The 72,089-nt window shown below is 36.9% G+C and overlaps 1 long non-coding RNA gene across 1 annotated transcript; it reads left to right on the top strand.

Moving 5' to 3' along the window:
• Window positions 1-17,846: 17,846 nt before the first annotated feature.
• On the top strand, window positions 17,847-60,960 carry LOC132658349 (uncharacterized). Its single transcript, XR_009597834.1, has 2 exons — window positions 17,847-17,945; window positions 60,677-60,960. It is a non-coding gene; the product is annotated as an uncharacterized LOC132658349 (long non-coding RNA).
• The last annotated feature ends 11,129 nt before the right edge of the window (window positions 60,961-72,089 follow it).

Below are 72,089 nucleotides of genomic sequence, written 5' to 3'. Positions count from 1 at the left end.
TCTAATTCTGGCTTTCCTAGGAGAAGTTTTTTTTCAATAATATAATGTATCTTTGTTATATTTTTATAAAATGTTGGTAAGATTAAATATTTTTGATGTGTCCCTTTATTTAGAAGTTGTTAGTTTTTCATACATGTTTGGTGGGATTCACCATATATTTATCATAATCACATTATATTTAATAATTCAAAGTACTTAGAATATAAAAATGTATATTCCAACATTATACCTTTTAAACATGAATCGAGAAGTTCCAAAATAGCATAAACACATACATATAGTTTTGTGACACAGATACATATATACAAACCTACCTACCTAAATACACATTTATACACATACACTTACATATAATTTGTATTCAGTGCATGTTTATATGGTTGGATGTAATTCATAATGGCACGTAAATTTGACTTTCTTACTGGATGTTCTTAAGGTCGATGTGCTATATATTCTTGGCAGAATACTCTGGTAAAGCTTTAGTTTCATCAGAATTTTATCTACATCAGCAAAAATGATGAAAAGTTTTTATCTTGAGGACCAATCAACACTGATTAATTAGTAACATCTGTCTGGATTGTTATGTTGAGAAAGATCTAATATTATATTCAGGTTTAATAAGAAAGATTCTTAACAATGGAGAAAAGAAGCCTATATGGTATTCTTTGTCTATTTCTCTACTCATTACTGAACCTGAAGGACCATCTCAGGAAACCAACAATGTTATTCACGGCTAGGTACAAATAAAAAATGATTTCCCCCATCTTCTGTACACTCATAGGATTTTACAAGCATTGTATACTCATAGATATTATCACATCTTTTCATTATTTTAAAAGTCAATCTTTTCTATTAGAATTCAAGCTTCTCTATGGCATTATTTCTACATAGTGCTGCTGTGTCGCTTCAGTCGTGTCCAACTCTGTGCGACACCATATACGGCAGCCCACCAGGCTACCCCGTCCCTGGGATTCTCCAGGCAAGAACACTGGAGTGGGTTGCCATTTCCTTCTCCATTCTACACAGTATACTCAATAAACGTTCATTTCATGACTAAAAAGATGAAAAGGTGGTGTAATTCAGAGGTTTGAACATTAATATTTTACTTGTGGAAGCAACCCCAAAGCAACTATTGATGATATAATTCAGTCCTAGGGCTAAATACATGATCCATGTGTTAAATCAAATTGTCATGATATATATTTCCTACCCTAATGGACTGTATAATTTAATTCATCAGAAAAGATCTCTTGTCTGCTGAAGGCAGCTTTTTCATTTAACCTTATCACATGGTTTGGAAAGAACCTTCTTCGTTTCCTGAATGAGTTCAGCTTGATTTCTCCTGAATGCAGCCAAATTTGAGCCAAATTTGACAAAGATGTAGAAAGGGAGAGAAGAATACAACCAAGATCTTCTACAGAATAATTATTACTTCAGAGAAGAGCTATTGAGTATTAGACACTATTGGAAAATAGCCTTGCAATGCCACTTAAAATGAAAAATGACACAGTACCCTAAAACCAATATATTTCCCAAATTTCAAAATTACCAATTTTAACATAAGATATGCCAAGTATACTTCATTGACAGCTTTCTAAAGCAAAATTTTATATATTTTCTCATCCACCTTCTCATTTATTTGTACAACATATTATGATTTTTTTTTTATGGGTCATCAACTCTTCAAGACACTGAGGATTCAAAGAATAGCAGTACAGAAAATCTTGGATGAAGGTCATTGACTGACTTTGTTAGATTGTTATGGAGACTGTGGCAAGTATGGGTTTACACTGTTGAAGTGCAGCATTGGCTTCATATAATGAAATTATCTGACATCACAGGAACTTGAAATCATCTGATATACAGATTCAAGCTCCAGCCATCTAAGACTGATTTGGACCGCCAAGCATCCAACTGGGCACCTGTGAATGTTCCATTGGTGATCTTTTATCTTCAGAGTGCCCCCAAATCCACCCTCTGAACATGTTAGGCTGCCAGTTTCTGAACATATATCTCATGAAGAAGACGAGCTTAGTTGCACCTGCACAGAAGGACTGTTACTTCATTTTTTTTTTCTCATCTCCAATTAGCCTTCCCCACATTTTCCACACCTCAGGCAACTGTGTTTCTTTAGCTCATAAATATCACAAGTCCTCAGACTTCAGGGAGATGGATTTGAGACTTTTTCTCTTATCTCATCTCTTGACTGCTTTGTGGATAAATCTTTTCTGTGTTGCAAACACTGGAATCTCAGCAGTTGGTTTGCTGTATGTCAAACAAGCAAACCTGAATCAGTATCAATATCAGGTATGTATCTTATCCTTATGTTAACTACATCTTGACCCAAACTAAACATATTTAAAGTGCTCAGTAGCCACCTTTGGCTAGTGGTTACTGCACTGGATAGAACAGTTCTAGAGCCCCAATTGGTAATCTTTTTTTATGTTTTATTTTTCCTATTAGAAATTCATGGTAATCTTGCAAAACAGGGATCATATCTTAATAAATGTGTTATTTATTTTAATTTTTTATTACCTCACCATCTGACATGTGGGATCTTAGTTCTCTAACCAGGGATCAAACCTGCATCCCCTGCATTGGAAGCACAGAGTCTTAACTGCTGGACTGCCAGGAAAGTCCATAAATGTGTTGTTTGTATTTGAAACTTTTATCACAGAAACTGGCAACTATTATGAAGCAGGTAAAACTAGATTGAGGAAGAGGAGTCAATGTGAGGTTGCTGAGAGCTGATGGACCAATGGAAGGTGAGAAAGTAGTAAAAGCATTTGCAAGCTAATCTAGACTAGCTGTTGTTTCTGCTCAGTTGGGTCCAAAACTTTGCGAACCCATGGACTGTAACTCCTCTGTCCATGCCAGGCATATCCCATGCCAGGCTCCTCTGTCCATGGGATTTCCCAGGCAAGAGTACTGGAGTGGGTTGCCATTTTCTTCTTGGGGGGATCTTCCCAACCCAGGGATTGAACCCACATCTCTTGCATTGGCCGGCGGATTCTTTATCACTGTACCACCTGAGAAGTCCAGAATAGCTGTTACTATAATAAAATCATTTTGAGTTTATTTTTGTGTGCAGTGTTAGGAAGTGATCTAGTTTCATTCTTTTACAAGTGGTTGACCAGTTTTCCCAGCACCACTTGTTAAAGAGATTGTCTTTACTCCATTGTATATTCTTGCCTCCTTTGTCAAAGATAAGGTGTCCATATGTGTGTGGGTTTATCTCTGGGCTTTCTATTTTGTTCCATTGATCTATATGTCTGTCTTTGTGCCAGTACCATACTGTCTTGATGACTGTGGCTTTGTAGTAGAGCCTGAAGTCAGGCAGGTTGATTCCTCCAGTTCCATTCTTCTTTCTCAAGATTGCTTTGGCTATTCGAAGTTTTTTGTATTTCCATACAAATCTTGAAATTATTTGTTCTAGTTCTGTGAAAAATGTGGCTGATAGCTTGATAGGGATTGAATTGAATTTGTAAATTGCTTTGGGTAGTATACTCATTTTCACTATATTGATTCTTCCGATCCATGAACATGGTATATTTCTCCATCTATTAGTGTCCTCTTTGATTTCTTTCATCAGTGTTTTATAGTTTTCTATATATAGGTCTTTAGTTTCTTTAGGTAGATATATTCCTAAGTATTTTATTCTTTTCGTTGCAATAGTGAATGGAATTGTTTCCTTAATTTCTTTTTCTACTTTCTCATTATTCGTGTATAGGAATGCAAGGGATTTCTGTGTGTTGATTTTATATCCTGCAACTTTACTATATTCATTGATTAGCTCTAGCAATTTTCTGGTGGAGTCTTTAGGGTTTTCCATGTAGAGGATCATGTCATCTGCAAACAGTGAGAGTTTTACTTCTTCTTTTCCAATTTGGATTCCTTTTATTTCTTTTTCTGCTCTGATTGCTGTGGCCAAAACTTCCAGAACTATGTTGAATAGTAGCGGTGAAAGTGGACAGCAAACTAGTACAGCCACTATGGAGAACAGTGTGGAGATTCCTTAAAAAATTGCAAATAGAACTACCTTATGACCCAGCAATCCCACTTCTGGGCATACACACCAAGGAAATCAGAATTGAAATAGACACATGTACCCCAATGTTCATTGCAGCACTGTTTATAATAGCCAGGACACGGAAACAACCTAGATGTCCATCAGCAGATGAATGGATAAGAAAGCTGTGGTACATATACACAATGGAGTATTACTCAGACGTTAAAAAGAATTCATTTGAATCAGTTCTGATGAGATGGATGAAACTGGAGCTGATTATACAGAGTGAAGTAAGCCAGAAAGAAAAACACCAATACAGTATACTAACACATATATATGGAATTTAGGAAGATGGCAATGACGACCCTGTATGCAAGACAGAGAAAGAGACACAGATGTGTATAACGGACTTTTGGACTCAGAGGGAGAGGGAGAGGGCGGGATGATTTGGGAGAATGACATTCTAACATGTATACTATCATGTGAATTGAATCGCCAGTCTATGTCTGATGCAGGATACAGCATGCTTGGGGCTGGTGCATGGGGATGACCCAGAGAGATGTTATGGGGAGGGGAGGTGGGAGGGGGGTTCATGTTTGGGAATGCATGTAAGAATTAAAGATTTTAAAATTTAAAAAATAAAAAACTAAAAATAAATAAATAAATAAATAAATAAAATAAAATCATAATTATGGGTTTACCTTCCTTTTTGTATAGGATGCTTTGTTAGATCGCTGCTGTAACATATTACCACAGTTTAGTGGCTTACAACAATAAAGATGTAAATCTTAAAGTTCTGGAGCTTGGAAATCTGAAATGAGCTTTAAGGGGCCAAATGCATGTTGTTGCTTAGATCGTGCTCTGTAGGAGATTTCTGGAGATTACGAGTGAAATGACATAAAGCATACAAGACATACAAGAGACAGAAAAGACAGACAGGACACCACTCTGGCCAGAGGAACAACTGGGCAAACTAATTGCCGTTTATTATTATAAAGCCCTCCTTAGGCAGAATTCCAGACTTTAAGAATAAGCCTTTTCAGTACAGTGCAGGTGCATACATGTTATCGTATAGCAAAGGGAAATGAAATCTCTGTCTACTGAAGAGTCTGCCCAAAGCCCTCATCTTCTTCTTATTTCAAGAAGGGAATGCTCCCTCATTTGCAAGGGACCATTAAACTCAAGGCTGTGTCCAGACTCTTTGGCAGAATGCCTCGTATGCAAGGACACTCAGCCTGAGCAAAGAGACCCGTTTGCAGGCACATCTCTGCTACCCTATTAACCCTTCAATGCTCCCTCTGGAAGCTTGAGAAAATAATTAGTTTCTTTGCCTTTTCTAGCTTCTAGAACTGTATTCCTTGCATTCTTTTCCTCTTGGCTCCATTTTCCTTCCTCAAAGTCAGCATCTTAGTATTTTCCAATGTTTTTCTGTTTCCTTAATTATGTCAACCTCTAGTAATTCAGCTGGTAAGAATCCACCTGCAATTCAGGAGACCTGGTTCAATTTCTGGTTTGAAAAGATCCGCTGGAGAAGGGATAGGCTACCTACTGCAGTATTCTGGATTCCCCTGGTGGCTCAGATGGTAAAGAATCCACCTGCAATGTGAGAGACGTGGGTTCGATCAGTGGGTTACGAAGATAACTGGAGAACGGAATGGCTACCCCCTCCAGTATTCTTTCCTGGAGAATTCCATGGACAGAGGAGCCTGGCAGGCTACAATCCTTGGGGTTGCAAAGAGTCAGACATGACTGAGCGACTTTCACTGTTTCCCTGAGCCTGCCTCCTCTTAGGAGGATCTTTGTAATTTTATCAAGTTCACCTGGATAACACCCTTAAAATAGTCATATATGCAAAGGCTCTTTCGTTATAAAAAGGACATTTACAGGGATTAGAATGTGAACATCTTTGGGGGCCACTATTCAGCCAATCACATATACCTATTGATTTAAACATTTATTTACTGAAAAAGCATATATAAAAAATTTTTTAATATTATGTGTCCTTAGTCATTCAGTCATGCCTGACTCTTTGCAACCCCATGGACTGAGCCCACCAGGCTTCTCTGACCATGGGGATTATCCAGGCAAGAACACTGAAGTGGATTGCCATGCCCTCCTCCAGGGAATCTAAAAACATAAATATTAATAAACCATTGATTCATGAATATTAGTATTAATATTCATAATGTTCATTAGTATTAAATTAACTAGCACTATAAGTCTGTAAGGATTATATGTGGTTCTCTTTTTTCTAGGTTACACAGTTTTATCTTTTCTAAATATTTTCCAGATATACATGTAAAATATACATATATTTTTAGTTAGCTAAATTGAGTATGATTTGAAAGAAGGAAAAAATAACACACCCTTGGAATTGTATATGTGAGAGACTGCTAGTCCTTTATATTAGCATTGAGTTAATGTGTTTATATCATAAGGCTTGATAGTATTTTAATTAGAACTATACAGATCATAAATTTTAATCATTAGTGTAATTTAATTTAATACCAAAAGATATGTGAGTCGCATATAAATTGTATTCCTGCTCTTTCTTTTTTCCAACTGCTATCTCAGGTAAGGGAAAAATTGTCATATTATTTTTCCTACAAAGCCCTGCTTAATTTTTGCCACCTTCTTCTCACTCCTTCAGTAAGTGGAGATTTAAAAGGATAAAGCACAATGCCACAGTATTGTCAATAAATATTCTGCCTGTCATCAAGAATTTTATAAATCAGCAGTAGATAGTGGTTAATAAAAACTGATAAGATAGAAATGCTTCAAACAATTGTTTATTGTCATAACCCCACTATGCATTTCTTCAGTGCTGTTTAATAAATAATCATGATCAAATTTTATCCAGTAACATTTTTCAAAAGAACAGAGTGGACTTGTCCTTATTTATACAAACATTGCACCTAGGATTTAAATGCTATTTCATTGTTAAAAATTACATTTTAGGTTATTATATTGATATGAATTATGAAACCAAGCACTTCTATAAATGCAATAAGTTGGGCTGTGAGTGGAAAAAGTACTTTACAATAATGTAGCAACATCATCATTTTCACCTAAATCTTTTATAATAACATAATACTACTGCTAAACCACTAGAATCATTACTTTAAGTGACTCCTCTTAAATCTATAAACAAGTATTAAGGAAAATATTTTAAGATTTTAATATTTAGGTAAAAATAAAGGTAAATAGACTTGATATCATTTCTTCCTTATAGTATTGATTTACAATTCGTATTTATCTACTACAATTTACCTAAAACATAATGCCTAGAAAACATTCTTTGGCTAACATCTATTATTAATCAGTTTGGCTATTGTGACAAAATCCTAACTGTGCTTTCATCATCTAGAAACTGTTGTAACATTTCACGAGACTACCATTAAATCAATTCCCCTGGTAATAATTTTACTTTTTATAAAAGTACAAACTAATATTATTATACTGGACTTTCTTCAGATTTGCTAGGAATAGAAAATTCTTCTTGCCAATAAGTTGAAAGAAATCATCATCATTTGCAAACAGTCTTGAGAAAGAAGAATGGAACTGGAGGAATCAATCTGCCTGACTTCAGTCTCTACTACAAAACCACAGTCATCAAGACAGTATGGTACTGGCACAAAGACAGAAATATAGATCAATGGAACAAAATAGAAAGCCCAGAGATAAATCTACACATCTATGGACACTTTATTTTTGACAAAGGAGGCAAAAATATACAATAGAGAAAAGACAATCTCTTTAACAAGTGGTCCTGGGAAAACTGGTCACCCACTTGTAAAAGAATGAAATTAGATCACTTTCTAACACCATACACAAAAACAAACTCAAAGTGGATTAAAGATTTAAATGTAAGACCAGAAACTATAAAACTCCTAGAAGAGAACATAGGCAAAACACTCTCTGACATACATCACAGCAGGATCCTCTATGACCCACCTCTCAGAATACTGGAAATAAAGGCAAAAATAAACAAATGGGACCTAATTAAAATTAAAAGCTTCTGCACAAAAAAGGAACCTATAAGCAACGTGATAAGACAGCCTTCAGAATGGGAGAAAAAAATAGCAAATGAAGCAACGGACAAAGAATTAATCTCAAAAATATACAAGCAACTCCTGCAGCTCAATTCCAGAAAAATAAAAGACCCAATCAAAAAGTGGGCCAAATAACTAAACAGAAATTTCTCCAAAGAAGACATACAGATGGCCAACCAAACACATGAAAAGATGCTCAACATCACTCATTATCAGAGAAATGCAAATCAAAACCACAATGAGGTACCATTTCACTCCAGTCAGAATGGCTGCTATCCAAGAGTCTACAAGCAATAAATGCTGGAGAGGGTGCGGAGAAAAGGGAACCCTCCTACACTGTTGGTGGGAATGCAAACTAGTACAGCCACTATGGAGAACAGTGTGGAGATTCCTTAAAAAACTGGAAATAGAACTGCCTTATGACCCAGCAATCCCACTACTGGGCATACACACTGAGGAAACCAGAATTGAAAAAGACACGTGTACCCCAGTGTTCATTGCAGCACTGTTTATAATAGCCAGGACATGGAAGCAACCTAGATGTCCAAGGGTAGGGTAGCATTGAAACATGTAAATTATCATATGTGAAATGAATCACCAGTCCAGGTTCGATGGATGATACAGGGTGCTCTGGGCTGGTGTACTGGAATGACCCAGAGGGATGGTATGGGTAGGGTGGTGGGAGGGGTGTTCAGGATGGGGAACAACTGTACACCCATGGCAGATCCATGTCAATGTATGACAAAACCAATTCAACATTGTAAAGTAAAAGTAACAGAGAAAAAAAGAAAAAAAGTAAAATAAAAAACTTAAACTAAATAGGTAACTGAAAAGACCTGCTGTATAGCACAGGGAACTCTGCCCAGTGTTATGTGGCACCCTGGATGGGAGGGAAGTTTGGGGGAGAATGGATACCATGTATGTGTGACTGAGTCCCTTCACTGTTCACCTGAAACTATCACAATATTGTTTGTTAATCAACTAAACCCCAATACAAAATAGAAAATAAAAAAAAAAAAAAGAAAGAAAGAAAGACAATACAGCACAATGTTTAAGAGTTTCCCTGATAGCTCAGTTGGTAAAGAATCTGCCTGCAAGGCAGTGTACCTGGTTTGATTCCTGGGTTGGGAAGATCCGCTGGAGAAGGAATAGGCTACCCACTCCAGTATTCTTGGGCTTCCCTTGTGGCTCAGCTTGTAAAGAATCAGCCTGCAATGCAGGAGACCTGGGTGCAATCCCTGGGTTAGGAAGATCCCCCAGAAAAGGGAAAGGCTACCCACTCCAGTATTCTGGCCTGGAGAATTCCTTGGACTGTATGGTCTATGGGGTCACGAAGAGTTGGACACAACTGAGCAACTTCCACTCACTCTCACTAGCTTGAAAACCTGGTTCCACTTACATGACCTTGGACAGATCCATCAGTTTCCTCACATAAACTGAGAATGAAAATAGTCCTTACCTTATAGTGTTTTTGTGAGGAACAAATGAATTCATAAATGTATAAGCCTTACATGACTTCAGTAAGTATGTGCTCAGTTGTGTCCAACTCTTTGCGACCTCATGGACAGTTGCCTGCCAGTCTCCTCTGTCTATGAGATTTCCCAGGCAAGAGTACTGGAATGGGTTGCCATTTTCTTCTCCAGGGGTTCTTCCCAATCCAGGAATGGAACCCAGGTCTCCCTCATTGCAGGTAGATTCTTTACATCTGAGCCACCAGTGCTCAATAAATGTTAGTTGATGTTAGGTCTTCTGTACGAAAAGACAATGATAGCAATTATGATAAATCACTATATAACTGATGAAAGAAAACAAAAGAAAATAAGTTTAATGGTCATATTTTAAGAAGCTTTGAATTATTCTGTAATTCCAGAATTTGTACAAGTGAAGATTATAAATAATACCTACTATGTGCTGCTGCTGCTAAGTCGCTTCAGCCGTGTCTGTCTCTGTGCGACCCCATAGACAGCAGCCCACTAGGCCCCCCCATCCCTGGGATTCTTCAGGCAAGAACACTGGAGTGGGTTGCCATTTCCTTCTCCAATGCATGAAAGTGAAAAGTGAAAGTGAAGTCTCTCAGTCGTGTCCGACTCTTAGCAACCTCATGGACTGCAGCCTACCAGACTCCTCCATCCATGGGATTTTCCAGGCAAGAGCACTGGAGTGGGGTGCCATCGCCTTCTCCTATACTATGTGCTAAATGCCCAATATACATAATAATGGTTTCTATCATTAATGAAACTATTAATTGAATTTTTGAGACTGATAAAATCTTGATCTGAAACTGATAAAGGCAGTGCAAATATGAAAGACACAGGTCAAATTGCCTAGGAAACTAAGCAAAATTTCCAATTAAACTACAAACTACAATGCTTCCAATGCTGTATTTAAATGATAAATCATTACTAAAAAGTGTTTTCCCAGGAATAAGTAGTTTATCATCAGAAAAATCTATCCGTGTAAGATGCCACAAAGATAAATAAAAAAGAAAGCATTTTGATGCAAACATTTGATGTGTATTCATTCATGTCTGACTCTTTGCAATCTTATGGATTGCAACCCCCCAGGCTCCTCTGTCCATTGAATTTTCCCAGCAAAATACTGGAGTAGGTTGCCATTTCCTTCTCCAAGGTATTTCCTGACTCAGAGATTGAACCTGTGTCTCCTGGGTCTCCTGAATCACAGGTAGATTCTTTACTTCTGAGCCACCAAGGAAGGCAAACATTTGATGCATTCAATAACTATTAATTGTGTAAGGTCTTAGGGAAAGAGGAATAAAAGCAACTTTTTCATGTAATAAAAGATATTTATGTAAAACTTGTAAAATATTTATTTGTACATAATGGAAAAGGTTTGAACTATTCCACTTATAACTGGGAAAATTTAACATTTGCACTATAATATTTAGGGATAGCATTCAAAATATTCAAAAACTTGTCCAGAATCAATACCAAACAATGAGATCTGATGTAGTCAAATTTCACTGGAACTCACCAGCAGATTTCCAGCTTTGCTGCAAATAAAATATAGGGAAACAACAATGGGAATCCCTAGTGACTCAGTGGTAAAGAATTTGCCTGCCATTGCAAGAAAGTCAGGAGACTTGCTGTGGGCTCAGTCGTGTCCGGCTCTGTGACACAATGGACTGTAGCCTGTCAGGTTCCTTTGTCCATGGAATTTTCCAGGCAAAAATACTGGAGTGGATTGCCATTTTCTACTCCAGGGGATCTTCCTGACCCAGGGACCAAACCCACATCTCTTGCATCTCCTTCATCAGCAGGCAGATTCTTTACAACTGTGCCACCTGGGAAGCCTGCTTTTCTAGTAGATAATTTAATTCTTAAAACAAGAAATAATTAGGAATGAAAAAGTAAAAAGAAATACAGTTAACTAGAAAACATGTCATATACTACACACTGTAAGATTTGATACATTTTATCAAACAGGCATGGGAAACTTAATAGTTATATTAATACATGCACCATAAGGTTTGCATGAAATTAGTATCTTTATTTTTTCTTTTTTAATTTTAATTGGAGGCTAATTACTTTACAATATTTTGGTGTTTTTTGCCATACATTCACATGACTCAGCCATGGGTGTACATGTGTTCCCAATCCTGACCCTCCCTATCCCATCCCTCAGGGTCATCCCCGTGTACCAGCCCTGAGCACCCTGCCTCATGCATCAAACCTGGACTGGTGATTATGAAATTAGTATCTTTAAAATGAGGTTATTGGGTATTAAAAATAAATCAAACAAATAAAAATATATTTTTGTTTCTTAATTGTCATTCTCTCATAAAAGTGTAAGGACCTATATTACACACAAAAGAGTATATTTTCTATTAAAATTGATTCAACTTTAATATATACATTTAAGCCATGGCTTTACAAAAAGATAGGTATGTAATCTGTAGGCCTAAGAACAAACATATATATATATATATATATATATATATATACACACACACATACATATGTGTATGTGTATAATTGTCATAGAACCATAGGTTTTTTGCCTTGAAACTGATGAAGCACTGGCCTCAAATTTTAAAAATAGGATATTCAATATTCAAGGGATGAGAACATGAAAGAGTCATTACTCCATAGGCCATGGGAAAGCTCAGTGGGTGGCTTAGACAGCTGATGATTTCCAAGGGAACAAAGAGAATATGCTAGTTTTTCTAGAAAGCTGAATCTGAGTCATGAAGTGCTGTAATTATTGGTTTAAAAATCAATTCTTTTCATCTTAGGAAGCCAGTATGTTCTATCCAAAATTAGATTTGCATGAAATGGTATCTGTGAGCTAGTTAACTTTTTGTTTTCTTTTTACTGAATTTCCCTTTAGTAGTTGAATGTGTACCGAATGCAGGCCAGTTGGTAGCAACTGAAATGGTTAATGTTTGATGGCAATATTCAGTAATAAATGGAAACATTTGAAAGTCAGTGATAACAGTTTCATGAGATATCAGAATATGAAAACCAACCATCATTTAACCTTGTTCATCTATATTTTAAGTTTTTTGAATGCCCTGAATTAGATACTATATTTCTGGTACATCTAAATCTTTTAGTCTATGTTTGTTTTGTTTGAAGTCACTCAGTCGTGTCCAACTCTTTGCGACCCTGTGGACTGTAGCCGCCAGGTTCCTCTGTCCATGGGATTCTCCAGGCAAGAATACTGGAGTGGGTTGCCATTTCCTTCTCCAGGGGATCTTCCCAATCCAGGGATCAAACCCGGGTCTCCTGCTTTGCAGGCAGACGCTTTATCCTCTGAGCCAGTAGGGAAGACATTGTATTAATTTGTATTACTAAAATATATAAAAAGCATTAAAATTAATACCAGGGATATGATGGCTATAGCTAAAAGCTAAAATATGACTAAAAATGTGAATGCGCATTTATTTTATTGTACATACACAACTAAAAAGGAAGAAAATAAATTGCTTTTAGATTTTGTGTCTTAAGTATTTGAACACTTTGACATATTTTACAACTGGTTGTAAAATGGAGAAACATTACAAAATAAAAACATCTCTCACTTAGGAGAATGCATTTCACGGCACAGACTGAAAAGAAATTTCTTCTTTCTGTATACCCTTGGATAGCACTATCTGGATCTCTCTCCCAGATTGATATCAAGTCAACAATAATTATTATTCTAAAACAAACTCTGAGAGCAGCAAGCCTGGCTCAGGCAGCTTGTTCAGTTCAGTCGCTCAGTATTATCCAACTTTTTATGACCATGTAGACTACAGAATGCCAGGCGTCCCTGTCCATCACCAACTCCCAGAGTCTGCTCAAACTCATGTCCATGGAATCAGTGATGCCATCCAACCATCTCATCCTCTGTTGTTCTCTTCTCCTCTTGCCTTCAGTCGTGCCCAGCATCAGGATCCTTTCCAATGAGTCAGTTCTTCCCATTAGGTGGACAAAATATTGGAGTTTCAGCTTCAGCACTAGTCCTTTCAATGAGCATTCAGGACTGGCTTACTTTAGGATGGACTGGTTGGATCTCCTTGCAGTCCAAGGGACTCTAAAGAGTTTTCTCTAATACTACAGCTCAGAAATATTAATTCTTCAGCACTGAGCTTTCTTTATAGCCCCACTCTCACATCAATACTTGACTACTGGAAAAAAAGAAAAAACATAGCTTTGACTAGATTGACCTTTGTCGGCAAAGTAATGCCTCTGCTTTTGAATATGATGTCTAGGTTGGTCATAGCTTTTCTTCCAAGGAGCAAGTGTCTTTTAATTTTATGGCTGCAGTTATTATCTGCAGTGATCTTGGAGCCCCTAGAAATAAAGTCTGTCACTGTTTCCATTGTTTCCCCATCTATTTGCCATGGAGTGGTGAGACCAGGTGCCATGATCTTAGTTTTATGAATGTTGAGCTTTAAGCCAACTTTTTCACTCTCCTCTTTCACTTTCAACAAGAGACTCTAGCTCTTCTTTGCTTTCTTCCATAAGGGTGGTGTCATCTGTGTATTTGAGGTTATTGATATTTCTCCCAGAGGTCTTAATTCCAGCTGTGCTTCATTCAATCTGGCATTTCATGTGAAGTACTCTGCATATAAGTTAAATAAGCAGGGTGACAATATATAGCCTGACGTACTCCTTTCCCAATTTGGCCCCAGTTTGTTGTTCCATGTCCAGTTCTAACTGTTGCTTCCTATCCTCCAAACAGATTTCTCAGGAGGCAGGTAAGGTGGTCTGGTATTCCCATCACTTGAAGAATTTTCCAGTTTGTTGTGATCCACACTGTCAAAGGCTTTGATATAGTCAATAAAGCAGAAGTAGATGTTTTTCTGGAACTCTCTTGCTTTCTCAATAATCCAATGGATGTTGGCAATTTGATCTCTGGTTCCTCTGCCTTTTTTAAATCCAGCTTGAACAAGTGGAAGCTCACAGTTCACGTACTGTTGAACCCTGGCTTGGAGTATTTTGAGCATTATTTTGCTAGCATGTGAGATGACTGCAAGTGTGCAGTAGTTTGAGCATTCTTTGGCATTGCCTTTCTTTGGGATTGGAATGATAACTGACCTTTTCCAGCCCTGTGGCCACTGCTGAGTTTTCCAAATTTGCTGGCATATTGAGTGCAGCACTTTCAAAGCATTCTCTTTCAGAAATAGATGAAATAGCTCAACTGGAATTCTATCCCCTCCACTAGCTTTGTTTGTAGTGATGCTTCCTAAGCCCACTTAACTTCACATTACAGGATGTGTGGCTCTAGGTGAGTGATCATACCTGCATGGTTATCTGGGTCATGAAGATTTTTGGTTGTCATCCTTCTGTATATTCTTGCCACCTCTTCTTAATATCTTCTGCCTCTGTTAGGTCCATACAATTCCTATCCTTTATTGTGCCCATCTTTGCATGAAATGTTCCTTTGGTATCTCTAAGTTTCTTGAAAAGATGTCTTCAAGAAATCCTGAAGCTTGCGCTCCAGCCAAAAATTGAGGCATAACTGCCATCTCTGTGATCCTCCTGGCTTTCAGAAATGTGAGGGAGAGTGTAAGAAGAGGTATTTACAAACTCTTGACTATACCACAAAGGATGACAACTCTGTAAACCATCCGAGGACCATAGAGATGCCAGGGAGTGCTGATGTGCAGAAGATGTCCTTACCATTATGCATCTAGTTACTGGAAAATTTGAGAAGAACAAATTGAAATTCATAAAAATCAGTATTTATCACAAGAGTTTGTTCAGTATCTTATTTTGTGTTACCTGGTCTTGAATCTATGATTTAACTATGAATAGTTTATTTCAAACATGTTTCCAGTAAAATTCTATTGGGGAGTACAAAAGTGAGGCAGAAAAAGGAAATTACTTATTTCTTAGGTCTATTATGACAAATTGCTACAAATTTGGTTCCTTAGAATAACAGATATTCACCCTTTCTCACTCAGCTTGTTGTCAGGGCCATACTCACCCTAAAGGCTTTAGGGTTAAGTCATCTCTTGCCTTTTCCAGGCTTTGATGGCTCCTGGCATCCTTTAGTTTGTAGCAACAAACATTCAGTCTCTACCACCCTCTTCTCAGGGCTTTCTTCACTCTGTGTCTGTAATTTTTGCTTCTTGTAAGAACACTGTCATTGGACTTAAGGCCCACTCTAATCCAGTGTGATTTTAAAATATTTGACTATGTCCACAAATAGTATAATCTGCGATAATTTCTAAGTAAAGTCATATTCTGCATTTCCAAGATTTGGTGGGACACTATTCAAAAGGAAGTCAACTAAGTGCACAATATTAAGCAAGATCTCCTAGTAAGTAGGTGGAACTCAGTGGCAAATTCTGGAAACCCATGGAGAACTGGAGCCTCAGAGTTACAGTCCACACCCTGAAAGGGAGGAAATTGACAATAACTCTGTCAATAGTTGGCTGAGGCTCTAGCAGGTGAGGAGAGGTGTTTACTAAAGAGAGAGGGGAAGTGGAGGCAGGTTGCTCTGACATTATTCAACATAGAGTGGGTTCCCCTCACCAAAATAAGCTCCAGAGGAAAGAGTTGCAGACATTAGCAGCTGGAAGTCCTCTGGTGGGTACTACTATGGAGAGAATTGAAGCAATAGGGAGAGGGCACCAACAGTTTTTGCTGCAGACAGTTGATTACACAAGAATAAATTTCATCCATCAAAAATTTTTTTTTCTTTCAGGGGAAAATATTTCAGCAAATTTCAGTAAATAAATTGACTAAGTAAAGTATCTAATTAATTAATTAGTTAAAATTAAATAATTAACTAATTAATGTATAGATATCCGCTAGTAGCTCAGTTGGTAAAGAATCTGCCTGCAGTTCAGGAGACTTGAGTTCAATCCCTGGGTTGGGAAGATCCCCTGGAAAAGGAAATGACAACACACCCCAGTATTCTTGGAATATTGGACATTTTCCTGAAAAATTCCATGGACAGAGGAGCCTGGCTGTCTACAGTCCATGGGGTCTCAAGAGTTGGACACAACTCAGTGACTAAACCACTGCAGATAAACTATATAAAGTGATAGATAATAGAAAAAAAATTCAACTCATCTATTTCACTCACTTGTAAAAATATCCATATTTAAGAGTGGGTAATAGAAACAGTGAAGCTAGGCAGATTTCTACACAAAATATTGAAGGTGTGATCTGGGTCCTCCTGACTGCATATAGTAAAGTGAGAAAGAAGGGTCATGAATTGAAGATGGAATAGTTAATAAAATGACACCAGAACTTGAAGATTTGGAAAATTCTCAGCCTATCCATACTGAAAAAAAAAAAAAAAAAAAAAACCAGAAACAGAAAGCTTATTCTTCAGAGAATACTAGGGTGTTGCTCTGCAATCATCTGAGAAGGAAACTAGTATGGATATGAAGGACAAATTTCATCAGCCATCATGCAGCAGATTCCAGAAAAGAAATGAGACTGTAACAACAGAAACACTGTCAGAGAGTAAATGAAAATGAGAAATGAGGTGGAATGAAAGAAGCCTGCTCACAGGAGGTACCTTTCAAGGAAAGGGAAGAGTAACCCCTAAGACAATTCACAGAGCATGAGGGCTGCCGCTCCTTCCACAGGCCCAGGGAGTGAGGCTGCTTGCTTTCTCCTCGGTTTCAGAGGGCAGACCCTCAGAGGAAAGTGAGGAAGCCCCACTCCACTGAGCTGAAGAGACAGCTGCCTGCAGACCCATGGGGTGACAGTACCACCACAGCCAGCCTGGAGGCGGAACATCCGGCCAAAGAGAATCATTCTTCAGTCTTAAGAGCTAATGGAATTTGCCTTGCCAGCCTTTAGAGTTGCTTCAGACCTGTCATCCCTTATTTGTTTTCCCATAGTTCTTCCTTTTGGAATGGGAATGTCTATCCTCTGCCTGTCTATCATCACATTTTAAAAGCACATAAATTGTCTGGTTTCACAGACTCACAGCTGGAAAAGAATTTTGCCTCAGGATATATTGCATATCAAGTTACACCCAATCTGATTAAATGATACTTATATGAGACTTTGGACCTTAGACTTTACAGCTGATGCTGGAATTTGTTAAGACTTTAGGGGTGTTAAAATGGGATGAACGTACTTGTGTGTGAGAAAGACATAAATTTGAAGAGCTTATCAACAGAGCGTTATGGACTCAATGTCTGTGCCCCGCCCCCAAACTCATACACTGAAGCCCTCATCTCCACTCTGACTGTATTTGGAAATGTAGCCTAGGAGGTGATAAATAAGGGTTTATCATAACGGCTCTGCCCTATTTAAATAAACCCTTATCTGAAGAGGAAGAGATACCAGAGCACTCTCTCTTCACCATGTGAGGACAGAGAGAATGCAGCAATCTGAAAGCAAGGAAGAGCGCTCTTACAAGAACTTGACACGCTGGCCCTTGATCTAGGACTTCCAGTCTCTAGAATGGTAAGAAAATAAATTTCCGTTTAAGCCATTCCATCTAAGGTATTTTGTTACAGTAGCCTGAGCAGATTAAGACAGTAGACTTCATGTCACCACTTACAGTCTAGCAAGGAAGCACCAGCATGAAGAAAAATAGAACTGAAATATTAATACCAGAGGAACCAAATCCATCTGAAAGTATGAGTCTCTGAGTCAGATCAAGCCTGTGGGATTGTTGGGTTATATGACCAATACAATTTATATATGTATGTATCATCTGAACAAAATTCCACTTTGAGTTTAATTTCTAGGATTTGAAAACAAAAGCTAGCTGGGGATTTAAAAATTAGTTCTCTTCATAAATGTCAATATGCCAGTACTTTCTGAACTTCTAAAGGTCAAATTGTTCTAACGAAGAGTATGCATTAGTACCTCTTTTCTTAAAGTCTTAGACTTGTCTTTGTCTGTAGATAGTCATAGACATATCATCCTATTTATATCTATCTCTTCTCCTATAAAAGTGAATATATACAAGTAAGCCTTAGAACTGAAATCCCAGACTCCCCAGAGAAAAATGTATAAATCAGAATGTTTTTAGTTATTTTTTCTCCTTTTTTTTTCCGGATATATTGCCTGGAACCATTTCCTGTATCGCTGTCGTTTTGCTTTCCTGAATATCACCTATTTCTTGTTATGCTACGGAACTCTAATCACATGTGGAGTTACTCTTCACATGATTGTACATATTATAAATAACTGTAAGTTACTCTTTGTGGAAGTCTTTAAGATCTGACAGGTTAAACTTTAATGCAGATCTTTGGGTCTACTGGTACTATTTCATGGAAGAGTTTGTATGTAAATACATTATTCTATCCCTGGAGAAGGAAATGGCCACCCACTTCTGTATTCTTGCCTGGGAAATCCCATTAAAAGAGGAGCTTGGCTGGCTAAAGTCCATGGGGTTGCAAAGAGTCAGTCATGGCTTAGCAACTAAAAAACATTTTTCTATTACAGTTTCACAAATTTCATCAGGTCTTATTAAAGAGTCTTATCTCAAATCTAACTAAAACTCTTTCTTCCAATAGCAAAAAGTGGGCTTTCTGATGTGTTACTGAGAGAAAGACAATTGATTGGATAACTCGTTCTACACTTACTATCACACCAAAGAGTATTTGTCCCTTTCTTCTCTTTCATTTTTTTTAGTTTTTTATTTTTTAAATTTTAAAATCTTTAATTCTTACATGCATTCCCAAACATGAACCCCCCTCCCACCTCCCTCCCCATAACATCTCTCTGGGTCATCCCCATGCACCAGCCCCAAGCATGCTGCATCCCTGCTTTCTATTTTCCAATTACTGGTTAAACTACAGAAAAGCGATGAACAAGCCAAAAATTATGGATTTTCATCAAATTCCTGATAAATATATAATTTGCCAGTCATTAAAGAGTTAATTGTTTTAAAGAGCATTGAAATGTGGCTTAAAATCCCAAAGGAATTTAGACTATATCCTCTCTTTAAGCAGCTGTCACAGTTTTGCAAAATGCTCATATGACCTCCCCTTAGACTGCATCTGTTTCTTCAGAAAGGTCCTTGGAGCATTTCTTTAACTACCGAGAAGTGGGATTATCGTGTTCAATGCACTTGCTTTTGAATTTATTTTAAGTATGTTTAGGACAAAGGTCAGTGTAAATAGATCATGTGAGGTCAGCCACCTACTCTGGCCCTGACTAAATTACGTAAATTCTTCCTTGAGCCATTTTATTAAACAATATTATTATATTTATTTAAAAGTAAAATTAGAAAAACCTATAGCCCAGCCCTCCTTCTAACCCCAGTGTCCCAGTGTAAATCTCTACATCAGCATGTTTCTAGGTTTTATTATCTACAGAAAGAAGGGATTTATTAAATCCTACAAATACTATGATCATTGTTTCTGACAAATCTGATATTATTCTGTTGCTCTTTTCAAAATGCTGAAAAGATACATTACTTCACACTGTCCATATTGCTTCCCAAATATTAGTTCTGCCTCATTAATTTCTCAACTAGGTTAATTAATTAAAGGCAGAGAGAATGAGAAATCAACCCTGAATATTCATTGGAAGGACTGATGCTGAAGCTGAAGCTCCATTACTTTGGCCACCTGATGCAAACATCTGGCTCACTGGAAAAGACTCTGATGCTAGGAAAGAATGAGGCCAGGAAGAGAAGAGGGTGACAGAGGATTGGATGTTTGGATGGCATCACCGATTCAGTGGACATGAGCAAGGGCAAACTCCAGGAGATGGGGAAGGACAGAAAAGCCTGACTGCTGAAGTCCATGGGGTTGTGAAGAGTTCGACATGACTTGGCAACCAAACAACAATGAGAGAGAGAGAGAGAATAGTAAAGTGAACCCATGTACTAGCTTGCTAGGGTTGCCATAACAAAATATTATAGACTGGGTGTCATAAACAACAAACATTTATATTCTCACAGTTCTGGAGGATATAAGTCCAAGATTAAGGTGTCAGCAGGGTTATTTCTTCTGAGGGCTCTCTTCTGGGCTTGTAGATGGCTGTAGATATATTCTCACATGGTCTTTCCTTGGGGCAGGCACGTCCATGCTGTCTATGGGTGTCCAAAATTATTCTTATAAGGACACAAGTCATATGGGATCATTATAATATCTTCATTTTTAATTACTCACCCCTTTACAAAGCTTCCAGCTCCAAACACTGTAATGTACTGAGCTTAGGGCTTCAACATACAAATTTGGGGGTAACATGTCTCAGCCCTTAAAAACATGTACATTATTTATATGTCAAGATGCTTTTGTGGATAAAAGGGAAAATTATTAACAATTCCACAGCAGCAATATTGATGAGACAAAACTGTCCAAGGCTAAGAGTCTAATCATTCTTGCATTTGGAGACTCTATGAAATGTCTTCACAATCCAGAATTCAAGTTATTCAGTGTACCTCCCTATTGCTTCCATTGTGACTAAACAATTTTGTTGATATAAGTAGCAATCAGGTAGTGAAGAATCCACTTGGTCAGAGAGGCCCAGAACCTCAGAGTTCCTGCCTTTTCCATCATTTTGAGTTGATAGTAGGATGCATAGTAAAGTCGCTCAGTCATGTCTGACTCTTTGCGACCCGTGGACTGTAGCCCACCAAGCTCCTCCATCCATGGGATTCTCCAGGCAAGAATACTGGAGTGGGTTGCCATTTCCTTCTCCAAGGAATGCATATCAGTTCTCAAAGATTGATCCTAAGGCATTTATTGCTTTTTTTTCTTATTACATTCTGAAGTATTCAGTGTCTTCCTATGTCACTGGTCCTAAAGGAAGCTGTACTATGTTTAATGACACTTCATTTGCAAACTGCTGTTTTGTGTTTTCTATGGAGCTATACACTATCAAACTTTTGAAAAGGAAATGTCCGAAATAGTTACTTCTGTTTTTTAAGCTGCCACAAGTCCAGATGGGCTTTGAAATATATGGCTTTCCAAATTTTAAAGAGATAAAAGCATATTTATATCATATTTTATGCTGCATCACCAATACAGTCTTAGGGCTACTCCATAAAAAAATACATTAACTTTTATGAAGCAACATGTACATTCACCTTGGGTAAGAAATTTTTAAAAAATTATGAATTCACACATACACGTGTATACATAAATTTGTGTATGTGTATGTATTCAGTCACTCAGTCATGTGTTACTCTTTGTGACCCTATGGACTTGAGCCTGCCTAGCTCCTCTGTACATGGAATTTTCCAGGCAAGGATACTGGAGCCAGCTGCCATTCTACTCCAGGTGATCTTGCCAACCCAGAGAGTGAACTGACATAGCTTGAATCTCCTGCATGGGCAGGTGGATTCTTTACCCCTGCGCCACCTGGGAAACCCCATATATACAACATTTGCCGCACACACAGAGTGATGAATAATGTAGGTCAGTTCAGGTCAAGTTTTGCTACCAGACCAATCTGACACAAGCACAGACTATGTATTACTTGACTGTTCCTCAGAACTCCTGCAAGTTTCTCTCTTAAAGGTCCCAAGTGAAGTAGGACTTACTTTCTCAAATCTGTGTTTTCCCTTCCTTTTACTTTGCTCACCAAATTCTTCAAAGAAGCTTTCTACACTAGCTACCTGCTCCTCTTTATTTCATTCATTCATTTTTAATTGCTTCTGTCTACGCTCTCCTTTGCCCAGTCCCTGTGGAAGGGCAGGATGTCAGTATCTTGTGGGTGATGATGAGGCTGACTCGAAGATGGGAAACCTATTCCTCAGATTCCAAATATCAGGACTTATTATTTATGTAATTATTGGTTAAAGGCATATATTAGGCTAAATAGTCTGTGAGGTCTGAGATTCTATTTCTCTTACAATACTGTATCCCTTGCATCTTTTATAATGATTAGTACATAATAATGTTGATATGAAACAAACTGACTGCCAGATGTTTATCCAGCAAAGATGGGATGAGCAGAGCATTGCACTTTGGGGTCTGCAACCATGGAGAGCAAAGTGAAGGTTTCCAGGGGACAAAGGAAGGATAATGCTTTTTGTAGAGAGGGAAGGAAATTGGGAGGGCTGTAGTAAAGAAACTGTTTATGGTTTTTCACACTGAGTTCTTGGCAGGAAGAAGAGAAGTCTTTCTGCTTCTTCTTGGGCTCTGCTATTATGACAAGATATGAGATCTCTGCTTCAGGTCTCCCAGGTCTATTTAATGGAGTTTTCTATTCACTATTTTTTTCTTTTTTTAAATATTACAAAGCAAAAAATAAAGAAAGAAAACTTGTAAAAGGAAGCAAGTGCAGATAGATAAAAGGAGTGATGAAATAATAGAGGAGTCAAATATCTCTAAAGTTTTAAACCTTGTGACTTAACAGACAGAAAAATAATGAAGTGTTCATGGGAAGCTGCTCTATAGCACAACGAGCTCAGCTCAGTGTTCTAACATGACCTAGAAGTGTGGGATGGAGGGGGATGGAAAGAAGGTCCAAGAGGGAAGGGATATGTATCTATATATGGATTATTTGCTTCATTGTACAGCAGAAACTGACACAACATTGTAAGGCAACTCTACCCCAATTAAAAAAAAAAAAGTGTGCAAGAAAGAATGATAAGTGCATTTATATATATATTACATTTGAAATTGTGGCAGAAAATGTAAAAAGACAAATGTATTCATTTCCTAGGGCTGACATAACAAATTACCACAAACTTGATGACTTAGAACAATAGAAAGTTGCATTCCAGGTAGACGCTTTAACCTCTGAGCCACCAGGGAAGCCCACTTCTGGAGGCCAGAAGTCCTAAATCAAGTTGATGGGTTTGTGCTTTCTCCACGGGTTTTAAGGGAGACTCACTTCACCTTTTCGTGGCCTGTGGTGGCTCAGGCATTCCTTAGCTTATGGCTGCTTAACTTCAATATCTGCCCACATCTTTTCATTCCATTTCATTCCATCTCATTTTCATTCCACACTTTCTCTTCCATTTGTCTCTCTTCTGCTTGTCTCTCAAAAGGAAACTTGTCACTGGGTTTATGGTCAGACCTGATAATCCAAGGAATATGTCAATTCTAGATCTTTAATCACATCTACAAAAACACTTTTTCCAAGTAAGGTCATATTTAGATTCTGGGTTTTAGGATGTGGTCATAACTTTGGTGGGGTAGTGGGGTGAGGTCATTATTCAGTCCACTATAATTTGTCCAATGGGTATTTAGATCTAAAATTTAAGCAATAGTTCGGGAATTGAACTATCAATTTTGGGTTTATGTGCATATGATTATTAGTTTTTCTCCTCCAAATATTAAAATGCAGAAATAACATTTATTTCTAAAGTCCTCCATAATAGAACCAAATGATGACCAAAGATAAGAATGTATCCAGATTTAGTCCATACATTTAGTCCAAGTCTTACTTTGTTGGATTACTTTTAGCACAGTATTATGGGTTCTAGACCTAACATAGTACCCTGATGGTCTGAACATTTGAAGCAGTTACTTGGGTAAATAAAATCTAAGGATCTTTTGGAATTTGTTACCAATAGATTTGGAAAACTCTTTTAGCAACCAACTGAGTAATAAAATCACGGTGTATCATTACAGCAAAAGATATTGTGGGTATAAACATGAATTTCCAGGCAAACAAGCCTGAGTTTGAATCCAGGCTCCAAGATTTATCACCTTTCATATCTCAACAAGTCATTAAATACACTGAGTTCTCTTCTATCAAACTGTCATATTCATATTTCATGAGACTGTAATAAAGTTTAAATGATTAAGATACCTTAGTATACACTTTTGCATCTTCTATATACTCAGTTTTCCATGAGAATTCTAATACCTATATAATATGGACACAAACAAAATTAACAAAATATGTAAGTGCAACCTATAAGAGAAAAAATGTACAGTAAATAGATGTGATTTTTATGTCTTCAACAAAATTGTGAACGAAATGAAATGGGTTTTTGATGCCCTAATTAAAAAATCCCACCTTACATAACATTTCTTCTGCTCTCAGGCTTTCTCTAGTCCAATCTACCAAATCAAACCACAACTAGTTATCATAATCCAGGTTAAGGTATCAGTTCAGTTCAGTTCAGTCGCTCAGTCGTGTCCGACTCTTTGCAACCCCATGAATTGCAGCACGCCAGGCCTCCCTGTCCATCACCATCTCCTGGAGTTCACTCAGACTAATGTCCATCAAGTCAGTGATGCCATCCAGCCATCTCATCCTCAGTCATCCCCTTCTCCTCCTGCCCCCATTTCCTCCCAGCATCAGAGTCTTTTCCAATGAGTCAACTCTTCGCATGAGGTGGCCAAAGTACTGGAGCTTCAGCTTTAGCATCATTCCTTCCAAACAAATCCGAGGGTTGATCTCCTTCAGAATGGGTTGGTTGGATCTCCTTGCAGTCCAAGGGACTCTCAAGAGTCTTCTCCAACACCACAGTTCAAAAGCATCAATTCTTTGGCACTCAGCCTTCTTCACAGTCCAACTCTCACATCCATAAATGACCACAGGAAAAGCCATAGCCTTTATTAGATGGACAGAAATGGTATGGACCTAACAGAAGCAGAAGATATTAAGAAGAGGTGGCAAGAATACATGAAAGAACTGTACAAAAAAGATCTTCACGACCCAGATAATCATGATGATGTGATCACTAATCTAGAGCCAGACATCTTGGAATGTGAAGTCAAGTGGGCCTTAGAAAGCATCACTACGAACAAAGCTAGTGGAGGGGATGCAATTCCAGTTGAGCTGTTTCAAATCTTGAAAGATGATGATGTGAAAGTGCTGTGCTCAATGTGCCAGCAAATTTGGAAAACTCAGCAGTGGCCACAAGACTCGAAAAGGTTACTTTTCATTCCAATCAGAAAGAAAGGCAATGCCAAAGAATGCTCAAACTACCGCACAATTGCACTCATCTCACATGCTAGTAAAGTAATGCTCAAAATTCTCCAAGCCAGGCTTCAGCAATACGTGAACCGTGAACTCCGATGTTCAAGCTGGTTTTAGAAAAGGCAGAGGAACCAGAGATCAAATTGCCAACATCCACTGGATCATGGAAAAAGAAAGAGAGTTCCAGAGAAACATCTATTTCTGCTTTATTGACTATGCCAAATCCTTTGACTGTATGGATCACAATAAACTGTGGAAAATTCTGAAAGAGATGGGAATACCAGACCACCTGACCTGGCTCTTGAGAAATCTGTATGCAGGTCAGGAAGCAACAGTTAGAACTGGACATGGAACAACAGACTGGTTCCAAATAGGAAAAGGAGTACGTCAAGGCTGTATATTGTCACCCTGATTATTGAACTTATATGCAGAGTACATCATGAGAAACACTGGACTGGAAGAAGCACAAGCTGGAATCAAGATTGCTGGGAGAAATATCAATAACCTCAGGCATGCAGATGACACCACCCTTATGGCAGAAAGTGAAGAGGAGCTAAAAAGCCTCTTGATGAAAGTGAAAGAGGAGAGTGAAAAAGTTGGCTTAAAGCTCAACATTCAGAAAACGAAAATCATGGCATCCGGTCCCATCACTTCATGGGAAATAGATGGGGAAACAATGTCAGACTTTATTTTGGGGGGCTCCAAAATCACTGCAGATGGTGACTGTGGCCATGAAATTAAAAGACACTTACTCCTTGGAAGAAAAGTTATGACCAACCTAGATAGTATATTCAAAAGCAGAGACATCACTTTGCCAACTAAGGTCCATCTAGTCAAGGCTATGGTTTTTCCTGTGGTCATGTATGGATGTGAGAATTGGACTGTGAAGAAGGCTGAGCGCCGAAGAATTGATGCTTTTGAACTGTGGTGTTGGAGAAGACTTTAGCATAATTTGCAAAAAATTAGCAAAGAGGTTTAGAAAGACTAAGTCTAAAATTTAAAAAATGCAAATTAAATGAAATAATTTTAATTACTAATAAGGACATGTGGGTTTAATCATTTCAAAGATAGTGACATTTTACATGACCTATTAACTGTCCACTTTTAGGTACAATATAAATGTCCATAAAAACTTCTTGGTCACTGGCAGAATCTAAAATTGCCAGTTGAAGAGAATGACAGAAAAAATTAATTTATCAAAGAATATTTGAGAGCTCACTAAATCTCTGCAGGATACAGAGCCAAATACAACACTTACACAGCCAGGATCAATGTCAAACCATATATGGATGGCTGTAGCTGAGCTACCAGTAATCATGTTCCTAATGTGGATGCTATGCACCTCCCTGTACTCTCAGACCACCAACACCATTGTGTCTGAAAGTTTAGGGTCCCCCAGAATTTTTAGAAGAAAATTTCTGTACATCATTTCCTTCTTACATTGTTCTTCTGCAAAACAGGCTAGTGCAGATGTATGAGGGCCTAAGTCACATGTCTATACATGGTCACCAAGAAGGTTGAGAGAACAGAACTCATAAATATTGGATTTACGGAAAAATCCAAATGAACCCTTAAGCCAACACAATATAAATGAATGTAATTAAAATGTGAGTTGTTCTGGGTTTGTTATCTCCAAATATAGACAGATTTTGCTCAATAAAAGCTGAAAAGGGCCTGAATTGTCAAAAAATTCACTTTCCTATGATTAGTATTAACTAAAAACAGGAAGTGAAAATATATTATGATTAAGTAAGCTAAAAAAGAAACAATAAAAGTTTATTTCCTCTAACAATATTATCTATCTTTTAAGAATTTCGTTGTAACAAAAAGACATTTTTCTAGATTCTATATTTTACCCTTAGTAAAAAAAAAAGAAATTGTGTATTTAAGTAATAAAATCAAAATGAACTTAGGGATATATTTTACCCTCAAGCTTCTGTGTAAGTTATCAAGTGCCGATAGTGGCCTGCTCTAATAAACATATACATCTGAAAAATCAATGATCTGATGCTAAAAAAAAGAGTTTGTTTATATTACCTAATAACTTTACCATGCTTCATAGTTCCTTATTACAATTTTGATTATTTGCTTGTCAGTGGAAGAGTTGTTATCTATTGAGATTACTATAAACAGCTTCAGGGCTTCTGTTAAGAGCACTTAAATGGAGTATCCATTATACATTAGTGGAAATAATTTATCTAACAGGGGTCATCCAAGTGTCTTTTAGGGTAAATTTCTTCACTTTTAAAACTCCCTTTTCAATTTTTCTTTTTCTGAATTGTGTTACAATCTGATTTCTATCATGTTCCCTTCCTAATAAAACATATAATAATTGACACTGTCCTGTATCAGAACTGAAGCCTATGCCCCCACAGAATTTCTTGGAAGTCTCTAAAAACTGAACAATATCCTCCAGCAGCATAGTTGTAGAACATGCATTTATTAAAAAAAATAAATAAATAAAATGGCAAAATGGTAATTAATAGAGTATACTAAGAAATGACAAAGCATATAATAAATGGTCAGTCTTATACTTTAGAATAAAGTCATAGACACTTATGATGACAGTTTTAAAAGTTTTAAAATTAAATGCTATCTCTCTCTACACAAATAATTAGGAGAAAAATATATGCACATAGTTTGGTACAAGTTTATATTCTTTGGACATTTTCCAGGCAGTTTTCCTTTTGTACTAATAATCTGCCTGACATTAACATACACTTTGAGCGACAAATTTTTACAAGCCATTGGTAATTAAACAGGAATCATTCTTTGTGATATGGGACTCTGAATGTGTTTAAGATGCAAGGGAAAGCCTTTCATTAACTCCTTATAAATTTATGATGTGACAAGATATTGTCTGTTTCATTTTCACAGGAGACCTCCCAGAGCCATGAGAGGCTCAGCTCGAGCTATTAGTTACCTTTCAGGGGTAGCAGAGCTACTGGAGAGTTGAATGGAATCCGCAGTATCATGCTGCACATAAGAACAACGGCATAAAATATTAATCACTCCAGCTCCGCATGTGAAATGTTACAAAAGAGAAAGTCAAAGAGTAAAGGGGAAAAAAATCACTGCAGGGTGCCATATATTAGCATCAACAAACCACCAGTAATGGCTAAAGCAAAATGTGGTGGCCCGAGTCCCACATGCTAATAATTTTCAAACTTTTGTCATGGTTAAATAATGACCTCGCCACAGTGGGATGCCCTGCTATAAAAGGACGGGGCTCTGTCCTAATGAAAACAGCCCTGGTGCCAATATGACAACTGAAACGACTCATCAGAAAAGAAGTGAAATGCTAAGCTGAGAACAGGGCCTTCCTAAAGCTGATATGGAAGAGAGCAGTTTTCTTTGACTCTAATAAAAATATTATCATTTTTAACCAATTTATCTCACGTAATCCACTTAACAAGCCAAAAAGTTTGGTATTAGTATCCCCAATTTTCAGTTGAATAAACTTGCCAGTTTGTAAATGAGTATTCTAGGATTCAAAACCAGGTTTATCCAATTCTAACCCATAAGACTTTAGCCACTTAATAGAAGATTTAGTTACACCTCTCTTTTATCTTCAAGGAAGTTTAATATCATTTTGGCATTATGAAGAGTATGACTGCTTTATTTAAATGCAATGCATATACTGAATATTATTACAAAGTGCCCACAAGCCATTCTGAAGGGATGAGTGGTTAAATTATCTTCCAAAACTGTTACACAATAACAGTGTACAGAAGTGAAAGAAAAAAAACTATAGATTTTTAATAAAATTTAAACTTGGTTTAAAACTCAGTTTGTTAGCATCACATATATGTATATATAACACGACTGAGTGACTTCACTTTCACTTTTCACTTTCATGCATTGGAGAAGGAAGTGGCAACCCACTCCAGTGTTCTTGCCTGGAGAATCCCAGGGATGGGGGAGCCGGGTGGGCTGCTGTCTATGGGGTCGCACAGAGTTGGACTCGACTGAAGTGACTTAGCAGCAGCAGCAACATATATTTATTTAAATATATGTTATATATTGCATTACATATTTTTAGGTTCCAAAATATCTATATGTAAAACTTTCTAATGTGAGACAATGACCTTAAAATGAGAGAAAAACATTTAAGTCAGTAATCAGTCTACAAAATATGTTGAAAATATATACCAGTTCAGAGCTGCCATCCTAACCTTTGCATGAAGTTGCAAAGAGTAAATAGATTGCTAACTATATCATCTATATAAAGATGCCTTAATAGGTACGTGAATGTAAACAAAAGTGAACAGAATTTGGAAAGATAAGAGGTTACGGGGAGGTAAAGAGAAGGGATGTTACTGGGAGTGCTTAAGAATCAGGGTGCCTGACAGAGAATGGGCTTGCTTTAGCAAGGCTTAATGGAATAAGGAATAAGAGTTCCTTCAGGTCACAAACCTATCAAACCTGAAACTCCCTTACTGAAGTTTAAGCATCCTCTCTTCTGAGAATAAAGGCTGCTAGATTGTTGACTCAATCTACTTAGATCCCCCAGAAAAAAGATCTTTAACTAAAAGCTTTCTTTATCAAGTCAAAGGTCATGTTTGGATGAATTGAAACAAATATTGTTTGACTTAATAGGAATTAAGAAAAGAGATCAAGAGTTCTACAAATCAATCAAATAGTATTTAACTGGCCAAAGCATATCTATTAGTATGATAACAATAAGATAACTCAGACTTACTAAGTATTTGCTATTTGAAAAGCACTGTTCTAAGTGCTTTACCAGAATTAGTTCATTTAAATATTACCATAATTTTATAAGGTTAAATAATCTGCCTAAGGTTGAAATGTCACTGTAGAGAGATTATCAGCATTCAAGTTCAGGCAGTCTAAACTTCATTGTACTTAGACTGTGTGGTTTTTTTTTAATTAATTAATTTATTTATTTAATTTTAAAATCTTTAATTCTTACATGCATTCCCAAACATGAACCCCCATCGCTGTACTCTACAGCCTTCCTTAGCAACGATCTTTTAAAATTATTTTCTTCTTGCAAGCTACTTTACCATCTATAAAGAAGGCAGAATGATAACCCATAAGTATATCCAGGTACCTTAAAAATAAAATAATTATAATATCTTGATATTGTCAGAAGCAAGAATGGGTTCAGAGAAATAGTGTTTGTAAATAAGAGAAACAATTAGGGTACAGTCTGAGGTTGTTGGCCTGAAATCTTGACTGAGTGAAACAAAGAGAAAAGTCTATGTTTATAAAAAGGAATGCATTCCTTTGTAATTGTCGGATATTAATTCAAATTTGGTGAGAAGGAATCAAGGAACCTGAAGGGTTTCTGTAATGAGACAGGAGTATCTATCAATACAGTGGTATACATGTGAGTTACCATTAAAGGAAAATTCCATTTTGACTCAGTTAGGCACTGTTTATGAAGTTAGGAATAATTATGGCTCTAAGATGAAAACTAAGATTTAATGAATACATTTTTTATAGAGTGATTTTTGAATAGGAAGTCATAGTAAATTGTTTCAAGGAAAAAAAAAATGTATGTTAAGAGTTCTGGAATTTAAAGTGTTGAACTCCCAATTGGTATTTGTTTGTATTCTACAACGTGAAAAGTTGAATTTTAAATTTAGTTTGTGCTTTCCATATTGATATAAAAATGTACTTTATATAAACTCAAGTATAAGATTGAACCATATGAAACTATGTTCAACTAATTGGTTCTGCAAAAAGTGGGAATTTCCTATATTTCAATTTAATATGTGTCACAATGTGATTGTCACACACTGTAATAGAGGAAAATTTGCACATATGAATTAGATTCAATAAGAATGTGTATGACTTGGTTTTCCTGATTTCTTGATTATAAGCTAATTTCAAAAAAAAAGGCTAATAATTAAACTATGAGGTTATAGACTCACCATGTTAGAGTTATTTTACCTTTTGGCACCAATAAGCCCTGTGTCTGTTGATTTAACCATAATAGAATTTCGCTTCTTGATACGGAGCATGCAGGGAGTTTTCCTTGGTTTGTGGGTAGTTTTCCGCCACTTAATATTCATAGATTCAGACAACTTCATCTTTGATTCTGCTACCACCGTGCCCTCATTATCACTGGGGCACCTAGCACCAGAAGAGTACAAAGATTATAGTATAAAACACTTTTCAGAAACACTGTCTTGGACATGATCCACATCACAGTGTTCATATTCTATTCATGAGAACTCGGCACAGACTTTGGTTTGATCCCTGGGGTGTGAAGATGTCCTGGAGGAGGAAATGGCAATCCATTCCAGTATTCTTGCCTGGAAAATCTCATGGATAGAAGAGCCTGGCGGGCTACAGTCCATGGGGTCTCAAAGAGTTGGGCACAACTGAGCGTACATGCAGGCACTGAGCCACATTTAAATGCTAAGGAAACTGGGATATGCAATCCAGCTGAGTGCTTTGGAAGAGAAATTAGACCTTTGAGAGGCTAACAGGACCAGCCACATCACAACATAGAAACATATTTATTTAACTTATGTGCAAAGTACATCATGCAAAATTTGGGGTTGGATGAAGCAAAAGCTGGAAAAAAGATTGCCAATAGACATACCAATAACCTCAGATATTCAGATGACACTACCCTAATGGCAAAAAGTGAAGAGGAACTGAAGAGCCTCTTGATGAAAGTGAAAGAGGAGAGTGAAAAACCTGGCTTAAAATTCAAAATTAAAAAAAAAAAAAAAGATCATGTCATCCAGTCCCATCACTTCACGGCAAATAGGTAGGGAAACAATGGAAACAATGACAGACTATTTTGGGGGGCTCCAAAATCACTGCAGATAGTGACTGCAGCCATGAAATTAAAAGATGCTTGCTCCTTGGTAGAAAAGCTATGACCAACCTAGACAGCATATTAAAAAGCAGAGACATTACTTTGCTGACAAAGGTCTGTCTAGTCAAAGTTATGGTTTTTCCAGTAGTCATGTATGGATGTGAGAGTTGGACCATAAAGAAAGCTGAGCACCAAAGAATTGATGCTTTTGAACTGTGGTGTTGGAGAAGACTCTTGAGAGTCCCTTGGACTGCAAGATCAAACCAGTCAATCCTAAAGGAAACCAGTCCTGAATGCTCATTGAAAGGATGGATGCTGAAGCTGAAACTCCAATATTTTGGCCACCTGATGTGATGAACTGACTCATTTGAAAAGACCCTGAGGCTGGGAAAGATTGAAGGCAGGAGAAGAAGGGGATGACAGAGGATGAGATGATTGGATGGCATCACCAACTCAATGGATATGAGCTTGAGCAAGCTCTAGGAGTTAGTGATGGACAGGGAAGCCTGGCATGCTGCAGTCCATGGGGGTCACAAAGAGTTGGACATGACTGAGTTACTGAACTGAACTGAACAGGACCTGTCCATCACAATGCAGAAGCATTAAATATTTTATCTCTAACGTGGAAGGTCTTTCTTAAAGCATTTCTAAAAGCTATAATTTTTTTTTTTACTGAGAATTATTTGATGTTTCTGGTTCACTCTGTAGTTTTATCTAACTCTTAATTCATTAATGGGCTTCCCTGGTGACTCAGAGGTTAAAGCATCTGCCTGGAATGCGGGAGACCCGGGTTCGATCTCTGGGTCAGGAAGATCCCCTGGAGAAGGAAATGGCAACCCACTCCAGTACTCTTGCCTGGAAAATCCCATGGAGGGAGGAGCCTGGTATGCTACAGTCCATGGGGTCCCAAAGAGTTGGACACGACTGAGCGACTTCATTTTACTTTTAATTCATTAATGGATCTAGTAATCTTTTCAACAGCACATGTAATGGAGAATTATTGTCACTACCTTTCTCTCTGAATTTTACTGGCAAAATTGTGTTTTGTAAACACTTTTAAAATCTGATATGCAAATATGAAATCCATACCTTTCTATTTTATAAAAAAAAAGTGAATTTGAGAACATATACCCAAGCCAGTATTTTTGAAATATTGTTGTTAGCTATTTTAAATCATTTAATAATAAGTAGATTCAGATTCTTAATAGAATAAGTAACATTTAGTACTCTACTTAATTTAGAGGGCAAACTAAAAGTGAAGTCGCTCAGTCGTGTCTGACTCTTTGGGACCCCATGGACTGTAGCCTACCAGGCTCCTCTGTCCATGGGATTTTCCAGGCAATAGTACTGGAGTGGATTGCCATTTACTTCTCCAGGGGATCTTCCCAACCCAGTGATTGAACACAGGTCTCCTGCACTGTAGACAGACGCTTTACTGTCTGAGCCACCAGGGAAGTCCCAAACTAAAAATAGCAAATTATAAAAATTGAATGATAGAATGTCATTCACCAGAAAAGAATGCATATGTGTAGCCACTATCTGTAAATCAAAAATTCTTTTTAGCTCTCACTCTGTCTCCATATTCTACTTTGAAATGTGAAAACTTCATCCTTGTTTGGTACACTAACAATTCTGAATTTTTGTTTCTCAATTTCCATTTTCCATTTATCCAGTTCTTCAAATTAGTCTAAATGATCTAATCTCCATGTTAGGGAAAATGTTGACTGAAACCACCCACCCTGGCTAGGCACCATAGTAACCATCTGCATGAATTATTTTACAACAGGAGGTCATTTTAGGGAGCATAGAAATAACAAGTTACCACCAACCAGAATAATTCAGAAAAAGTCAAAAGAAGACGCCACATGTCCTACCAACCTTCTAGAATCCTCCTCGCTGGAATCCATCTTGACCAATCAATGTATATGCCACCAGAAAGGACCCTAAGTCAGAATGACAGGATAGAGACAACCCAGAAACTAGCCCAATTACCATAAACCCTGAGAATTTGAGCCACATGGTAGATCAGTCCTGCTGTTTCCCTTACTCTCCAGCTCTTGACCCAGGTTCCCCTTCTCAATTAATTCTCTTGCTTTGTCAACACATGTGTTTCCTCTAGCAATTCATTGTTGAGTGTTAGACAAGAGCCCACTCTCAGGCCCAAGAAAGAGTACCCATTCCTGCAACATTCAGACAACACTCATAAAACAAGTTACTCATTTTTTTTAATTTAACAAATTGTTACTTATTTTCTAAATTATATATATATTTACATATTATGTATTACATATCTATCCATCTTTACATGTTCATATGTGTATTCTTTTGTTTAGGTCAATTCCTTTTTTTCTGTCCAATACACTTTTTTGTTGTTTTTGCTCTTTTTTGTTTTTATTTTTGTTTTATTTTGCTTTCACTAAAGTCATTTACTTTAACCTCTTGTGGTTAGGTTCTTTCTCCTCTACTCACCTACCCTCTGTTTTCAACATTTAATGGGGAAGAACAGATGAACAGCAGATAACATTACTATTTACACACAGCATTTGATTCACCTTAAGTGTTACATTTTCTGGTACATCAACACTTAAATTTCCCTCTTTGGTCTTCGTGGAGAAAAATTAGCAATCAGGAAAGTAGGTAACTAAAGGAAGAGCAAAGAAATTATGGAACTCCAAAAAGTCATTGATAATCCATAAATCCTATTCCATACTGTGGGTGTTTTGGAGGTAGAAGCAAAATCTTAGTTTTTTTCCTGTGAATGCAGCATGTTGATTACTACTTAGTAAGCAGCATAATAAATATATATTGGATAAAGAAATGAACAATTTGACTCTGGATAATTAATATTTAACTGATAACAGAATACTGGAAAGGAACTCCTGTAGAAATACTTTATCTGACTTAAATCTCTTTTGTCAGAGATAACAAAATATAATGTATAAAGATATATTTCTTTTTTTACCTTTAAAAAGTTATTGTGATAAACATTTTAGATACTCTAAGAGGTTAGATATTTGATATAATTAGTTTTGTAAATGTAACTTACTTAGCTAGAATATACAGGTATGATTTTGCTAGAAGGTACTAACTTTGCATATTTACTTAAAATATACTTTCTTAATCCAATAGCACTTTCCAAAAATATATAAATTAAGCCAGCCATTGTTCACATTTTGAGGAAAAGATATATTTTTCAGAGTTTTAATAATTATAGTTAAAGCCTATTGCCAATTAGAATTTAAGCACACAAAATAGTCACCCAAGACATCAAAATATTGATCTTTATAAAAAGAAGCATAGCTAGATCATAGTTATGGAAATGTGTGTGTGTGTGTGCTTTATTTGGTTTCTATCTTTAAGATTTTTTGATTTATTCATTCTCTTATTATGATATTGGTTCTCCTACATCCTAACTATGCCTCTAATTTTCTTCAGATGTGTTTAGCACTCTGTCACACTGAGAACTCTTCATAAATAAATGAAAATATAAGAAAGATCTTCTTAAATAGAGTTACATGAATTAAATACTCATGAATTAAATAATCATTAGTAAGAAACTTTCTCCTGTTTCCTGTCACTTGAAAGAATTTCTTTCTCTTTGATAATCTTCATCAATCTCTAATCAATAACAGAATTGAAGGTTACTTTCTCCATAAATTATAACCATCCTGTGAGGAAATAATTAGTATTGTCAAAATATATAATAAAGTAAGGAAAGAATGTTCACATACATTATTATAGTATAATGCCTATGCATAAATTCATATATACAAGAGAATGTACATTTTAAATACTCTCAATATTAACTTATTCCTTCTTCACCTCCAAATCAATCTTTTTTAATTCTTTTAAATATTCTAGTGTTCAAATCCCATGTTCTTTGAATTAGTTTAAAATATCTCACCCATTGATAATACTCAACACATGAAAACAAGTTGTTTTGTGGGATATACGTATCACTTTGTTAAGATACATTCCTTCTCTTCTCTCCTTGTGCTTTTTTGTGTTTGTTTGTTTACTTTTACTATTCATCTTAACAAAGAACAGTCTGCTAGTGAAAAGAATCTTGCCATTTTGGTAGAAATTAATTTCACAACTGAACGTAAGTCTTTTTTTCACTGCAAGCAGGTGAATGGCTAGAATTTTTTTCAGTAAATGAACTATATCAGATATACAATGCATTTAGTCCTGCCTCAGCAGACTGGGATTTTTCTTTCTTTTCTATTACTGTGTATAGAATACAGATAAGGATGGCTATAATAGGCCCTGGTCAAAAATTCAACATGGTTGCCAAAAACACATGTCTGTCCAACACACAAGGGAAATGATAGCCTTTATCTTTAAGCTCCAAAGATTGCCAGTGCTTTATTAAAATCTTATTTCATCCTTATTCAATTATAGGTGCATATTTTTTTTTAAAATAATGAACTACATACCCAAGACTCAGCAATTACTCTTATTTCACAGGGTTCTCAGCCCTAATTTGATCTAGCCAAAGGATGGTTGTAAGGTTTTATTTGATTTGGCTTTGGCTTGTATTCTTTTGTAAAAGAGATTAAACAATATGCTTCCAAAGCCTGATTTAATTATTTGTGAAACATAATCTCTCCAGATAATGATAGTCTTGGAAGGAAATTTATAATTTTGGGCCAGGCTATACATATGTTTTTCCTCCACAATTCTTTGAGGAAGATGCTTCCAATTCTGGACTGTAGATACTTGATATTGAAATGGAATAATTTTTGCCACAGGATTTGCAACCAAAGGCAAAAATCTAGAAGCTAAATTAGAAAGGAAAAAGAAAAAACACTATTTATATAATGTGTGTAGATAATTCATACTCATTATGAATTAATATGTAAAATTAAAATATAAATGTAGGCATGCTACAATTAAATTTGCAAAATAACCAAAAGAAGACTAACATTTAAACTAATGATTATAAATAATAATAATAAAACAAAACTTTTAAACAGTTACTATGGGATAGGCACTGTCTTCTGTTGTGTCGGCATACCAGACTCTTTGTGATTCTTTTAGACTGTAGCCCACTAGGCTACTCTGTCAATGGGATTTTTCAGGCAAGAATACTGGAGTGAGTTGCCATATCCTCCTCTAGGGTTTCTTTGTGACCCAGAGATTGAACACGTGTCTCCATTGTCTCCTTTTTTGCAGGCAGATTCTTTACCTGCTGAGATACTGGGAAGCTTATTCTTTTTAAATCAAGGGAGCAGTGTGACTAGAGAAACTTTTGAGTAATATGTCGTCTATCCATATTTAATTCATTTAATCTCCAAAGCAAATTTATGAAGTAGATACAATGATTATATTCATGAGAGTTTAAGTAACATGGTTAAGGTCTTGGCTTTTCATGAACTTAAACTAGGTAGTTTGAGTTAATTTAACTTCTGGCCACATCTAAAATGTTTCCACACTGAATCTAATGTAAGTGAACTTATTTAAATTATAATTAGCTAACAATCAATGCAGACAATGGTAGGAGATGTCAATTTGATCTAGTAAACGTGTGGAGGTGTAGGGCTTTCTTTGGGCCACAGATCCTGTCTCTTTCAGCTAAACATATATCTTTGGGGAGAATACAGAGTCACTAGTACTAAGAACAGAGCTAACCCATTCAGAGGAGGTCTGTGGATATACCTACCACATTTCAACTTCCTTTTCTATCTGGTACTAGCCTAGATATTGGTGTGTATGGAAACAGTGTGAGGTTATTGATATCCACATAACACCAGAAATTTTTGATAATAACCATAGTTCAGTGCAGTCGCTCGGTTGTGTCCGACTCTTAGCGACCCCATGAATCTCAGCAAGCCAGGACTCCTTGTCCATCACAAACTCCCAGAGTCCACCCAAACCCATGTGCATTGAGTTGGTGATGCCATCCAACCATCTCATCCTCTGTCATCCCCTTCTCCTCCTGCCCTCAATCTTTCCCAGCATCAGAGTCTTTTCCAATGAGCCAGATTTTCGCATCAGGTGGTCAAAGTATTGGAGTTTCAGTTTCAACATCAGTCTTTCCAATGAACACCCAGGACTGATCTGATTTAGGATGGACTGGTTGGATCTCCTTGCAGTCCGAGGGACTCTCAAGAGTCTTCTCCAACACCACAGTTCAAAAGCATCAATTCTTGGCACTCAGGTTTCTTTATAGTCCAATTCTCACATCCATACATGATACTGGAAAAACCATAGACTTGACTAGACAGACCTTTGTGGACAAAGTAATGTCTCTGCTTTTTAATATGCTGTTCAGGTTGATCATAACTTTCTTTCCAAGGAGTAAGTGTCTTTTAATTTCATGGCTGCAATCACAATCTGCAGTGATTTTAGAGCCAAAAAAAATAAAGTCAGCCATTGTTTCCCCATCTATTTGCCATGAAGTGATGGGACTGGATGCCATGATCTTAGTTTTTGGAATGTTGAACTTTAAGCCAGCTTTTCACTCTTCTATTCCACTTTCATCAAGAGGCTTTTTAGTTCTTCTTCACTTTCTGCCATAAGAGTGGTATCATCTGCATGTCTGGGGTTATTGATATTTCTCCTGGCAATCTTGAGTCCAGCTTGTGCTTCCTCCAGCCCAGCATTTCTCATTATGTACTCTGCAGATAAGTTAAATAAGCAGGGTGACAATGGACAGCCTTGACATACTCCTTTTCCTATTTGGAACAAGTCTGTTGTTCCATGTCCAGTTCTAACTGTTGTTTCCTGACCTGCATACAGGTTTCTCAAGAGGCAGGTCAGATGGTCTGTATTCCCATCTCTCTCAGAATTTTCCACAGTTTATTGTGACCCACACAGTCAAAGGCTTTCATGTAGTCAATAAAGCAGGAATAGATGTTTTTCTGGACCTCTCTTGCTTTTTTGATGATCCAGAGGATATTGGCAATTTGATCTCTGGTTCCTCTGCCTTTTCTAAAACCAGCTTGAACATATGGAATTTCATGGTTCACATATTGCTGAAGCCTGGCTTGGAGAATTTTGAGCATTACTTTACAAGCGTGTAAGATGAGTGCAGTTGTGCAGTAGTTTGAGCATTCTTTGGCATTGCCTTTCTTTGAGATTGGAATGAAAACTGACCTTTTCCAGTCCCATGGCCACTGCTGAGTTTTCCAAATTTGATGGCATAGTGAGTGCAGTACTTTCACAGCATCATCTTTCAGCATTTGAAATAGCTGAAATGGAATTCCATTATCTCCACTAGCTTTGTTCATAGTGATGCTTCCTAAGGCCCACTTGACTTCACATTCCAGGATGTCTCACTCTACGTGAGTGTGAGTTATCACACCTTCGTGATTACTGCATCATGAAGATGTTTTTTGTACAGTTCTTCTGTGTATTCTTTCCACCTCTTCTTAACATCTTCTGCTTCTGTTAGGTCCATATAATTTCTGTCCTTTATTGAGCTCATCTTTGCATGAAATGTTCCCTTTTTATCTCTAATTTTCATGAAGTGATTTCTACTCTTTCCCATTCTATTATTTTCCTATATTTCTTTGCACTGATCACTGAGGAAGGCTTTCTTCTCTTTCCTTGCTATTCTTTGGGAGTCTGCATTAAAATAGGTATATCTTTCCTTTCCTCTTTTGCTTTTCACTTCGTTTTTGTTCACAGCTATTTGTAAGGCCTTCTCAGACAGCCATTTTACTTTTTTGCATTTCTTTTTCTTGGGGATGGTCTTGATTTCTGTCTCCTGTACAATGTCATGAACTTCCCAGGTCATGAACTCCCCAGGTTGGTAGGTGTCCAACATGCTACTGGAGATCAATGGAGAAATAACTCCAGAGAAAATGAAGAGATGGAACCAAAGCAAAAACAACACCCAGTTGTGGATAGGACTGTGATAGAAGCAAGGTCCGATGCTGTAAAGAGCAATATTACATAGGAATCTGGAATGTTGGGTCCATGAATCAAGGCAAAATGGAAGTGGTCAAACAGTAGATGACAAGAGTGAACATTGACATTCTAGTAATCAGTGAACTAAAATGGACTGGAAAGGGTGGATTTAACTCAAATGACCATTATATCTACTACTGTGGAAAGGAATACCTTGGAAGAAATGGAATAGCCATCATAGTCAACAAAAGAGTCTGAAATGCAATACTTGGATGCAGTCTCAAAAACAACAGAATGATCTCTGTTTTCAAGGCCTAACCATTCAATATCATGCTAATCCAAGTCTATGCCCCAGCCAGTAATGCTAAAGAAGCTGAAGTAGAAGAGTTCTGTAAAGAACTACAAGAAGACCTTCTAGAACTAACACAGCAAAAAGATGACATTTTCATTATAGGGGACTGGAATGCAAAAGTAGGAAGTCAAGAAACACCTAGAGTAACAGGCAAATTTGGCCCTGGAGTACAGAATGAAGCAGGGCAAAGACTCATAGAATTCTACCAAGAGAAAGCACTGGTCATAGCAAATACCCTCTTCCAACAACACAGGAGAAGACTCTACACATGGACATCATCACAGGGTCAACACTGAAATCAAATTGATTTTATTTTTTTGCAGCCAACGATGGAGAAGCTCTATACAGTCAGCCATAAAAAGACCGGGAGTTGACTGTGGCTCAGATCATGAACTCCTTATTGCCAAATTCAGACTTAAATTGAAGAAAGTGGGAAAACCACTAGACCATTCAGCTATGGCCTAAATCAAATCCCTTATGATTATACAATGGAAGTGAAAAATAGATTTAAGAGACTAGATCTGATAGACAAAGTAAACATAGAGGGCATTTTATTTCAGTGATAGGAAATTTTCCAGATATTATTTTATCAGAATCTTATGTGAACAATGTAGATTGCCAATTTGTGGTGCATGATAGACTATATTAGGCTTCTACCAGGATCTGATAAACTTATATGGCCACTTCAATGACTCCTAAAGTCTCCAAAGAAAGGAAGCTGATTTGTGCCCACTCAAGTCTTTAGAAGTGGTAAAGAAACATAAAGAATGAGGAGACAAGTTAGAAACACTTAAAATCATCTCTGTGTATTGACTGCATCCTTATATGTAAGAATATTTCAGAGAGTTCCTGAAACAAACTGGCAGGAATGTGAGGCTTTCCTACACGTATATCTTTGTGTTATAAACTACTGTCATTGGATATCCTACCTTATAGGTGATATGCAGACATTGGAAAACAGATACTAACTGGAATGCCTATCATAGCCAGAGCTTTTAGGGCACTAGCCTCTTTTTGAAATGAAACTCTGCATATGATAGATGATTTGCAAAGTTTATAACTATATGTAAGCCTTCTATAGCTTTTTCTCTGGTCTCTCTTTTAATTTCAAAATATCCCTTCTATCTATACAATGTCACTTTAAAACTTGCTGATAAGCAGTGGGTTATAGCTGTTCATCCTTCATCCAGGATCAAATTGTTCAATCCAATATCAAATGTGTGCCAGTGCTTCCCAGTTCAGTTCAGTTCAGTTCAGTCTCTCAGTCGTGTCCGAGTCTTTGCAACCCCATGAATCGCAGCTTGCCAGGCCTCCCTGTCCATCACCATCTCCCGGAGTCCACTCAGACTCATGTCCATCGAGTCCGTGATGCCATCCAGACATCTCATCCTGGGTCGTCCCCTTCTCCTGCTGCCCCCAATCCCTCCCAGCATCAGAGTCTTTTCCAATGAGTCAACTCTTTGCATGAGGTGGCCAAAGTACTGGAGCTTCAGCTTTAGCATCATTCCTTCCGAAGAAATCCCAGGGTTGATCTCCTTCAGAAAGGACTGGTTGGATCTCCTTGCAGTCCAAGGGACTCTCAAGAGTCTTCTCCAACACCACAGTTCAAAAGCATCAATTCTTCGGCGCTCAGCCTTCTTCAGAGTCCAACTCTCACATCCATACTAAGTAATCCTTGTGCCTCTGCAAGAAAACTTCAGAGAATCTGTCTGTTCAAAATATTTCTGTAACAGTATTACAATGCTATTTCCCTTTTCTCTCATGTTAATACTTGCACTAAAAGGGGTTAAAGAGTGAACATTTTAACAGGAATCAAGGCAGCACCACCAAATTATACTAAGTCATTCAATCTTCACCAAAACAAAATTCAAGTTCCACTTTAAAAGGTTCTTGATGAAGCTGTATAAATTATTTAAATATTGATTCTTGAGTAGGTATCTTTTTAATATTCTGTTTGATAAAACAGGAAACACATGTAAAGTATTTCTGATGCATACCAAATTAAAACAATTGTCTCAAGGGAAACAATTTGGGCAATTTCTTGAATTGTGAGCTAAACTAGCCCCCTACCCCACCACCATGGAATACCATTTTGTTCGGAGAACATCTGTGAAACTATGGGTTTTTGGACTTGAAAGGTACTTTCTCAAAGGACTGAGTGAATCCGTCTATCACTTTAAAGAAAAAGATTCAACATATTTATCTCATGCTTTTGGAATTTGGGGAATTTTTTCTTGATATCAAAGTTCCCATTATTTAAAGGCTTACTGTGAGGCTGGTGGGAATAACAAATGGAATTTTATTTGATATTTTATAATTAAATCTGCCAACGCTATAATCCAATTAATCATTATTTTCCAAATGACCAGTACATGATATTATAATATTATATATGAATATAATACCCATTCAACAAACAAAATATAGAAATGGATTTTATTGGAACAGAATATGAAAAGTTCACTTATGTGTTTTCAAATTTCACATTGAAGCAAACTTTTAAGAAATTGCTGTTTGTACAGTTGTGATGTAGTATTAACAGCAAAAAATCTTAAATATTCATAGTTATCTGAAAATTATTATGAAAATATTATTCATCTTTCCGATTGCATATCTACATGAGGCCATATTTTCTTCATATGCTTCAATCTAAACAGCACGTTGAAATATATTGGTTGTGAAAAATAATTTGAGAACCCAAATAGGATCTACTTAGCCTGAAATTAAGGAAATTTGCAAAATATAAAACTCTTTGTCATAAATTTTTTTTGTTTTGTTTTGGAAAATACAGTAATGATTTATGTTAAAATGTTATGTATTTTCCTGTTATTTTAAATGAATTAATACTTTAGAATATTAATTTTAATTCTCAATGTGATTTGATATATATATATATATAATAATACAAATATACATATAGGTATAAATATAGATACAGATATAGACACAGATGAGCTTCCCAAGTGGCACAAGTGGTAAAAATCCCGCCTGCCAATGCAGGAGACATAAAAGATGTGGGTTCAGTCCCTGAGTTAGGAAGATCCCTTGGAGAAGGTCATGGCAATCCACTCCAGTATTCTTTCCTGGAGCATTCCATGGACAGAGAAGCCTTGTGGTACAGAGAAACCCTACACTTCATAGGGTCACAGAGTCAAACACGACTGAAATGACTTAGCATGCACACACATAGACATAGACATAGGCATAGGCTAGAAGTAGATATGGTTCACATACAAGTTCTTTGGGATCTTCAATAATTTTAAGAGAGTAAAGGAGTCCTAAGATCTACTTGTTTGGGAAATGTGTGTTTATTCTTCCATATATCATATCATAGCTCCCTCCCATAGCAGATTTACTTTTCTGTTCAAAATTAACTTACTAAGAGAGGTTTTCTAATTTAATGACATTACCACATTTGGCCTATTTTATTGCTCAGCATTGCATTTACACTATGCAGGATTTTGTATTTGCATTTAAAATTGTTTATTTTCTGTATCTCCCACTGGAATTTTCTGTATCACGCAACTCCATTGGGTGAGAATTTCATTGGTTCACAATTGTATCTGCAGTGTCCAGACCAGTGCTCAATAAATACGTGTCACATAAATGAATGAATAAAAATTAGCAAAATGGTGACATTCTTTCAAATCTCTTGTCTTCCTATACCAAACATATTTTTCCCAGTTATACATTTGATGATATCATTCAAAAGTGTAAAATATTTCATTACTTTCCTGTCAGTCAAATTTCTTAGCAAGACATTCAGAGCATTCCATGGTCCATATGAATCAATTTAAGTCTTGAACTTATATCTCCATCCTCATTGCCTTATAATATATGATCTAATCACTTTGAATTCTATATATATAATAACCCACATATCATATGGTTATTGGCTACCTTTTCTACTGTTTATACAGTTTGTTTGTTGTTCTTGTTGTTGTTTTTAGTCCCTAAGCAATGTCAGATATTTTTGTGACCCCATGGACTGTAACCCACCTGGCTCCTCTCTCCAAAAGGTTTACCAAGCAAGAATATTGGGGTGGGCTGCCATTTCCATCTCAAGGGGATCTTCCTGATCTAGGAATTGGACCTGTGTCTCCTGCAATGGGAGCAGATTCTTTATCACTGCATCACCTGTAAAGCCCTTTCTTCAGTATAAATAGCTACATTATACAGAGTAATGCAGTTACTTTTTTTTTCATTCAGCCCTTCAACTTTTTAATATGTAAATAGTACCATGTCTTTCTCCTGCTAAAATTTCTCTGGTGGTTTATAATTGTGTTTAGAATAGAAATAAAATTCTTTCCCAAAGTCTGCATCCAACTACATCATCTTGACCTGACCTGGTATTTTGACCTTAATTCATACTATGCTCCTTCGTGCTCATTGGCTCGAGCCATCCTGAACCTCTTCAGTTGTGAGGATATACAAAACCTTTTACCATATCAATGACTTTGCTTTATTTTCCTTAGCTCTTCAAATATTTGTTCCTAATATTGTACAGGAATTAGTGACCAAAACCATCCCAAAGAAAAAGAAATGCAAGAAGGCAAAGCCGATATCTGAGGAGGCTTCACAAAGAGCTGAGGAAAGAGAAGTAAAAAGCAAAGGAGAAAGGGAAAGATATACCCAACTGAATACAGACTTCTAGGGACTAGCAAGGAAAGATAAGGCCTTCTTAAATGAACAATGCAAAGAAATAGAGGGAAACAATAGAATGGGAAAGACTAGAGATCTCTTCAGGAAAACAAAGGCATCAAGGGAACATTTTATGCAAGGATGGGCACAATAAACGACAGAAATTGGATGGACCTAACAGAAGCAGAAGAGATTAAATGAGGTGGCAATAATACACTGAAGAACTGTACAAGAAAAGTCTTAATGACTGGATAACCACGATGGTGTGGTTACTTACCTAGAGACAAGCATCCTGGAATGTCAAGTCACGTGAGCCTTAGCAAGCATTACTATAACAAAGCTAGTGGAGAGGATGGAATTCCAACTGAGCTATTTAAAATTCTAAAAGATGATGCTGTTAAACTCTTGCACTCAAAATATTATCAAATTTGGAAAACTCAGCAATGGCCACAGAAATGGAAAATATCAGTTTTGATTCCAGTCCCCAACAAGGGCAAAGCAAAAGAACATTTTCAACATACCATACAATTGCACTCATTTCACATACTAGCATGATAATGCTCGAAATCTTTCAAGCTAGGCTTCAGTGTACATGAACTATGAACTTCCAGATATATAAACTGGATTTAGAAAAAGCAAAAGAACCAACGATCAAATTGCCAACATTCACAGGATCATTGTGAATGCTAAGGAATTCCAGAAAAACATCTGCTTCTGCTTCCTTGACTATGCTCAAGCATTTGACTGTACGGATCATGAAAAATGGTGGAAAATTCTTAAAGAGAAAGGAATACCAGACCACATAACCTGTATCCTGAGAAACATGTTCACAGGTCAAGAAGTAACAATTAAAACTGGACATGGAGCAACTGACTAGTTCCAAATTGGGAAAGGAGTACATCAAGGCTGTTATATTGTCACCCTGTTTGTTTAACTTATATGCAGAGTACATCATATGAAATGTTGAGCTGGATGAATCACAAACTGGAATCAAGGTTGTTGGGAGAAACATCAACAAATTAATATATGCAGATGATACCACTGTAATGATAGAAAGTGAAGAGGAACTAAAGAGCTTCTTGATGAGGGTGAAATAGAAGAGTAGAAATGCTGGCTTAAAACTCCACTCTCAAAAAAATAAAATCATGGCATCCAGTCCCATCACTTCTTGCAAATAGAAGGGGAAAAGTGGAAGCAGTGACAGAGTCTATTTTCTTGGGCTCCAAAACCACTGCAGACAGTGACTTCAGCCACGAGATTAAAAGATGCTTGCTCCTAGGAAGGAAAAATATGACAAATTTAGACAGCATTTTAAAAAGTAGAGACATTATTTGCTGACAAAAGTTCATAAAGTCAGAGGTATGGTTTTTCCAACAGTCATGTACAGATATGACAGTTGAACCATAAAGAAGGCTGAGCATCAAAGAATTGATGCTTTTGAATTGTGGTACTGGAGAGGACTGTTGACAGTTTCCTGGACTGCAAGGAGATCAAACCAGTCAGTCCTAAAGAAAACAACCCTGAACATTCATTAGAAGGACTGATACTGAAGCTGAAGTTCCAAAACTTTTGCCACCTGCTGCAAAGAGCTGACTATAGAAAAGACTCTGATGCTGGGAAAGATCAAAGGCAAAAGAAGAAGTGAGTAACAGAGGATGAGATAGATAGCATCACTGACTCAATACACATGAATTTGAGCAAACCCTGTAAAATAATGGATGACAGAGCAGCTTGGCAAGCTGCAGTCCATGGGGTTGCAAAGAGTCAGATATGACTTAGTGGCTGAACAACAATATTCCTTTAGGATAAAAGAGATTCAGAGATAACCCCATTAAATCTTTTCTAAAAATATCCCCAACCAGGTATTCAATCTCTCTCTTTTTTTAGTCGCTAAGTAATGTCCGACCCTTTCGACCCCGTGGACTGTAGCATGCCAGGCTTCTCTGTCCATGGTATTCTCCAGGCAAGAATACTGGAGTGGGTTGCCATTTCCTTCTCCAGGGGATCTTCCTGACCCACGGATCAAACCCAGATCTTCTGCATTACAGGCAGATTCTTTACCAGCTGAGCTATGAGGGAAGCCCCAATACATACTGCTAATTTTTATATATGTGAAAATATTACATATATATTATAGCTGTGAATCACATATATACGAAAATTTGCAAGAGGAAGAGGATAAAGTTGCTTACAAGTTAAACAATTTAGATAACTTTTATTCTGCTTTTTCAGTGATACACACTATACTTACTTTTAAGGTGTATATGATATAGTTTTTAGAATAATTTTATAGTTTTAAACCTACCAATAGGATTCTAATAGTGTTCTCCAAACTCATAAGATTTAAATGAGAAATATATGTGCTTTCATACATAAAGAAACATTCCTGGTCTCCACAGGGCCATAACTTTTATCTCACCAGCCACTGATGCTCACTATTATATATTTGAACCAAATGTATCTTTCAGGAACACATCAAAAAGGTCACGTGCGCTAAGTACTCCCTAATAAGAACTTCAAGGTCCCTTTTGATCTTCTGTCATTTCCAACCTTTCACACTTTAGACTGGACTCAGGGACTCTTTAATGCATCATCCTTAAGTGAAGTTTTTCTATGACACATGCTTGTCTATTGTTCTACCCTGAGAAGTCAGACTGTCAGCCACATTTGCTCTGGATTTTTTACTAGTGGGTTTTCTCTCTCATTTCCCCACCCTTAATGTAGGGAGATTTTAGATACTTATTTTCTTTATGTTAGGGAAATGTTCCCATTAGATATTCCATCCTTCCTTTTGACTTTTCTCTTTGAGGAGGGAAAGTTCTACTTAAATGTCTATATAGCTCTTTGTTTCATTGGGAAAACTCTATATATTTTGATTCAACAATGTTCTAACTTTTATTTAAAATTAATATTTCAGAATCAAACTTAAATAGTCTTTCAAGAGTCTGGATCTAACACCTTCATTTCAAAATATTGTCTTGCCACAACCTTAGAAACAAGAAATCTTTCACAGAAAATCATGAAGCCATGCTATTTATTATTCTATTTGGATCCATTTTCTTGGTAAAAGAATAAAGCTTACTGGTTCAGTGGGTGAAATGTTTTAATCAAGTAGGAGTAAGAATTACTGAGAATAAAATATATTGATCACTATATGAAAATAAAAGCATGTATTCACCAGGGAAAGCTTTAAATCTAGAATTACAATATATAAGTGTATGGCAATTTTACAAAGAGCATCTTTTAATATTTGAAAATAATATGGAGATCCAGAAAGAAAAAAATATGGAAAGTACGACTGAACTGAACTGAACTGAATGTAAATTTACACCAAATTAGCAATCTCTCATCTAAACAAAATAATAAAATGTTGTAGAAATTTATATTCTGTGAATAAATTTAAAATCTTAGACTTTTTATATTAGAAAACATGGCGATTGTAGTAAACCTCCAGTGAAAGTGATAGGAATCCATGTTTTACGATTTCCTTTTTTGTTGAAAGCAGAAAACCTCAAGGTTAATATTTAAATACACATAATTCCTTTTATAATAGAATAAAAATACAAGGAAGGAAAATATATGAATAAAAATAATAAACAGTAATATAGCTTCTTATAATGCCATAAAGTGTGATGAATCTTTTTGTCATCAAAATTTTATACATCGCTAACTGCTTTATAGCTAGTAAGAGATCACCATTATGAAAAGTTATAAAACTTGTCACTTTTTAATGCAGACAGTTCATTTTTACAGAATCATCCATCAGATTTCTAATTCTTCATAAAACTTATTCCTTGCCTTATAAATATTTCAGTTTTTGTGAACACTTATATGCCAATTATAAATGCAAATGCTTTAGACATTGAATGTTATGTAAAATGGCACCTTATTAAAAAGTCATATTTGTTTCAGAGGTCTTGATATGTGATAGCAATAGCACAAAATGTTTATAAATTCACTGTAACTAATATGTAGTCTATCATTTATTTGCATATGTGGCCATAGATTCTGTATATTTTCTCAGTCACGTACTATATATAGAATTATTTCTTTATTTGGAAATGTGAGTTTTTTGGCAAAAATTACTATAAGCACTTTTTCATATGCATATACTAAGATATCACTTACATAGCCAATAAATAGGAAAAGCTATTTACAAAAGCTATTTATCTATATTTTATAAATAAAATAGGAAAAGCTCAATCTGTTTTCAAGGCTTATTTTTAAAGATAATCTATCTGATCCTGGTGGCCTGGAATAGAATTTCCCAAAGAAGACTTTTTTTTAACCATTTATCATTTATTTATTTATTATTATTATTATTTACTTTACAATATTGTATTGGTTTTGCCATACATCAACATGAATCATGGAGCCTATTATACAGAGTGAAGTAAGCCAGAAAGAAAAACACCAATACAGTATACCAAAGAAGACTTTATCACCAGAGTTACATGGAATGTTTGTTAAAAACAATGAATTCTTTTCACTATCTTAGACATACTAAACAAGACTCTCAAATGGAAAAAAATCAGAATCTGAGAACATACATTTTATAGTGATTTTACTTATTCTTACATAGAACAAAATTAAGTACTATTGCTCTAGAGGATAGGACTTCCCTGGTGGTTCAGACGGTAAAGCGTCTGCCTACAATGCTGGAGACCCAGGCTCAGTCCCTGGTTTGGGAAGATCTCCTGGAGAAGGAAATGGCAACCAACTCCGGTATTCTTGCCTGGAAAATCCCAGGGACGGAGGAGCCTGGTGGGCTACAGTGCATGGGGTCGCAAAGAGTCGGACACGACCGAGTGACTTCACTTTCCTCAGTTCAGTTCAGTCGCTCAGTCGAGTCCGACTCTTCGTGACCCCATGAATCGCAGCACACCAGGCCTCCCTGTCCATCACCAACTCCCGGAGTTCACTCAAACTCACGTCCATTGAGTCAGTGATGCCATCCAGCCATCTCATCCTCCCTTGTCCCCTTCTCCTGCTGCCCCCAATCCCTCCCAGCATCAGAGTCTTTTCCAATGAGCCAACTCTTCGTATGAGGTGGCTAAAGTACTAGAGTTTCAGCTTCAGCATCAGTACTTCCAAAGAACACCCAGGACTGATCTCCTTTAGAATGGACTGGTTGGATCTCCTTGCAGTCCAAGGAACTCTCCAGAGTCTTCTCCAACACCACAGTTCAAAAGCATCAATTCTTTGATGCTCAGTGTTCACAGTCCAACTCTCACATCCATACATGACTACTGGAAAAACCATAGCCTTGACTAGATGGACCTTTGTTGGCAAAGTAATGTCTCTGCTTTTGAACATGCTATCTAGGTTGGTCATAACTTTCACTCCAGAGGATAATATAACATAGTCCTTGGTATAGTACACAAATCTTTTTATTCAGTTTCCAGCCTGATTGATTCTTCAAATCAATTTCATATCCCAATGTACCAACTACACAATTTTACACAAGTTATAACTTCCCATAATTGTCAACTTTCAACAAATGTTCATGTTTTGCCCAAACTGCTCATGTTTCTTTCGAAAGTAACTAAACAACATTCTCAGCATCAAAGTGAATATATGTATCTTTGCCTCTTAATTGCATGCTTTGTAATATATCTACCTTCCAAGTAATTTAAAATATAAAAATGATGTGAGCAGCATTGGATGATATTCAGAGAAAGCCTCTATCCATACTTTTGAGAAATTTTGTTTCGGACCTAATTAAAAACTGGAAAGCTTACATTTAATGCATTTAAGAAGAATGTTCTGAAATACATTAAAATTAGATGTCAGTTGTACTTGTGAATATGTTATTTATCTGCATTTTAAACCATAACTCAACATTTATTTATAAACCTTTACTTTATTCTGATTTTATAATTTTACATTGATCTATATGCACTAACCTTGGAATAAGATTATTTAATTTTCAAATACACTCAAGAATATTTCGTTGAACAGACTCAATATAATGTTCAAAAGTTACAGATTGTAAATGAAAATTTCATTAAATAAAACTAAAGTGTTATTAATTAATATATATAGGAATTAAAATAGGATTAAATTTAATAGAATTATTTTCAATCTTTACTTTCAATATGTTTCTTGACATTAAGAGTATTTGAATATTTTTTCAAAGATTTTGGTTATAATCTGTCACTGTTATGCAAAATACTGTCTTGTCAAAAAATACTTTTTCGATATTTTCCAAATTTATTTTAAGGTATATTTTATGTGACCATAAGTGATTGACTGCATGCATGGAAAGTTTTCACATTCACAAAGAAAATTCCATGAACCCAGCAAATCTTCTTTGCTGGAATACTCTTCAATAAGCAATTTCACATCAAGAATTTGTCATTTTGACCAAACTAATGTCAGAGCCTGGTGGACATTTTCAAAAATTCTATAATATGTGAAGACAAAAATATCATTATTAAGTTTTTACTTATGAAGTTGGACAAAAGAGTCTGAAGGAAGCATTTGGGGCCATGAAGTAGAGGATGGTAATTTGAATAATGATGAAAGTGATCAGGCCATGAAAAATAAAGGCATTTGCAGTCTCTGGGGACAGAGAAAATCTGGGGATAGAGGAATCACCAAAAAAGTACTTCAAAATGTTTTTGCTTAGTGTTAGACTAGATTTTGGACATGGATACATATCTGCCATATTATGGAACCATTTTTACATTCAAAGGAATAGAAAACAATTGACAATTTGTAAGCAAATGGATAATCCTACTGGATTTGTATTTTGAAGTCAGAAATCTGATTTAAATGAGAAAAACTTTTTGACTATGTTTTAGAGTGTGTATGGTTAACCCATTTAGGGAAATACAGAACTGATTCTGATCAGTTCAGTTCAGTCACTCAGTTGTGTCTGACTCTGCAACCCCGTGGACTGCAGCATACCAGTCTTCCCCGTTCATCATCAACTCCCGGAGTCTACTCAAACTCAGGTCCATCAAGTCAGTGATGCCATCCAACAATTTCATCCTCTGTTGTCCCCTTCTCCTCTCTCCTCAGTCCTTCCCAGCATCAGGGTCTTATTTAATGAGTCAGTTCTTTGCATCATGTGGCCGAAGTATTGAAGTTTCAGCTTCAGCATCAGTCCTTCAAATGAATATTCAGGACTGATTTCCTTTCAGATATACTGGCTGGATCTCCTTGTAGTCCAAGGGACTCTCAAGAGTCTTCTCCAACACCACAGTTCAAAAGTATCAATTCTTTGGTGCTCAGTTTTCTTTATAATCTAACTCTTATATCCATACATGACTACTGGAAAAACCATAGCTTTGACTAGATGGACCTTTGTTGGCAACGTAATGTCTCTGCTTTTAAATATATTGTCTAGGTTAATCATAGCTTTTCTTCCAAGGTAGAATGAATAATGATAACAAGTACTAGACAAAGAGGACTCATAATATATAAAAGACTTCATTATATTTCTGAAGTGGAATAAAGAGGATTCAATAGGCTGAATAAGAGTCTATCAAGAGTGTTTATTTTTACTAAAAAAAATTACTTGAAAAATTAATATAAAAATAATATATCTTCTAATGGTACACTATGTATTTATAAAAAAGTTATTTTCCTGGAATGAAATTACCACATTGATTTTTCTTCTGGATATCTTAAGCCTACTGAATCATTAAGCCATTCTAAAGTAATTGAATGTCAAAGTATCACAAGCTATCTGGAAAGATATTTTTTAAAACTACACTGAAAACCAATGGCACAATCAAGTCAGGGCTATTTACTTCCTGACAGTAGTCTAACTATTCATTTAAAAAGAAGTTTTGACCAAACCTCTCAACGTTTATTTTCCCCAGTGATTATTAAGTGCAGCCAAGGCTGTGATCCACTGCCTTATAAAATAAAACACATTTAATTTAAAAAAAAAAACATAACCTACAAACTATATGTCTATATTATATAGATAGATATTTATTGTTGTTTAGTGGCTAAGTCATGTCTGATTCTTTGTGACCCCATGGACTGTAGCATGCCAGGCTCCTCTGTCCTCCACTATCTCCCAGAGTTTAGAAGAGTCTGACAGAATAGGGCATATAAAAGGAATTAAGAAAAAACACAGATTCCAAATGTGATATGTATCCTTATTTCTTTGCAGAGCCAAACTTATTGGAGGGGATGGATAATGTCTTTAAAATGAATACAGAAGTGTACTGGAGCAGATGAAAGACACACAGATTTCTAAATTATTTAAGCTTTTATACATCACCAGGGAAATCAAATGTGCAAAAAATACTAAGAATTCGACATGATAGGAAATTTTTAAGGCTAGTGGAAGCATTTGCTTTTTAAAATCTACATAACAAATTTTCTGTGAGTTTAAAAATTCTCTGTGAGTTTAAAAGTCCATAGTTTTGACTTGCAATATGGTTATAATTTTGAGTAAGTGTAATTCATCTGTTATGAGTTGAATAGTATCCTCCAAAAAATGTGTTGAAGTCTTAATCTGCAGTACCTGAGAATGTGACTTTATTGGAAATAGGATCTTTACAAAGGTAATCAAGTTGATATAACTAGGGTGAACTCTAAGCCAATATGACAGGTGTCCTTATGAAAAAGGAAATTTGGACACAAAGATAGACCTGCACAAAGGGAAGACTATGTGAAGATATACAAGGGAAGTATTATGTGAAAATGAAGGCAGAGACTGGAGAAACACATCTATAAAACAAGGAAAGTCAAAGATTGCTGCAAACCACAAGAGGCTGGGAGAGAAGCAAGGAAGAGGTATCTGGTTTGGGATTTTTCTTTAATTTACATATTTTTATTGGAGGATAATTACTTTATAATATTGTGTTGGTTTCTAAAACATATCAAATAAATCAGCCATAGGTATACATATCTCCCCTCTCTCTTGTATTTCCCACTTCTTACTCCATCCCACTCCTCTAAGTTGTCACAAAGCACCAGGTTTTTAAGACACACACTTACTGGTATTTTATTATACCAAACCGAGGAAATTAACACATTTACTCAGATAAATAGATTTTCTTCAGGATATTGGGTAAATATATTTTTTCTGAATATTGACAGGCTGAAGAAACACTTACCTTTCATAATATCCTTGTAATATTTCATACTAATTGAACATCATTGTTTAAAATATTATAAACTATATAAATTATTAACAAAATACAGCCACCTGGCCACCATTCAAAGCCTTAAGCATGAAAGTACTTAGCATAGCAGAAAGAGTAAAATATTATAATCTGAATTTACTTACTACTGGAAAATTATGTTAAAATCAATCTTGTTCAAGATAGCATACATACTTTTAATCTTTTGAATTTAAGATCTCTAAGTCTTTTTAGAACCTTTGTCTCAAACCTGCATCTCATATCATATTCAACAAATATTTGTTATGTATATCAAAATAAGAGATAAAAACAAGGATAAATATATATTGTTATTAAGTTTTGAAAAGTAGGCTAAGATACAGTTAAATCTCTCTCTCTTTTTTATTGAAATATAGCTGATTTACAATATTGTGTTAGCTTCTGGTGTAAAACAAAGTGATTCAGTTATATGTATGTATAGCTCAGTTCAGTCGCTCAATCGTGTCCGACTCTTTAAGACCCCATGAATCGCAGCACGCCAGGCCTCCCTGTCCATCACCATCACCTGGAGTTCACTCAGACTCACGTCCATTGAGTCCATGATGCCATCCAGCCATCTCATCCTCGGTCGTCCCCTTCTCCTTCTGCTCCCAGTCCCTCCCAGCATCAGAGTCTTTTCCAATGAGTCAACTCTTCACATGAGGTGGCCAAAGTACCAGAACTTCAGCTTCAGCATCATTCCTTCCAAAGAAATCCCAGGGTTGATCTCCTTCAGAATGGACTGGTTGGATCTCTTTGTAGTCCAAGGGACTCTCAAGAGTCTTCTCCAACACCACAGTTCAAAAGCATCAATTCTTCAGCGCTCAGCCTTCTTCACAGTCCAACTCTCACATCCATACATGACCACTGGAAAAACCATAGCCTTGACTAGATGGACATTTGTTGGCAAAGTAATGTCTCTGCTTTTGAATACACTATCTAGGTTGGTCATAACTTTTCTTCCAAGGAGTAAGCCTCTTTTAATTTCATGGCTACAGTCACCATCTGCAGTGATTTTGGAGCCCCCTGTTTCCACTGTTTCCCTGTCTATTTGCCATGAAGTGATGGGACCAGATTCCATGATCTTCGTTTTCTGAATGCTGAGCTTTAAGCCAACTTTTTCACTTTCCTCTTTCACTTTCATCAAGAGGCTTTTTAGTTCCTCTTCACTTTCTGCCATAAGGGTGGTGTCATCTGCATATCTGAGGTTATTGATATTTCTCCTGGCAATCTTGATTCCAGTTTGTGCTTCTTCCAGCCCAGCATTTCTCATGATGTACTCTGCATATAAGTTAAATAAGCAGGGTGACAATATACAGCCTTGATGTACTCCTTTTCCTATTTGGAACCAGTCTTTTATTCCATGTCCAGTTCTAACTGTTGCTCCCTGACCTGCATACAGATTTCTCAAGAGGCAGGTTAGGTGGTCTGGTATTCCAATCTCTTCCAGAATTTTCCACAGTTTATTTTGATCCACACAGTCAAAGGCTTTGGCATAGTCAATAAAACAGACATAGATGTTTTTCTGGAACTCTCTTTCTTTTTCCATGATCCAGCGGATGCTGGCAATTTGATCTCTCTTTCCTCTGCCTTTTCTAAAACCAGCTTGAACATCAGGGAGTTCACGGTTCACGTATTGCTAAAGCCTGGCTTGGAGAATTTTGAGCATTACTTTACTAGCATGTGAGATGAGTGCAACCATGCGGTAGTTTGAGCATTCTTTGGCATTGCCTTTCTTTGGGATTGGAATGAAAACTGACCTTTTCCAGTCCTGTGGCCACTGCTGAGTTTTCCAAATTTGCTGGCACATTGAGCACAGCACTTTCACAGCATCATCTTTCAGGATTTGAAACAGCTCAACTGGAATTCCATCACCTCCACTAGCTTTGTTCGTAGTGATGCTTTCTAAGGCCCACTTGACTTCACATTCCAAGATGTCTGGCTCTAGATTAGTGATCACATCATCATGATTATCTGGGTGGTGAAGATCTTTTTGTACAGTTCTTCTGTGTATTCCTGCCACCTCTTCTTAATATTTTCTACTTCTGTTAGGTCCATACCATTTCTGTCCTTTATCGAGCCCATCTTTGCATGAAATGTTCCCTTGGTGTCTCTAATTTTCTTGAAGAAATCTCTAGTCTTTCCCATTCTGTTGTTTTCCTCTATTTCTTTGCATTGATCGCTGAAGAAGGCTTTCTTATCTCTTCTTGCTATTCTTTGGAACTCTGCATTCAGATGCTTATATCTTTCCTTTTCTCCTTTGCTTTTCACTTCTCTTCTTTTCACAGCTATTTGTAAGGCCTCTCCAGACAGCCATTTTGCTTATTTTGCATTTCTTTTCCATGGGGATGGTCTTGATCCCTGTCTCCTGTACAATGTCACAAACCTCATTGCATAGTTCATCAGGCACTCTATCTATCAGATCTAAGCCCTTAAATCTATTTCTCACTTTCCACTGTATAATCATAAGGGATTTGATTTAGGTCATACCTGAATGGTCTAGCAGTTTTCCCTACTTTCTTCAATTTGAGTCTGAATTTGGTAATAAGGTGTTCATGATCTGAGCCACAGTCAGCTCCTGGTCTTGTTTTTTGTTGACTGTATAGAGCTTCTCCATCTGTGGCTGCAAAGAATATAATCAATCTGATTTCGGTGTTGACCATCTGGTGATGCCCATGTGTAGAGTCTTCTCTTGTGTTGTTGGAAGAGGGTGTTTGCTATGACCAGTGCATTTTCATGGCAAAACTCTATTAGTCTTTGCCCTGCTTCATTCTGCATTCCAAGGCAAAATTTGCCTGTTACTCCAGATGTTTCTTGACTTCCTACTTTTACATTCCAGTCCCCCATAATGAAAAGGACATCTTTTTTGGGTGTTATTTCTAAAAGGTCTTGTAGGTCTTCATAAAACTGTTCAACTTCAGCTTCTTTAGCGTTACTGGTTGGGGCATAGACTTGGATTACTGTGATATTGAATGGTTTGCCTTGGAGACAAACAGAGATCATTCTGTCGTTTTTGAGATTGCATCCAAGTACTGCATTTCGGACTCTTTTGTTGACCATGATGGCTATTCCATTTCTTCTGAGGGATTCCTGCCCGCGATAGTAGATAGAATGGTCATCTGAGTTAAATTCACCCATTCCAGTCCATTTGAGTTCACTGAATCCTAGAATGTCAACGTTCACCCTTGCCATCTCTTGTTTGACCATTTCCAATTTGCCTTGAATCATGGACCTGACATTCCAGGTTCCTATGCAATATTGCTCTTTACAGCATCAGATCTTACTTCTATCACCAGTCACATCCACGGCTGGGTATTGTTTTTGCTTTGGCTCCATCCCTTCACTCTTTCTGGAGTTATTTCTCCGCTGATCTCCAGTAGCATATTGCGCAGTGCACTAAGCTCAGGGGGCGGCAGCAAGCTGGCACTATTGCAGGCGGTGGCGAGCCAGTGCACTAAGTGCGGCTGAAAGGAGCCACCCCACGTCCGAGGTCAGGGGCAGCGGCCTAGAGTGCCAGGCTGTGATGGTGCAGGAATGGCCAAAAGGAGCTACCCAGCGTCCAAGGTCAGGGGCAGTGGCTGAGAAGAGCTACCCCGTGTCCGAGGCCAGTGGCAGCCAGGAGGAGAAACCCTGCGTCCGAGGTCAGGGGCGATCAGGAGAAGCCACCTCGCACCCAAGGCCAGGTGGCGGTGACCCTGAGGAGCCACTCTGAGCCTGAGGCCAGGGCAGCATCTGGGAGGAGCCACCCACGCCTGAAACCAGGGCTAGCAGCCGGGAGGAGCAACCCGAGAAGCAGTGGCTGCGCAGGGACAGGAGGGCCTAGAGGAGCTATCCCATGTTGAAGGTCAGGAACGGTGGCGGTAAGGAGATACCCCTCATCCAAGATAAGGAGCAGCGGCTGTGCTTTGCTGGAGCAGCCGTGAAGGGATACCCGACGCCCAAGGTAAGAGAAACCCAAGTAAGATGGTAGGTGTTGCAAGAGGGCATCAAAGGGCAGACACACTGAAACCATACTCACAGAAAACGAGTCAATCTAATCACACTAGGACCACAGCCTTCTCTAACTCAATGAAACCAAGCCATGCCTGCAGGGCAACCCAAGATGGGCAGGTCATGGTGGCGATGTCTGACAGAATGTGATCCACTGGAGAAGGTAATGGCAAGCCACTTCAGTATTCTTGCCTTGAGAACACATATGTATACATATTGTTTTTCATGTTCTTTTCCATCATAGTCACAGAATATTGAATATAGCTCCCTGTGCTTAATGTTTTATATATTTATCTATTTTATAGATAGTAGTTGCATCTGCTAATCCCAACCTCCTAATTTATCCATCATCCATCACTGTATTTTTAATTATGAAAGAAACAGATACATAAAGCAAATGTGTAAGTTACTGTTTCTGTAGAAGTGGTTGTAATCTTCTTGAAATAAGTATTTTCAAGTATGCTGCTTGAAAATAAGTCAGAAGATTCCTTTACAAATAACTAGTGTCCTCTTTAGAATCTGCTGCCCAACTTCTCTTGCAGCTTCTATGCTTCTATTGCACATAGGATCAAATAATAAAAAATCTTAGCCAAAAATGTGGGTCACCTAATGAAAAAATAAAAGGATTATATCTTAAATAAACTTGAAGACCAGCCAGAAAAATCAGAAGGAGCAAGGAGGGTAAGCATGGGATTAGTTTTGGAGGGTTATTTGATCAAAGGGAGAAATTCAAAAACAAAGTATAATAAAGAAAAAATTTCAAGGGCTTTTTCTCTTGATATGGGATATAAAACTCTGTCAAGAACTCCAGGAGGTGATGTAAACTTGCTTCTAGTATATCTCTTAGAAGTTAGGAAGCATGATGATCCCATGCTAAATAGAAGTTCAGGAATTGTCATGATGGAAAGGAGACCCTATTAAAAGGATCAGAATAGTACGAAGACTAGAGTTGATATACTATGTCACCCTGGAAAGCCATGAAATGACACTGTCTCACAGATGGTCTGGAGGCCCATCGCCAACAAAATAAGCATCACTGAGAGGCATGGAGGTTGTTCTTCTCTGCACACCAGGGATGATGGTAGGAGAGATGGTTACACAATTTGTCTACTGATAGCAGTGGGAATAGACATTAGGACCCCAGAATAATGAGACCAAATGGCAGCAGTTAGAAATCAACTGAATAAAACTCTAATGACGTCTGAGGGGTGGTCAAGGGGCCTTATAGTGAAGAGTTATGGAGTTGTTGACCAAAATCAGGTCCAGAGGTACACAATAGCTGGGCATCCAGTAAAAGGGAAAGGGCAACAGACTGACAGGATTGGTCCTGGTTAAAAGCCACAGTCTCTTCCCTACTTTTCCAATCTGTGCAAGTTTTTGACCTGGAACCCCATGTCTGGAGAAGAGACCAAGTCCCTAAGAGGAAGGACCTCACAGTAGATGTGTATGTACATGGAAACAATTATATTAATATTCCCAAAGTGAAATCCCACCATTTACTCAAAGAATTATATACTTTATATGTAAAAGGAATATGCAAACATTTTGAGGTTGATTGTCCTGACAATGATATTCAGAGACCCCAAAGTATGATGACAGCAACCTGTTTAAAGCTGCCAGCATCGATTCTGACAGAAATAAACACATTTGTCAAACATAGGTCAGCTTTTTCCACTCACAGTCCATAGCCAGCATCAGTATCAAAGGGCTTATGGAGTATTTGATCTATCAGCATGGGATTCCACACAGTATCATCTCAGAGAAAAGAATCCACTTTACACAAGCAGGGTGCATGACCCAGGCATTCAGTCCTTCTTGGGAAGGGTAAAGTTACTGAATTCTAACAACCTGTTAATGTTGGCTGATAAACTCTAAAATTTCACAAAGAATTTAGAAAATCATTTAGGAAATATCTTGTTGTACATAAACATGAAAGGAGGGCTTCACTGGTGGCTCAGAGAGTAAAGAATCTGCCTGCAATGAAGGAGACCTGGTTCAATCCTGACTTGGGAAAATCCACTGGAGAAGGAAATGACACCTCGCTTCATTATTCTTGTCTGGAAAATTCTGTGGGCAGAGGACGCTGGTGGGCTACAGTCCATGGGGTCGCAAAAGAGTTGGACATGACTTAGCAACTAAACAACAACATCAATAGAATTCGTATCGTATTTCACTAAGCACCATAGAATGACTTGCATGTTTTGAGTAAGACTGGAAATGGACTCCAGTACACACTTTGAAATGAATTGCTTAACGTTTTTCAAGCTATGGGTGAGCCTATTGGTTTTGCTTAATTCTATGTATTTGTATGTATTTCCTGCTTAGACTTGTCTGTCCTCACTTTCTGTGTTCCCCAATCCCATGTTGTGAATAGTATTGAGCATACCCACACATAACAAGAGGTCAAGTTGGACCCACCTGTCCATGTAGACAGCCATTCATGGCTTACCCAACACTCCTCCACTTGGTTTCACCACTTGACAATAAAACTTAAATTGAAAAAATTCCGTTGAATCACAAGAAATGGGACAAAACTTTAAGAGACACTGAAAACTAATTCAGAACATTTATATCTTTCTCATAGGAGAGCTTCCCAGGTGGCACAGTGGTAAAGAATCTGCTTGCCAGTACAGGAGATGCAAGAGACCCAGGTTTGATCCCTGGGTCAGGAAGATACCCTGGAAGAGGAAATGGCAACCCATTCCAGTATTCTTACCTGGAAAACTCCATGACAGAGGAGCCTGGCAGGCTACAGTCTATGGGGCTGCAAAGAACTGGACACAACTGAGCACACACACACACACACACACACACACACACACACACACACACACACATCTAGTAGGAATTTTGAAGAAAAAAAAATAATAGAAGAAAATTTCCCAAGGATGGATAAAAGCTGAGAAGATTACTATTAGAGTGAGATGCTTGCCTAGATGCAGTCCTACAAGATTTCAAAATAATAAAATATAAAGAAAACAAAAGCCCCTGTTTACCCACCTCTTAAGATCTTTTAGAGACAGGAAATAAGAAAAAAGGAAAGGACACTAATTACTTGGCCATGAATATGAAAAAAAATTGATCAAATGTGGTATGTGTCAAATTTTTATCAGTTCTAAGTCCTAGGAGTTGAGAGAACAATGTCTTTAAATTATCAGCAAAATAATTTTGAGTCTATAATTTAACTGCAAAATGAATATTTTCAGGTGGGAGCAGAATATAGATATATAGAATTTTAAAGTATTTTTTAAAAGTCATTTGATAATAAATACTAGAAAATGTAAAACAGACTAAAGTAAAAAGGAAATGTGAGACAGGAAACAATGAAAGTAATCCAAGAGTGAAGAAAAAAGAGAGAAAACGCCCAGGATGACAACTGTGTTGTGGTCTTAAAATCAATCAAATGCAGAAGAGGAAGTCAAAGGAGTCTAAGAATGTCTTTAACAATAATGTGGATTTTATTATTCAAATTGTATGATTAACGAGGAAATGGCAGTACTTAGTGAATGGAGAGGAAAGCAATCAAGGGAAAAAAAAACTAAACACAATAAGTCATGATTCAAGTACAAAATACATTAAAATATGAAGTGTTTTTGAGTAACTGGAGGAGTAAATCAAAGAAAAAAGAATTGATTTTTGAACACTCTTCAGTTACCCTACATTTACTGGCATTTTTCTTTCAATAAGTCTGTTCACAGTACTTGACAACACAGAATCAAAGGTATAGCTCACTGTTGTTGCTTGTTAACAGATTACCGCAAATTAAAGCTTACTTGTAATTCATTATAAGCAACTACAGGAAATTAATACATTTTTCTGTGCCTTAAACAACAGATTTAAAGCAACAGACATGTAATTTAAAACAACAGATATGTATTCCATCACAGTTATAGAGGCCAGACAGAGGTCTTGAACCAAGGTGTTGAGAGGGTCACACTCCCTCTAAAGGTTCCAGGGCAAAATCCTTCCTCACTCCCTCTAGTTTCTTGTAGCCAATGGCATTCCTTGACTTATAGCTGCCTCACTAGGATCTTTGCTTCTGTCTTCACATAGTCTTCTCTCTGTGCGTGTCTATATAATTTATTGATAAATTCTTCTGCCTCTCTTTAATAAGGATATTTATAGCTGTATTTGGGCTTCCCAGGTGGAGTTAGTGGTGAAGAACCCTCCTGCCAATGCAGGATTCATAAAAGATGCAAGTTCAATCTCTGGATCAGGAAGATCCCCTGGAGGAGGGCATGACAACCCACTCCAGTATTCTTGCCTGGATAATCTCAAGGACAGAGGAGCCTGGTGGGCTACAGTCCATAGGGTCACAAAGGGTTGGACACAACTTGAAGCCACTCGGCATGCATATACATATAGCTGTATTTAGACCCACCCAGTTAAATCAGCATAAACTCCTCTGATCGAATAAAGTAATTCTCACAGGTTTTAGGGATTAGGACGCTAACACACCTTTGGAGAACTTGTTCCTGCTGACCTCATTCAACTCACACAAAAACAATGGTGAATTGATGGTGAATGAGTTAAGAAATTCCACATTCCACTTTGCTCAACCCTCAATAGAGGTTCTGTTTAAGGTTGTTGGATGAAGAAGTGGTGGTTTAATTATATTCAAAGTCCTAAAACTCAGTATTAGAAGAGTATAATTTGGAAGAAGGACATGATGAATAGGCATGAATAGTAAAAGAGACTAAATGCTGAGTATTTGATAAAGTACAGCCCACTGTTTAGTATTTATCTAGATGATCTAAATGCCCATTATTTGAAGTTATGAAATAACTACAGAAAGTATGAAAATAGAAAGTGTAAAGTCACTTTGGTGGATATGGCTCGAAACAGGTGGAAATTTGGCTGGGTACAACAAGAATGTTTATTTTGCACTTTATATGGTTTATATTGCCTTTTTGTATCATTCACATTATACCACGATTATTATAAACTTATGGATAACAAAAATATTCTTATTAATGTTCAAAGTAATTTTATTCTTAATAGAAAAAGGAGAGAGAGGAAACAGAGAAATACCGTCTTTACATATTTTCCCCATGGCCATTGCTCATTTGGCCACCAGCTTCTGCTCATAATTTTAAATGCAAAAGCTATGTTTTCTTTTGCATGGAAAAAATAAACCTACTCAGAATCCAATATTCCTTTTTTATCCCAGGGAAACTAAATAAGAAAGAGATGAAAAGTGTATTCACTACATCATCTTTCTGCTGATTGAGTTTCTTTACCTATGGCTAGTATTTGAATCCCACTGGAAATCATATGTTTTTATCTATTAGAGGAATGTGGACTTCTCAACATACAGCTCTAACAGAATTTTTCTAATTCATAACAGCTATTCCTGTACATGCCTGTTAGCAATCATTTTGCCTGATAAATTAAACATGACTACTAATCAATGACTGAAAATTTCAGCCCTGAAATATCAGTAACAATGACACTGTTCTCATATTCATTATTAAGAAAATACACTTAGAATCTTTGCCTTTCTAAAATGTATCATACAAGGGGAATGAAATGGCACATTATTTGTTCTCATGAGTTTAAATGGCTCATCTCAGTAGTGGGCTGTGAGAGAGAAGCTCAGTGACTAATCCCAGAAGCTTTGCAAAATAGAATATTCAAATTTTATTTACTGGTTTATGCATTTATTACAATTGATCAACATCTTAATTGAACTTGAGTTTGACCACTGTCTTTGGCTTATTTTTTACAGCTCTAGCTTGACAAAATTTGTCTTGGCTGAAATGCTATGCTTTAGCTGGTCCAACTTACAAAAACCTGGAAAATACTGCCGATATCTAGGATTACAGATCATTATAGTAGGATGAATACATACGGAGTATTATGTTCAGTTCTTCATTGAAAAGCAAGTGATTGCATAGTGTTCAGCAGAAAGGTTCATGGCAGCAGTGTGTATATAGTGTGTGTGTCTGTGTGATATCTTAAATGAATAAGCAAATGATGAAGAGGAAGTATCACTAGAAGAACACAGAGTTATTTATTAGAATCAGAATAAACTGAATACCATAAAATGATGACCAGCAGCAAAAATTCTCTCAGATATGACTTTCATAGTTGGAAACTGAAATTTTTGTAACTGCAAATTCTTTAAAGATAGAGTATCAGTTTCATCACTTGACTCATTACAAAAAGTGTATAAAGGGACAATGGAAACTATATTTTTAACAATATAAAATATATATTTTTACATATAAGTTATAAAAATAATAAAATGCTGTGTGCTTGCTGATAGACAGTAGATCTAATAAACTTCTCATTCTTTAATTGTTAGCAGTCTCTCTTCTCTTCCAGGCCTAATGTTCAGTATACATGGCAAATTTAACATACATAATAGTTACAGAATCCTTGATTCTGTGAGTTGAGATTAAGATTCAATATATGTCTATTTTTACCAGATTTCTTGCAACTAGGCTTTTCTCAAAAATTAACATACCTATGATACTAAGTCTGTAGGAATAGCAGTTTGGGGAGAAAATGTGATGAAATTGATAATTTTTAAGATTTTTGCTCTTCAATGTTTATAGAAATGGAGCAGGAGCTTGGAAGAAGGATTGACACACTTAGACTTGACTGTTATTGACTCTACAAACTCCTCTCTGGAATTAATGACCAAAGGTGCCTATGTAAAGAAGAGGGTAAGAGTTCATATTTGGGAAGGTATTTCCATTCAGAATGTAAGCAAAGAAAATAGAGCCAAAATTAGTGACCACAGAGGCAGGGAGGCAAACAACATAAGTTCTATAAGGTAACCTAGAAGCCAAGGGAAGAAAATGTCCAAGATGAATTGGACAATGCAAACAAAATGATGAAAAATGTGAAGGAGGAAGCCCTTAAAAAGGCCACTGGATTCACTGACATGACGGTTATTAGTTACCTGCCTTGAAAGTATATTCAATGAAGTTGTAAGAGAAATACTCAAGTTCTAAGGTGTTCATGCTTTTGAACTGTGGTGTTGGAGAAGACTCTTGAGAGTCCCTTGAACTGCAAAGACATCCAACCAGTCCATTCTAAAGGAGATCAGTCCTGGGTGTTCTTTGGAAGGACTGATGCTAAAGCTGAAACTCCAATACTCTGGCCCCCTCATGCAAAGAGTTGACTCATTGGAAAAGACTCTGATGCTGGGAGGGATTGGGGGCAGGAGGAGAAGAGGACAACAGAGGATGAAATGGCTGGATGGCATCACCAACTCGATGGACAAGAGTTTGGGTGAACTCCGGAAGTTGGTGATAGACAGGGAGGCCTGGCGTGCTGCAATTCATGGGGTCTCAAAGAGTTGGACACGACTGAGTGACTGAACTGAACTGACTGAACTGAAGGTGTTCAGAGTATCTCACTGAAGGACAAGAAGTAGAGATAAACACTGTACAATTAAAAATGTTATTGACTAGAGAGTAGTACCATGGTAGATCAAGAAATAAGGTACTATGACAGATACAGTTGTGTTTACTGTTGAAAAAAGAAGTAGCTCCTAGAGAGTGAGATTTTTTTTAAGAAATTGCCAAAGTTGGTTTATGTGGCATATGTATGGAATGGAATATGACTAAGCATGAATCATCAAATTAGGAAATAATAAACAATGCAGCAGCTGTTATTATTTTTCGGTTAATACATGGTTCAAAAGTCAATGGCTAATTAGGTTACTTAGATAAACCGTCAACATGGGTTTAATCTCTAGGAAAATTCCATTTGCAATAGTAAGTCTATTCAGTTATAAATAGTTGACTGTAAGAAGAGCCATAGAATAATGATGATCTTGCCTGAAAAATCCCATAGACAGAGAAGCCTGGCCAGCAACAGTCCAAGGGTCATAAAGAGTCAGACATGACTGAGCTGCTAAACAATATTTGTTTATTTGCTTCATAGGCTATTTGTGATTCTTTGTCCATTCAATATTTGAATCTTCTTACTATGAAGATTCCCCCTAGAGGCATATACAAAATACATTGGATGCTTACCATCCCAATTCATTATAGTTAAAGAACAAACACCTGAAGTTCTGCCAATCACACATTGACTCTGAAACAGAAGCTAGTTATATTATTTATAAATTAGTTTATTCATTTGTAATGTAAATGCCTGCTATCTGGACAGCTATTCAAACTGAAATGACTTATTGATTTGGCTTTCTTTGTGTGACTTCCTTCCCATTCACCAATCTTTATGCTGTAATACTCCATAGTTGGGGGAAGAGAAAACAGCTATAATTGCATGATATCTTTTCATTCTCTTTTGCTGTATTCACTCTACTGGCAACATTTGCTACTCTAATTCTCATCCTGTGTTGGTTAGTCATCATTATTGACTCAGAACAGTGCTGTGCTGTGTAATATATCTCTGCTGCAAAAATCATTCTTCTTCGTTAAATCCTCTTCACTTGCAGCTGCTTGCTGAGTTTCACTCTTCCCCAAGCTGCAGACGCTGCATTTTCTCTGATTGTATTTGTGGCACATTCATGAATGCTTCTTGAGTAAAAAATCATTCCAAACCAATAAATCAAATCAATAAATAAGTCAATAAATCTCTTTTGCTTTACAAACATCATCAATCTTTAGCAGAATGAATCAGTAGTGCTTGCCCCTATCTTTTAGACCCTTTGAAACTATTTCATCTAATATCAGAAGCTCTTTTAATCCTGTGTTAATGCTTACATTAAATAACGCACTTGACCTTATACAAGATCCAAAGACTTTTGACCCTATGAGTCAATTTCAATGAACTCTGTTTTTACTAAGTAACTTCCCACTGAGAACAGAATATGTTGAAGAAACAAAATCATGTATAGATATGTATGTATGTGTGTATATATATATTTATATATGATGTAATTTAATTCTTGGTGTATTATATTCTCAATGTCATATCTGAGAATTAAACTGGGATGTTATATGTATATATTTAATTCTTAGAATATCAATTTCCTAAGAATTAAATTTCATATTTTATGTCTATAATAAAATATGTGGTTAAGCCTATCCTTTTTGAAATTTTATTAAATTAATACAAGAGTGGAAGTTTCAGTATACAGCTTTCATTCTTAAATATTAACCAAAAAGTTTATCGACTCAACCACTTAATGATTCCAAAAGATTATATTTTAGTTAGACTGGATACCTTTATACCCAACTCTTATCTGCTATTCCACCCACATACATATTCTTATTCCTTAAAACCTCTGCCCTGTTTATGCCTTTAAGAGGCCGATCCCTGCAAATTACATCACCCAGGCTCTCTTGCCCTCTGGCTTCCAACTGGATTTGGTGAGGGGGAGGCTCAGAATAAAAGATTTGAGGGTTTGACCAAGTTCAGGATATTTCATCCCTATTTCCTCCCTATTTGTTCCAACAGTGGTTAAGCCCTCTAGGTTGGGCAAAAGCTTCTGTGAAATCATTTCATTTCTATGGTCTGACTTTGAACTAGTTCTGACAACATAATAGTCTCTCGTCCCTTCAGGAGTATGGGCGGCTTTCTGCTGCTGCTAGTTCCTGGAGGTTTATTGATGTGTGTGTGTGAGGTTCCTGGAGGTTTATTGATATGTGTGTGTGTATGTACATGTGTGTTACACACACACACACATGCACACACTTCTCGTAAGCGTCTCTTCAAAATTCCAGTTTGGTTTCTGTGTCCTTCTAGCACTTTCACTGATACAGACTGTGCTTATTTTAAGAATAAGATCAGGGCAGACCTTAAGAATCAGAAACAAGGATTAAAACAATTGTCACTGATTTAAAATTTGGTCACGCTTTTAAGGTCTCAGTGACCATTAATTCAGCTCCCCGTGATTTCTGACTAGCTGAATAATTCACCTCTTCCACTAGGACCTTGTGTAATCAACTAATTACTTCTGAGAATCCCCTCAGTCTTCTGCACTTAATTTTAGTGTCTGTGGTTTTCCTTTCCTGCTCTGTGACCTGCTTCTGATTTCCCAGATGTCTATGAATGGCAAGTGAACTCAAAATTTCTTTGCTCTAAGAAATATTGATTGACTCCAGCTTCACAGATTGTAATTTCTCCAGCAAGCAGCATTTCCCATCTTTCCTAGTAAAGTCGAAAAACACTATCTACCAAGTTATGAGTTTTCCTGTTCTATAGCTTTTAGCTTTCTCAGCTGGGTCACAAGAATTTTAAGTTTTCTACCTTATCATATCGTATCATCATAAAGTCTATCTGCCTCAAATGTTGCTACAGTTCTAGAATAGTCCTTGACAGTGCAAGATTCTGTAGCTATATGACCAAAGAAGGGCTTCCCAGGAGGCACTAGTGGTAAGAACCCACCTGCCAATGCAGGAGACATAGGAGCTGCTGGATAGAAACCTGGATTGGGAAGATCTCCAGGAGGAGGGCATGACAATCCTCTCCAGTATTCTTGCCTGGAGAATTCCATGAACAGAGGAGCCTGGCAGGCTACAATCCATAGGGTTTCACAGAATCAGACACGACTGAAGGGACTTCGGTTCAGTTCAGTCGCTCAGTTATGTCCGACTGTTTGTGACCCCATATATCACAGCACGCCAGGCCTCCCTGTCCATCACCAACTCCCAGAGTTCACCCAGACTTACGTCCATTGAGTCAGTGATGCCATCCAGCCATTTAGCACTATTCAAAGATAGTTTCACAAAGAATGTAGTCTTGTAGCTTGAACTCAAAATGCAGGATGTGACTAGAGTGGTATTCTTGATATAAACAATGATTTGCTTGTATACATAGGAGACATAGTTTTTAAATTGTCCAATCAAGAAAATGAGACCTACAGAGGCAATTCACTTTGCTACTCAGATAGACAGAAGGTTGAGATTAGATATCATGTCTCCCAAGTTCTTATTCTACAAAACAGCATAAGAAATACATATTTTTATATATTTCTCATTTCAGTGGCAAGTACACACTGATATATTAAAATGGATAACCATCAGGTTCCTGCTGTATAGCATAGGGAACTCTGCCTAATATTACATGGCAGGCTGGATGGGAGGCGAGTTCGAGGGAGAATGGATATATGTACATATACTGCTAAGTCGCTCTGCTGTGCACCTGAGACCATCACATTGTTAATCGGGGCTATACTCCAATAAAATGAAAAGTAAAAAATAGAAAGAAAGACATATTTTAACTAAAAGTAAATGAATAAATGTGTATTAATCAAAATTTAATAAACATGTAAGACTTACAAATGTATTTTTCTCATTGAGGTTTTTCTACATGTTTTTGAGTATTTTATAATCTAATAGCAACGTTCATGAATTTCTCAGTAAAGTAGGAACTATTGTATGTATAAAAATAATTCCACTATAAGGTGGCTCAGAGGATAAAGCATCTGCCTGCAATGTAGGAGACCTGGGTTCAATCCCTGAGCTGGGAAGATCCCCTGAAGAAGGAAATGACAACTCACTCCAGTATTCTTGTCTGGAGAATCCCATGGACAGAGGAGCCTTGTAGGCTACAGTCCACGGGGTCGCAAAGAGTCAGACATGATTGAGTGACTTCAATTTCACTTTCACTTTTGCTATAATAATATAATTAGTTGCTCAATCATGTCCAGCTCTTTGAGACCCCATGGCTAGTCCGTCTATGGAATTCTTCAGGCAAGAATATTGGAGTGTGTAGCCGTTCCCATCTTCAGGGGATCTTTCCAACCCAAGGATTGAACCTGGGTCTCTAGCACTGCAGACAGATTTTTTACCATCTGAGCCACCAAGGAAACACTATATACATATTTTAAATATATAAAACTTTCTGTATTTAAGAACTAGTGGGCTTCCTCAAATTATACTTACTATATCATATTGCATGTTTTAATTTTGTAATATACAAATGGGCCTAATGCCCAGAACAGACGTATTTATTAAATTTAGTTACTAGCATGACTATTCACTTCATATCCTTATAATTTTATCCACTGCTGTATGAAAAAGTGATACTTAAAATATCAATAAATGAACAGATGCAAATTAATATCTTTAATCTTTCATTTTCAGAGTGTGAAAAGTTAATGGAAATTTCAGAAATCATAAAAAACAGGAGATTTGTGCTCTATTTTCTGGTGTTACAGTACTGGGATAGTTAAAATTCTTGAGCAGCCCAGCTTGTGCAAACATTAACATAGTTTTTATTCTGGCATTGCTGCTGTGGGTTTATCATGTATTCATGATGTTCACAGATATGGTGGATTGACGCTGTGTCCAGGGACTGAGAGGAAACCTGTGTGCATAGTTAGAAGTTAACAGCGAGCAATTTTGTTACATGTTTAATTTTAGTACTCTCTCTCTTCCTCACCAATGTCTTAGCTATAAGGATGAGATGTCCTGAGGAAACCATGCTTTAATTAATGGGTTTTTTTTTTTCCCTTTTGGTAACATATTCTGATGCTTTTTGTAAGAAAACTTATAAAGAAATCCACTAGTAAAGAAAAAGTAGAGATTTAGAAAATGATGTTCACTATCAAACACTATATCAAGAAAATGTTTCCTTTGAATGACATTTAGAATCTGGGACTCATGCCAGGAAGTAAAAGCATTTTGGCTGTATGGTTTCAAGATCAAAAGATCAAATGTTTTTCACAATCTATCATGCAAAAGTTATTTGCTTGATTTATAGTCTGTTTCCTTCATTCTCAGAGGGGGAAAATAAATGACATAAAGCCACAAAATATATTAAGGAAATGACTTGGCTGCATCATGTAAGTATCAGGATTTGGCGCTCATTTGGATAGCCTGATACCTCTGAATTTATGAACTATATATGGTACTTTGTCTTTAATCTGTACTCTTAATAATGCATATAATTATAATATGTAGGCAAAGTAAGCAAAAACCCATTCTATTATATTCTAAATATATTTGAGTGTATTTTACATTCTTTAAAATTAACACAGAGCTGGTATTAAGTATTTTTGCATGTATTTCCCATGGACAGAGGAACCTGGTAGGCTACAGTCCATGGGGTTGCAAAGAGTCGGACACGACTGAGCAACTTCACTCATTTTCACTTTTAATGCTAAATTATTAAAAAATAGAACATTATTTTTAAATGTTCAATAGTTTTTTCTTTAATTCATTTCAAGATTATGAGGAAAATCATCACAACAGCAAATAAAAATTACCCAAAGAAACCATTGGATTTTGCTACTGTTTCTACCCAGACCTCTACCATTTCCACAACTTATTCATTAATAAAAATCTTTTTAAAAATCTCTCACTTTAAATCTGGCATATGGATACACACTTGGTTTTCTATGAAAAATTATATATTTATTAGTATACTATAACCAGTGAAGGGCTTGCCTGGTGGCTCAGATGGTAAAGCGTCTGCCTGCAATGCGGGAGACCCTGGTTCGATTCCTGGGTCGGGAAGATCCCCTGGAGAAGGAAATGGCAATCCACTCCAGCACTCCTGCTTGGAAAATCCCATGGACAGAGGAGCCTGATAGGCTACAGTCCATGGGGTCACAAAGAGTCGGACACGACTGAGCGACTTCACTTCACTTCACTTCATAACCAGTGAAGATTTCTTCTACTTTCATATGTTTTACTCACATGACGCATTCTTACTTCTATGATTCAGTAACCAAAAAAAATCAATATGGAAGTAAGAAAATCTGTCAAGTCCTTTACTGATATAACTGTGTAACTTGTCAGATTCTAAAATGCTCTATATTCAGAATAACTATAATTTGCCCAGAGTATAGATGTGCACTGACATCATCTATGATATTTTCTCTTGTCAACTACAGTCCCTCTTTACCAGAATAGATTATGTTTTGACCCTGTAGCTATATTTTTCCAATAACTATTATTTGGTAAATACTGAATGTATGTAAATATGGTCCAACACAGTTAAACTGGTATGGAAAAATTATTTCATTTTATTTGTAATTAAAAGGGACATTTTATTAGCAATTTTTTTAGAAGTTATTGACTTGAGAATTGTAAATGGGATTCAGTGTTTGATAACACACAGTATGG

The sequence above is a fragment of the Ovis aries genome, chromosome 1 (genome assembly GCF_016772045.2).
Source record: "Ovis aries strain OAR_USU_Benz2616 breed Rambouillet chromosome 1, ARS-UI_Ramb_v3.0, whole genome shotgun sequence".
Classification (NCBI taxonomy): Eukaryota; Metazoa; Chordata; class Mammalia; order Artiodactyla; family Bovidae; genus Ovis; species Ovis aries.
This window is presented reverse-complemented; position numbering and strand designations above follow the sequence as displayed.